General features: G+C 34.8%; 5 protein-coding genes and 1 long non-coding RNA gene across 8 annotated transcripts; 5 read left to right on the forward strand and 1 right to left on the reverse strand.

Annotated features, from left to right (window-relative positions):
- Positions 1–6,219: 6,219 nt before the first annotated feature.
- LOC132068196 (uncharacterized) lies at positions 6,220–11,804 on the forward strand. The gene is made up of 2 exons (XM_059461707.1): positions 6,220–6,329; positions 10,592–11,804. The coding sequence occupies exon 2, from the start codon at positions 10,660–10,662 to the stop codon at positions 11,488–11,490; it is 831 nt and encodes a 276-aa protein (XP_059317690.1). The 5' UTR covers positions 6,220–6,329; positions 10,592–10,659; the 3' UTR covers positions 11,491–11,804.
- Positions 11,805–12,817: 1,013 nt separating this feature from the next.
- Positions 12,818–15,648, reverse strand: LOC132068194 (uncharacterized). Of its 2 annotated transcripts, none has more exons than XM_059461703.1 (2): positions 14,601–15,648; positions 12,818–13,364 (listed from the first exon to the last, which is right to left on the reverse strand). In XM_059461703.1, the coding sequence occupies exon 1, from the start codon at positions 15,518–15,520 to the stop codon at positions 14,648–14,650; it is 873 nt and encodes a 290-aa protein (XP_059317686.1). In that variant the 5' UTR covers positions 15,521–15,648; the 3' UTR covers positions 12,818–13,364; positions 14,601–14,647. The 2 variants fall into 2 exon arrangements, with proteins under 2 accessions (XP_059317686.1, XP_059317687.1); XM_059461704.1 differs by having other exon boundaries at positions 13,288–13,372; positions 14,609–15,648.
- A 7,419-nt stretch (positions 15,649–23,067) lies between these two features.
- LOC132068197 (KIN17-like protein) lies at positions 23,068–24,630 on the forward strand. Its single transcript, XM_059461708.1, has one exon. It carries the CDS (start codon positions 23,120–23,122, stop codon positions 24,320–24,322), a length of 1,203 nt encoding a protein of 400 aa, XP_059317691.1. The 5' UTR covers positions 23,068–23,119; the 3' UTR covers positions 24,323–24,630.
- A 606-nt stretch (positions 24,631–25,236) lies between these two features.
- Positions 25,237–29,983, forward strand: LOC132068199 (uncharacterized). Its single transcript, XR_009417333.1, has 2 exons — positions 25,237–28,064; positions 29,294–29,983. It is a non-coding gene; the product is annotated as an uncharacterized LOC132068199 (long non-coding RNA).
- Positions 29,984–44,495: 14,512 nt separating this feature from the next.
- Positions 44,496–50,086, forward strand: LOC132068200 (very-long-chain enoyl-CoA reductase). Its single transcript, XM_059461709.1, has 4 exons — positions 44,496–44,778; positions 45,436–45,475; positions 48,308–49,062; positions 49,773–50,086. Exons 1-4 carry the CDS (start codon positions 44,710–44,712, stop codon positions 49,839–49,841), a joined length of 933 nt encoding a protein of 310 aa, XP_059317692.1. The 5' UTR covers positions 44,496–44,709; the 3' UTR covers positions 49,842–50,086.
- A 4,272-nt stretch (positions 50,087–54,358) lies between these two features.
- On the forward strand, positions 54,359–58,824 carry LOC132068201 (actin-like). Of its 2 annotated transcripts, none has more exons than XM_059461712.1 (5): positions 54,359–54,459; positions 56,146–56,218; positions 56,350–56,743; positions 57,546–58,159; positions 58,550–58,824. In XM_059461712.1, the coding sequence occupies exons 2-5, from the start codon at positions 56,159–56,161 to the stop codon at positions 58,613–58,615; spliced, it is 1,134 nt and encodes a 377-aa protein (XP_059317695.1). In that variant the 5' UTR covers positions 54,359–54,459; positions 56,146–56,158; the 3' UTR covers positions 58,616–58,824. The 2 variants fall into 2 exon arrangements, with proteins under 2 accessions (XP_059317695.1, XP_059317693.1); XM_059461710.1 differs by lacking the exon at positions 54,359–54,459 and adding an exon at positions 55,108–55,259.
- Positions 58,825–72,089: the final 13,265 nt, after the last annotated feature.

The raw sequence follows: 72,089 nt of genomic DNA on the forward strand, positions 1-72,089 counted from the left end.
TGACCTCGAAATGCCAATCCTTGAGTTATAAGAAGTCTTACTACATCAACGGAACCCAATACGCATGCTTAAATTCAAATTGCATTCCAAGTGCAAATTGAATAGACTCAGTAAATCTTGACATATTTTTTGCTGGGCTGTTCTTAGACAATAAGACTTTTTATTTAAACCCAATAGTTGAAAATACTTCATTTAGTGTTATGGCCTTTAAATAGATAACAATACAAACAATAGATAACACTATACTCCAATCAATCATGATATACATCATCAAACCATTCGAAATTAAAACGGTGCATCGATCCGTATTCGTTTGAGGATACTCATATAGGTTGACAAGGACCATTCTGAAGGTATGCTCTTCTGATAACATCACGATGATTTGGATGATGGTCTAAGATTGGAGTTCTTTCACCCGGATCATACTGTAACGAACTCAAATCAAATTCTTGAGAAGAATGTAATGGTACTTCTAAATGGTTAGCATTTGCTTCCGGGTTAGGTTGACTATGAGACTCCAAAGTTGATTTTGATACTTTGGTAAAATACTTCTTCACTGAGCGTTGAGACTGAATCTTAATGTAAGAATTCTGTTAGAACTTAAAAGAATTAAACAGGCATGTAGACAAGTTACCAGCAAAACACTTAAGCTTCATGTTTGCCAATAATAAATATATGTATCCAATTGTTAGATTGGTTAAAGCACATCAATGGAAAGCACATCAATGGACAAAATACTAAAATACTATCAAAGAAATTTGATTGTATTCATTTTAAACCTCCTTCCCAAAAACAAAAACAAAACAAAAAACAAGAAAAGAAAATGTTTATATTTTTCTTTCATTCCTAAGCCATGTATAGAATATAGCTAACCTATTTTTCTTCATAAATACCTTATAAAGTTATACCTAATACAACAGCAATCAGCAAATATATAAAATTTTGAAAAAAAAAATAGAAAAAGAAAGGAACAGGTTCACATGAACAGAGACCACCGACGATAAGCGGAGGCGATACCGAAGGGAGGCGAGCGAGAGCGAGAAAAAGAAAAAAAAAAAAGCGAGAGAGGGGGGGTTGAGATAAGAGGGAAAACTAAAAGTAGAGAGGGTTTTGTTTATTATTTGACTTTGAAATTGATTTAATTCAAATCCCAATCGACCGAAACGACGTCGATTTAGTTAAAAAGAATTAAAAACTTGAAACTAAAAAGGTGAGAAAAAGTTGGCAGTGGAGGCTCGAACCCGCGCACTTTTTGAGAGAAAGATATAGGTTCCGTTAACATATACGTAAAAATAAAATTTTGACTCTATATAATCTTTTATTCCTATTTTTTTAAGCGAACCCAATACGCATTTAAATTGATCAAATTCATTCCAAGTTTGAATAGTACAATATTGTAGCTAAATCTTGACATTTTTTTTTTTATGTAATTATTATTACTTTGTCACTTCACCTCAACCTTGATTAGTGTTATGGCCTTTAAGCGGTAATACAAACAAAGCATCTTTGCTAACACTATACTCGATATACACATCAAACCATTCTAATCCGGAAATATTCGTTTGAGGATACTCTTGTAGCATCAAGGACCATATCTCATAACGAAGATTTGGATGATAGTCCAAGATGGAGTTCTTTCAACTCATACTTTAACAACTCAAATCAAATTCTTGAGAAGAATGTAATAAAATGGTTAGCATTTGCAAGGTACTAAGACTCAAAGTTGATTTTGATACTTTGGTACAACCTTCAACGTTGAGATCAATCTTAAAGTAAGAATATACATATATACGTACAAGTTACCCACAAAATACTTAAGCTCCATGTTTGCCAATAACAAATATATGTATCCAATTGATATACAAAATATACATTATCAAAGTTGTATTCCCTATTTTAAACCTCCTTCCCAAAAAAAAAAAAAAAAAAAAAGAGAAAATGTTTATTTTTTTCTTTCATTCCTAGAACTGAGTCGCTGATAGAAGAGAATATAGCTAACCTATTTTTCTTCATAAATACCTTATAAAGTTATACCTAATACAACAGCAATCAGCAAATATATAAAATTTTGGAAAAAAAATAGAAAGAGAAAGGAACAGGCGCAACTTACCGAGGAAGCCATGAACAAAGACCCGCGGAGGGCGATGGCGATGCCCCAAATATAGTACACAAGAAGAAAACTAAAAGTAGAGAGGGTTTTGTTTATTATTTGACTTTGAAATTGGGGATTTAATTCAAATCCCAATCAGATCTGCCCCCTTCTCAAACGACGTCGTTCCATTTAGTTAAAAAGAATTAAAAACCTGAAACTAAAAAGGTAAGAAAAAGTTGACTCGAACCCGCGCACTCTTCGAACCCCTTCCGCCGAACCAAGTCTATAAGCTCCTAGGTTCGGTTAAGTCCGGATAAAATTTTGACTCTATATAAACAGTGCAATTTTCCGACCGAGGGGTTTGAACCCCGCGCTCTATGTAGATCCGCATGAAACCGTGTGCCATATATAGGAGGGTATGGAAGGGGTGACTTGACACTTCTGTCAGATTAGGATTGTCACTTACCTCTTTGAATTCTTAAGTCCTTGCTACTGACTTTTGATGTTGTTCATATTCTTCTTCTTTAACGATAAGTACTCACATTAACTGGCTTACTAAGCCATGTAGGACTAATTATTTGCAGTAAAATATATTTCTGAATTTCACATCAAATTAGAAGAGTGGGGGTGGGGGGTGGGTGGGGGAAGGAAGAAGAGATTTGCTTCAAGATTTCAAAGAAAGTGATTTGGATAGAAGATGATGTTTTTGAGAGAAAGATATACCAACAAACGTAAATAATTGTTGATATAATCTTTTATTCCTATTTTTTTTCCTAATTTTTCTTCTTTGTGATCTTTTTTTTTTTTTAATTATTATTTGTCACGACTCAACCAGAGGGCCATGACGGTTACCCGGAGCTAGCCTACCGAGCACCACCTAACATACTTCTTCCCATCTATCTCGGTGGACCACATGTTTAACTCTCAATTAACACCACATGAACTTCATTAAGACAACCTTCATCATCATATACATATATATGTACAAGCCCACAAGGCTACAAAAATGATATACAAAATATACATTAGGGAGACCATGAGACTTCTAACTATCCACATATGTCTACGAGCCTCCCGTGACGGGACGGGACCCCGCCATGCCCCAAATATATACACAAAAGAAGTATACTAAACACTCCGAAGTAGTGGAGTGCTCTTGTATCTTCGCCCTCCTACGGGTCGGATCGTCTCCGTCTACCGCGGGCATGAACGCGCATCCACAAAAGAAAGGACGTCAGTACGAACAATGTACTGAGTATGTAAAGCATGATTAATAACATAATGAAGAAATAAGGAAACATGAGATAAAAAGATAACTTGTATATCAAACCGCCCACCCATGCATAACTTTTACTTTTAAAACATCGAAACATATATATAAAATTTTGCCATCATCATTAGCCCGCGTTCGGCCTCCGTAATCATCTCACATAAACATGAAGGCACGATGTTATCATTATCCATAAGCCGCCCACCAAGTTGTGTAAAAATATGCACGGTGTAATCATACATAAACATAAGCATGCATGAGAGCCCAATTAAAAGCTACGACTCTACCGAAGTGACATAAGGTTGGTAACCTCCGGTTTACATTATGGTACAATCATCATCGCTATTTCTCACCTCGAAGGAACAAGTAACATAAGGTGAGATCAACAACAAAGAATAAAATCAATTAACATGTGACAACTCAACAGTATCATGAAAACATTGAGAACTTTAAGCTTTAGCCTTTCTAGAATGGAAATCATCATCATAAGCATCATCACTATCTTGTCTTGCTTTGAGCGAATAACAACATAAGATGAGATCGACTATCATAAATGTAATCAATAATTACATGATAAGCTCAATCATACCACACGAGTCCTGAGAGTTAAGGTTCTCTAGAACTGCTTGGAATAAGGGGAATATGGATAGCATATCTGGGATCATAACATAGGATTCATGCCTTTTGAAAGAAAGAGAATAGCCTTATATACCTTGTGGTCTCCTTTACTACTCAACGGTTATCCTTCCAAGCTTGTAAATCTACATTCAAGATGATTCGCACTAAAGGTAAGTCATTTAAACGTTTATAAGGTCAAACTAGATTAATAAATGAGCTAACAAAAATTGGGCAGTATTTCCCCTTATATCTTCTATCACCTCAACATATACAACCGTCCCACAATAACAACAACAAGCTTACAAAAGTCCTTAAATACTCCCCTCACTGTCCATATAAAGGATACACACCAAACAACCCAAATTATACCAATATACAATAACAATAACAATATACACTTTCTTTCTTCCCAACCAATGAGTATAATCTCATCAACACACCAACAACATTAGATACTACTCATATTCATGGAAATTAACTCAACAATACAACTACAAGATGCTCAAAACTGTCCTTGAGCTCAACATAGTCCTAACTCATGTTTGGACTTCTCTTCACTTTTTCTTTCTTCAATCAAGTTGCATAATTATCAACAACATCAATAATATCATACCCAAGAAATTACATTCAAGCTAGACTCAAATCATCCAAAACTTCTTTTCAAATTCAATTCATAGCCAACAACTACAACATAATACTTTATGCCTTTTCCCCTTAACTCTTTCCACTTTTAAGACTTGCTAAACCTTTAAATCAACTTAACATAAGAGATAAGATTAAGAACATACCTTATACTTGAAGAACTTCAACTCATACAACTTGTTCCAAGATCAAGTTCACCACTACTCCATGTAGAAGCAAGAACCAACATCTTTTATGAACTAGTTGAGGGTTTTGGAGTTTGATCTTCTCTTGAAATGATTTGGGGTGTTCATGGAATTTAGAGAGAACTTAGAGAGACGTTACAAATTTATTTTGGTGAAAAAAATGAGGCACAAGTCGTGGAAATGGCTATTTAAAAGCTTGGGAAAAAAATTTCACCGACTCAAATTTTTGAAATTTCAGGCAAAGTACGAGTTACTGTTCATCCCGTACTTCAAAGTACGTGTTACTGTTCATCCCGTACTTTGGAGTTAAAAATTTCAACTTTCTGGAAATTTGGGAAAATACGCCCAAAATGTACGGGACGTGCATTTTTGTACGGGCCGTACTTTCCTCCGTACTTCACAGAAATGCGATCTGTCAGTTACATTGGAAAGAAGACTCGCTGAACTTCAATTTACATAGGTTATGAATTCCGTAACTCTTCATATTCTAGGAGATATGCCTCTCTAAAGTTGGACCAAAAATCCTGTCCAAAATTCTGCCAAGTTTTTTTTCAAATTTTCAACGAACCTAATTTCTTCGATGCGCTTGATCCCGAAACTTTTAAATACTTGTCTAACACTTATTAAAAGTCTTCCTTAACCTTATAGGGGTATCATAAACTCTCTGGACTCACGTTAGTTTGCTTACGATGACGCGAAAATTCACAAGGTGTAACATTATTATTATCATAAAAATAAGAGAAATTATGGGAAAAGATATTGTGTTTTTGCTTTTCTCTCTCATTTTTTCTCTCTAATAACATTGATTTCTTCCTTTTCTCTTACTTAAAACATTTGCATAGTAATTGTCGAATTAAATTAAATTGAAAGAAGTGACAAATTAATTAATTAATTAATTAATTAAAAGAGATAAAATAATCATTTCCTATTTCTAAGTCTCCAGTGTGTAATATTTGAAATGTTTCTTTTCTGACATTCTTAGCTCTTGATCTATGCACATTAATATTTATAGTAGTTGTTCACTATTCGTGCCAAAAAAACAATGTGCCGAGGTTAAAGTTAATCTCAAAAATTATTTGTACTTGTAATTTGATTGTTGTATACATATAGATGAACAATTTTTTTTTTTTTTTTTTTTTTTTTTTTTTTTTTTGACAAATTGTAGAATGATTAATTAAAAAGTTTCACCCGCGGGGACAATACCACTAGTTTAGTAATAAGGGAATTAAATCTGAACCCTTCATAAACGGACACGTGTACTTAACATTAGCATCTAAACAAGCCTAATCCAACTACAGTATGAGTTATGAACTTATGATTAACCATGATTAAAATTGGTTTTCCGGTTTAGCAGATAAAATGTAATCTGAACCCTTCATAAATGACACGTGTAATAAGATTGGCAATCCCCGCGTTAGAGGAGCCTAATCACGCTATAAATACCACTAATCTAAATGAATTATTCATTTATCTTATTAAACCTGCTTCATTCCAAAGCTATACTCTCTAGCAACATAAAGTGGTAAGTTTCTTATTAATTTAATTACGAGCAATTTATCTGTTAATATCGTCTAATTGTGTTTACTTACTAATCTCTTGTATTAAGAGTAGTTTTTAGTGATCTTAATGAGAAATTAATGCTCCGTTATGTCTGCTTATATTTTAATTACGTGGAATTTATCTGTTAATCTTGTCTACTTTTAAGTAGTAACTATGTTTTACTTACAGATCTCTTGTAGAACGATTTACGAGTAGTTTTTAGTGGTTTTTATGAGAAATTAATGCTTCGTTATGTATACTTAATATTTCGATTAGAAGAACACATATGTAGAAGCATATGACAACAAAAAATTATTGTGTTTTATTCACAGATCTGATCTACTGTTAGTTTTTAGTGTTTTAATGAGAAATTGATGAACTGTTGTGTTTTCTTATATTTTGAATAGATGATTTGTGTTTTATTTATGGATCTCCTTCCTGTGTTAATTTTTAGTGATTTTCTATGAGAAATTGATTAGCCGATGTGTTTGCTTATAATTTGAATAGAAGATTTGTGTTTTATCTACGGATCTCCTTCTTGTGTTAGTTTTTAATGATTTTCTATGAGAAATTGATTAACTGATGTGTTTGCTTATAATTTGAGTCGAAGATTTGTGTTTGATTTATGGATCTCCTTTCTGTGTTAGTTTTTAGTGATTTTTTTTAAAGAAATTAATGAACTTTTGTGTTTGCTTATAATATGAATAGAAGATTTGTGTTTGATTTACGGATCTCTTTCCTGTGTTAGTTTTTAGTGATTTTCTATGAGAATTGATTACATGTTGTGTTTGCTTATAATTTGAGTCGAAGATTTGTGTTGATTTATGGATCTCCTTTCTGTGTTAGTTTTTAGTGATTTTTTTAAAGAAATTAACGAACTTATGTGTTTGCTTATAATATGAATAGAAGATTTGTGTTTGATTTACGGATCTCTTTCCTGCGTTAGTTTTTAGTGATTTTCTATGAGAAATTGATTAAATGTTGTGTTTGCTTATAATTTGAGTCGAAGATTTGTGTTTGATTTATGGATCTCCTTTCTGTGTTAGTTTTTAGTGATTTTCCTTAAGAAATTAATGAACTTTTGTGTTTGCTTATAATTTGAATCGAAGATTTGTGTTTGATTTACGGATCTCTTTCTTGTGTTAGTTTTTAGTGATTTTCTATGAGAAATTGATGAACTTTTTGTGTTTGCTTATAATTTGAATCGAAAATTTGTGTTTGATTTACGGATCTCTTTCTTGTGTTAGTTTTTAGTGATTTTCTATGAGAATTTGATGAACTTTTTGTGTTTGCTTATAATTTGAATCGAAGATTTGTGTTTGATTTATGGATCTCCTTTCTGTGTTAGTTTTTAGTGATTTTCTTGAAGAAATTGATGAACTTTTTGTGTTTGCTTATAATTTGAATCGAAGATTTGTGTTTGATTTATGGATCTCCTTTATGTGTTAGTTTTTAGGGATTTTCTTTAAGAAATTAATGAACTTTTGTGTTTGCTTATAATTTGAGTCGAAGATTTGTGTTTGATTTATGGATCTCCTTTCTGTGTTAGTTTTTAGTGATTTTCTTTAAGAAATTGATGAACTGTTGTGTTTGCTTATAATTTGAATCGAAGATTTGTGTTTGATTTACGGATCTCCTTTTTGTGTTAGTTTTTGGTGATTTTCTTTAAGAAATTAATGAACTTTTGTGTTTGCTTATAATATGAATATGAATAGAAGATTTGTGTTTTATTTATGATTTTCCATGAGAAATTAATGAACTGTTGTGTTTTCTTATAATTTGAATAGAAGATTTGTGTTCTATTAAAGGATCTCCTTCCTGTGTTAGTTTTTAGTGATTTTCTATGAGAAATTAATGAACCGTTGTGTTTTCTTATATTTTGAATAGAAGACTTGTGTTTTATTTATGGATCTCCTTTTTGTGTTAGTTTTAGTGATTTTCTATGAGAAATTAAAGAACTTTTATGTTTTCTTATATTTTGAATAGAAGACTTGTGTTTTATTCACAAGTCAACTTCCTGTGTTAGTTTTTAGTGAGTTTCTATGAGAAATTAATGAACTGCTGTGTTTGCTTAATATTTGAATGAGATTTGTGTTTTATTTACGGATCTCCTTTCTGTGTTAGTTTTTAGTAATTTTCTATGAGAAATTGATCAACTGTTGTGTTTGCTTATATTTTGGATATATGATTTGTGTTATATATACGAATCTCCTTTCTGTGTTAGGTTTTAGTGATTTTCTATGAGAAAATGAACTTTTGTGTTTTCTTATATTTTGAATAGAAGATTTGTGTTTCATTTATGGATCTCCTTTTTGTGTTAGATTTTAGTGATTTTCTATGAGAAATTAATGAACTATTGTGTTTGCTTAATATTCGAATAAGATTTGTGTTTTATTTACGGATCTCCTTTCTGTGTTAGTTTGTAGCGATCTTGTATGAGAAATTAATGAACTGTTATATTTTGAATAGCAGAATATGATTCTGTAAGATGTGTTGTGTCACTACTTAAAACAAAAAAGTGAATTTGCGATGGAATTGGTGGAAATTGGCTCGTCGGAAACATTTCGCATGGATCATGGGAAATCCACAACGAGCCAATTTCCGACTATGTGTCTGTCGAAAATTTGTGTTTTTTCTTTTTTAAATAGTGTGTTTTATTTATAAATCTCGTGTGTTAGTTCTTACTGATCTGATGCGGGAAAAAAATGTGAAATAACAAGATACAGTGTGGTTACACCAATGTTTTCATGATATAGTAGTTTTTTTATTGTTGTCTACTTTTAAGTAGAAATCGTGTTTTACTTATAGGTCTCTTGTATTACAAGTAGTTTTTAGTGATTTTTATGAGAAAATTAATGCTCCGTTATGTATACTTATATTATGTAGAAGAATATGACAATGAAAATTTGTTTTGTTTTATTCACAGATCTCCTCTAGTTAGTTTTTAGTGATCTTCTGTGAGAAATTGATGAGCTGTTATTTTTTGAATAGAAGAATATGATTTTGTAAGATGTGTTGCGTCACTATTAAAAAAAGCGAATTTCTGATGAAATCGGACGGAAATTGGCTTGTCGGAAAATTTCTGCGGACTTTCCAGTTTCCATCGGAAATCCACAACGAACCAATTTCCGACGAGGTGTCAGTTGGAAAATTAGTGTTTTTTTTTTTTTAAATACTGTGTTTTATTTATAGATCTTGTGTGTGAGTTCTTACTGATCTTATCCGGAAAAAAGGTGAAATAACAATCGGTCGGAAACATTTCCGACGGACTTTCCATTCCTAAACTTTTGTGCCTGTCACCTGTGTGTTATTTCTTACTGATCTTATCCGGGGAAAAAAGGAGATACAGTGTGGTACTATTGTTTCATGACATAGTAGTTCTACTTGCAGTTTTCGCGATCAATCTTTCTGTTTTTGTACACTTCTCTTCCTAAAGTTTTCTCACCGTACACGTAAAAATGGAGAGAAGCATAACTTGTTGATTTTGTTTGAGCAAATACTTGAAGGAAAGTAAGAAAAGTATTGATTTTGACTTGTTTGAGATCTATCTTATTTGTTAATGCTTTATATCTTGATTTTCTTAGATCTCAGATCTTGACCTTTTTTTTTTTTTTTCGGTAGAAGGTGGTTACATTACCTGTAGAAGGTAGAGAGTGTACTCTAGTTTTGGCCTAAACTATGTATATGTATTTGAAAAACCCACTAAATATCTATAAACATCTGCCTTAGAACCCAATTGTCATTGTATATTAACTCGAAATCACTGTAGGAACCCATAAACTTTAAATCTTGGATCCGCATATGAGGGGATCCGCCTTTGAGGTTTACATTATTTTTGTTATTGGCGTGGTTTGTTAAATCATTGGCGGGTAGCATTCAGTCACCTAGCTAGGTTGGTTTGCTTAATAGGCATAATTGTGCAACACCAACTTTCAATAGATACCATGCCAAAATGAGATACCTAACTGAAATTTTTGGATGTTAGGGCCGTCTATTTATTTGTCCGGAAATCAAAATGAAGTACCGTATATTGATTTTGAGCTGTTACGGCACAACCCAGATATTGGTCCTCTATATTATTTTTAAGCTTCATAATATGATGTTCTTAGAAAAAAAGCCGAGTCTGAAGTTAAATAGATGATTTTGAGAAAGGGGATTGACATTTTCTACTTAATTTCTCTATTGGATAATAATTCAGATATGGTTATGCTGTTCTAAGCTAACCTTGCTTTTCTTTTCCCCCAGGATTGTTTTTGAAGAAACGCAAAAACAAGAAGGTTTATACATACTTGCAGATAAAGATAAGTAAAACAATGTCACATCCGTTCAACACCTTTGCCCTCAAGCTGAAAGTACACTGCAAGGATTGTGGAAAGAAACTGGAAAAACAGCTGCTAAAATTTAAGGGGGTTCATTCTGTGAAAATTGATCAAAAACTTGGGAAAGTAGTCATTTCGGGCGAAGTAGACCCTGCAAAAATCCTAAGCAAGTTTGAAAAGTGTGGGAGAGAAGCAGAGCTCTGGCCATGTGAACAATTAAAAGTGAATGATCCGTTGAACGATTCGGACATTATGGCGCAACTGGATCAACTGTCTGATGTCTCAGGATTGCATACTGTGGAGGTGACCAAAACCACTAGGATAACTTTCCAAGGAGAATCAACAAGCAATAACCGCACAATTACACAATCGACAGTGCTTCCACATGGTGGTGGTGGTGGGGGACTTTGTTCTGCTTCTTCATCGTCTTGTGGTTGCCATCGTGGTAATGCTAGTTTTGGTTTTTCTTGTGCAAATAACCAAAACCACTGTTCTTACCATAATGTACCGGTTACACTATCGGAAGCGCTTCCACATGGTGGTGGTGGATTTTGTTCTGCTTCTTCGTCATGTTGTGGTGGCCACGGTGGTAATTATACTAGTTCTGGTTCTTGTTATGCGAATAACAGGAACAACTATTCTTACCATTGCCCGCGGCCGCAGCCAATGGGGTATATTCCTGATCCACCTATGGTACGACCACAACGGTCAGGCGATCGTCCTATTCCATCAGCCCCTCTTATGCCACCTGATTATTTTCATCAGCCAATACCATCACCACCTGCACCCTCGTGTGCCTCCTTCCTATTACAATGTCTTAAGTGACGAGAACGTAAATGGCTACCATAATCCAATGGTGTGTGTGTGCGCAGATGTGTGTGTTTTTCATGTTATACTATGTGGTAGAGGTCCAGTTTTTATCCAAAAAAAAAAAAAAAAAAAGGAGTGGAGGAAATACAGAAAAGTCTAGCAGTAGTTCTTCATGTAAAATATGTTATGTTGTGCTTTTCTTTTTCGACGATTGTAAAGTGTGCTTAGTGTGTGATTTCTCCAAAAAAAAAAAAAAAAAAAAAAAAGAGTTTGCTCGTTAGTGTGAATATTATCCCTTTGTTAATACAGTAGTTAATTTTAACCTTGTCTATTTCGATCATGATCACGAAAGCACTATTCTAGTAAAGTTGAACCTTTGAAACCCCAATTTCTGGTCCTTTCAGCTAATTCCCGTTTTCATGTTTGAGGATTTCTTTGTTCTTGCTGTGAGTTCCCTCTTTCCCCCGCACATTTGAGTATTTGATAGGGTGTCCTTCATGGCAGTATTAATCTGCGAATGTTGTAATTTTTGGCAGATTTTGTTTCGGTATTGATCATTTCCCCTTAACTTTTGATATCAGATGGTATGAATTTGCGGAAGATACACTTTGTTGTGGCGTCAGAGAAGCCTTTGTTTAATTTGTACTAAGTCCATTCCTGCATTACCAAACATAATATGTTTAATTTCTATTTTAGATCAATTACCTTTTGCATATTTGGAACTACAGATTGATTCTCAGGGTAATTTGATTGTTAAGTTTTAGTCTATTAAATCCTCTCGATAGTGTTGTTGTCTATTTCTGTAGTACCACAATGCCCATAGTAAACTTTGAATTGAATCGATAAATGATAATTCTGCTTAATTCCGTCTTCTATTTGCTTGAGATGTTTTGTAAGTCCTATCATTATTCATTTAACTGGAGTAATGGTTTAAAATTCACTGGAACTAAATTATTTAGATTCTATTTAACTGATCTTAGGGATACTATACCTCTGGAGATTAAGAAATGAATAAAACGTGGCTTCCTACATAAAGCAAAGTAGGGTTTGTAAGTTCCATAGCCTTCCGAAAATTCGTCTTGGATTATCGTCAAGAGTACCCTCTGTTGCTTTTTCCCATTCGCCGTTTCCAATACCAAGACACCAAAGCTAAATACCTCCGATTTTACGTAGTATAGCCTATGCAATGCATATTCTGGTGAGGTTCTTAGTTCTCTCATTACATGTTTTTGTCCTGCTAGATGGGGCTTTAGGAATCCGAATAAGATCAGTGAGGTACTCCTATAAGCATAACTCCGCCTGTGTGAGCTCTCTCACATTGCCGGTCCCAAGCCCGGATAAAGGAGGAGGGGTGCTGTAAAACTTGTCAATTCATGATGAATCCCCAAATAAAATAAGCGAAAATGAAGAAGTGGGGATTCATGACCTTAGTCCTAGTAGTTGTTGTATGCACAGTATTGGATGGAGAAGTTGTAATAAGTATAAATGAATCAAGACTCCTGGTAGGCAAGTGGTCATAGATAACATATTTTTTCCCCTTCAATGCAGCAGCCAAATAGTCTTCACCAGGTTCCTATGTTAAAATTTGGCAGTATATACTTCATTCTTGCAGAATGCAGGGTAAGGTTGCATACAATAGACCTTTGGGGTCCGGCCCTTCCCTGGACTCCCCGCATAGCGGAAGCTTAGTGCATTGGGCTGCCCTTTTTTCTTGTGTGGTAGTGTCCCAGTGTTTGCGCTTTATTTATTTACAAACATCACAGTCCTTCCAATGTTATAATTCCATAGAACATTATGCATGTGTTGGGGCATCAGGAGACAGTTTCACAGTCCTGCCTGCCATGGAAGCCAATTCAGGACAAGCTCAACTAAAGCCCCACTTTCCACTCCTCTAAAGGTAAAATCATACTTCTTTGTCTACAGTGTGAGGAAATAAGTAAATGCTTCATCATTCACGAGCATATTTTTCCGACTTTACTATGTTTTGAGTCTCATTTGAAGTTAGCATTAATTTGAGGCTCTTATCAAGTAATTTCTCAGCATTATCAGTTAATTAAGACTTGGCTTTGAGGTAAGTACTGAAATCACATGAAACGTGACTGTTTCTTTAAGCCTGGACAATATTTGCCTGAAATAAATTTATTATAAGTTGAAAGCTGAATTCTTTGCTTTTAATTCTTGGTGTTGAAATAACATTTCCAATGGTACTGCAGAGTTTTAGTTAATTTTAAAAACAAACCTTGCTCAGATAGAATTAATGGAAGAAAACAGCGGAATTTTTGTTAATTTTCAATTATGTTTGTGAACTCGACAGAAACATTCCTCCTGAGGTTGTCAAATTCTTGTGTGTTAAAGTGAACCTGCCATTGACATTTTTCACGTTTAAACTTTTGTAATATGACTGTTACTTAAGCCTGATTAGTGATTGCCATCCATGGTGTGAAACCTAAAGGTCGATTGAGAAGGGGTTGAAAGTTGAACCTGATGTAGTAAGACGCCCAAGATTCAGTGAACGAGCTCTCCTAAGGGCTAGTAAATCCTGTAGAGCAAATCTTCTGAGGTTAGTATTTTGACATTATAAGAGATGATATTTAAATAGCTTTCATACATCAATGGGACTGATCAAGGACATGTATCTCAATAGATGTTGAATCTTTCAGTAAGCCACACTCAAAGGAAAGATGAACAACAAAAAGTGGCAGAAAGTTGAACATTTAGAATTTGACAATTAAGTAGACCATCCCTCCAGGGAGCCCTTGGTATAGCCCTTGTTATGTAAAAGTTTGGGGCTACCCCTCAAAAACTGTGATTTTGGTCTTTCCATTGAAAAATTCTAATGTCGATATGTGTAATACCCATAGTTTACAAACACTAGAATAGTGCTTCCTGATCATGATCGTAATAGATACCCTTCAAATTTTTACAGAACAAGAATATTCACACAAACAGTGAGCAAACTTTACGAATTAGTTACAAGAGCAGTTGACTAATAGATCTATCACATCACTGATCTTATTTGAACTAGTAGGAGTACTACTTTTCTTCATTTCCCTACCTTTTGTTTTTTCTTTGCATTCTCTTTTTTTTTTTTTTTTTTGTTTGTAACAATTGTACCTTAACTACACTTCTACATGAAGCAAACACACACACACACACAAACATATGGCAGCAATCATTGGATTATGCAGCCATTTGCATTCTCGTCGCTTAAGGCACTGTAACAGGTGTTAAGCATTTGCGAAGATGATGATGGTGGAGATGGTGGTCCCTGAAAATAATCGGATGGCAAAGGAGGGGCAGATGCAATACTACTACCACTTGACCAAGATTGTGCTGTCAGTAGAGGTGGAGGTTGAGAATTGGAGGGTCGTGCCCTACCCCAATTTTCCATTGGGGGCGGGCGATGCTCGCAACAACAATTTCTGCTGTTTGCACAACAAGAACCAAAATTACTAGTATTACCGCCATGACAACATCCATGAAGATTATGACTTTGATTGATAGCAGCATGACCACCACAACACGACGAAGAAGCCGCACAAAATCCATCACCATGTGAATGCTCAAATTGTTCAAATTGATGATGAGGTTTGTTCAAATTGTTGGTAGTGCTGATTTCCAAGACTTTATCAGCAGGTTCATTTCTTGATTCTCCTTGGAAAGTCAACTTGATTGTTCTGGTCACTTCTATTGTTTGCAAGCCTGGAATCCCAGACAATTGCTCTACTTGTGTCATAATTTCTGGATCATGCAGTGGATCGATCACTTTAGATTGTGTGATTATCTGAACATTTTTCTCGTTTTTTATCGGAGTTCCTTGTTCCCATAAGAGTTCTGCTTTTCTCCCAAGTTTTTCTAACATGGTTAGAATTGTTGCAGGATCAACTGTGCCTGAAATGACTACATTTCCAAGCTTTTCATCAATCTTCACTGAATGGACACCTTGGATTTTTAGCAGCATGTTTTTCAGTGTCTTCTCACAAATCTTGCAGTGTAATTTCAGGTTTAGAGCAAAGGTGTTTGGAGAAACCAATGAATATGCCATTTGAAATTGCAAGTGTTTTTTCTAATTAATGATGGGCCAAAGAAGGATAAGAATATAGCTGTGATTTGTAAAATGTTAAGTTTAATTTCTTAGAGTTGCTTTATGAAATATTTATAGATGAACAAAGGGACACGGTGTACTTATTGACTAATTCTATCATTTAATAAGCATTATATATGTAACGTATTGGCCAAGTTAATAATGGGAAGTTTTCTGTTTCACTGAAATTTCAGACTATCTGACGGCATTCATCATACGTAATGTATATTGCGTCATTACGAGTCACAAATGGAAAGAGCGTTTCTTCAGCTTTCCACTTTAGTTAAATGTGGCAATAAAATAAAGGAGTAGGTTATCAATATTAGTCTTACTGTGTCATTTGCCTTGTGACTTTAGCTAAGCTTTTAGTGCTTATTTTGAAAAGTTTCTTTTTTGTCAGAAGTGTTCTTCGAAGATACATTTAGAGAGTAGCAGTCTGTGTTTGACTAATCTATTTGAAAAATAGCGTTGTCAATATTATAGTAGTGGTTTGTGCTTGACCAAATTTTTCAAAGTGCTTACGGCAAAAAGTGAAATTTTAGTTCTGAAAAATAGCTTTCGCTATTCAAAAGCACTCTTTGTAAAAAAATCTCGACTCTCTAAAACAAACACTTTTTAAACATTAAAAAAAAAAAAAGATATTAACTTTCGCAGAAGCTTGGCTAAACAGGTTAATAAGCTTAATGCGTCCTGTAATTTATTGAAAGAATGATTTGAGTCATTCTTATTCGAGAGAAGTCAATTGACATTCATCTGTAGGAAAATTATACTGGATAAATAAAATATGACAAACTATCTATGCTTCTTTTTCATTTTTATTTAAAGAATGCTTCTGCAGAATAGAGTTGTTCTCGTTCGAGGGGAATCAATTGATATTCATTTGTTGGAAAATTATACCGTATAAATAAGACAATTATAAAATATTTATGCATTTTGTGTAATTATTTCTTTATATTTTAAATTTTCTTAATAAAAATTTTATACTCCGCTATTGCTTCTCTATAAATCGACACATACACTGCTTGAATTGGGATTACTAAACATTTTTTTTGTGCGGATTGCCCTTTAAATGCAGTGGTCTTTAATATTTGCCCCTCAAATTGGTGGTATTTAATTTTTGACCTTCACCTAATACCATGAGATTTGAAGTTCGAACCCCGACTCAGTTTAAAAAAAAAAAAAAAATTCAAGGCAGAGTTTCATAGCAAAATTAGGTCTTTAGTCAGAGTTTTGCAAAATTCCAACTGAGTAAAAAAAAAAAAATTTTTGCCTTAATGCAAACCTCTACCTTAAGGTAAATTTTGCCTTATGCCTGAAGGCAAAACTCTCCCTTAAGGGAGAGTTTGGCTTATGCTTGAAGGCAATACTCTGCCTTAAGCAGTCAAACTCTACCTGATCAAGCAGAGGTTGACTCAAACTATGTCTGATCAGGTAGAGTTTGACTACAAACTCTACTTAAGTCAGGTTTCAAACTATGCCTAAAGGTAGTAAAACTCTGTCTTGCGAATCCAAATTCTACCTAGTGAATTTTTTTTAAAATTTTTGCCTGAGCAGAGATTCGAACCCGGAATCAAGGGGTTTTAGCAAAGGGCAAATATTAAAGACAACCCATTTGAGGGACAAAAATTAAAGACCACCCCCGCATAAGGGCCATCGTGCAAATTGCCCGTTAATAAATCTTGATTTACGTCATAGTATACGCAGTTGATGCGTGTTTGACTATGTTTTGAATTTTGATTGCAACCAAAGTTATCAAATTAATAACTTTACTATTAATAAAGTAATATTACTGAGGTAATGGAAATTACAAAGATATGCTGCAGTTTGCTACGAAGCTTTCGAATTATATAAAATATATATGCAGGGAAAACAAAAGTGAAGATTTGCGAATCGAGTTCTTTTTAATCATTGCGTATCTCTCTTAAAACTCAAGTGACTGTATACTGAGTCAGACACGGACGAGCTTTGAATTAAGCTTGTATACTATAATATAATTCAAAAACAAGCCTTTAAAATCATGAAAGGTCATGGCGATTAAGTTCTTCCTCCTTAACTACAAGTCCCTAGTTCGAGCCTTAGGAATGAAGTCGCCTCTGGTAAGAGCGTTTACTACTCCAAAGTGGAACTTCGCGACACAAATTCGTATTAATCTGGCTCCAATGCGGATATCAAACGCCTCATGTGAAACCATCTAAGAAAACTTTATTACTATTACCAAAAGTCGTGGTTGGGTGTTAAATCCTTTCGTCCTTGACTATAGGTTTGGGGTTTGAATCGTGGGAATAGAGTCGTCTTTATGTGAGAGTTGTTTTACCACCCAGAGTGAGACTTTCCGATGCAAATCGAGATTAGTCAGGCCTCAAATCAAGTATGATCAAACACAACGTAGGAAAAAAAATCAAACATTTATTTATATTTCTTGGGTACCAAAGTAATGAAGTAATTAAGTTTATTATGTGTGAACTAAAATATTAAATACTGATTCTAGATCAATATCAACAAAAAACCAATTTTGGGGCAAGTGAATTTGAAATCAGTTTTAGTTGCAAAAAAAGAAAGAGTCAAGATTTTCAATCATATGGTTATACATTTCTCTTTCTTTAGCATTTAGTATAGGAAATTTGATTGATGATCGAACATTATCTAATTTCAATTGACTTCTTAAGCTGCGTTAAAGGTGGAAAAATCTCGTCTAACCTACATCAACGTTGACTTATTTTAAAGTCTTTTTTTTTTTTTTTTTTTTTTTTTTTGTTTACAACTTGACTTGTTCATTACCCGTTCAAGTTTTAGAAGAACTTTCAAGGGCATCAATGTGATGAAGCTTGAGTAGGCCTAAAATATTTATCCGCGCTTGATGTTTATAGCAAATCAAGGATATAAATAATTTGTCCTTTATATACACATCTATCATCACTTAATTAACTATGGTTTATATATATTTAAATAGTAAACTATCAAAATTGTTAAATTATTTGTTTTAGTTTAAACACATATTTAACACAAGGGTACTGGTAAATAGCTTATTAGATGAAGCTCTGGATTGAGCTAAGTGATTGACACTAAAAAGGAAAAGGGAGTTAACTTTAGCACCACATATCTTCATTATTTTTATTCTTTAGAAAAGAAACAACGCTGATTATTTTCTGTCTTTTTTTGGTAATTTTTTTACATTTCTAATAAATGTCTATTTATGGAGAAAAAAAAGACTAAAGATACATATCTTAACATGATTAAATTCTAATTTGAAGTTATTCAATATTAATGATTGCACGCTTTTTTTTTTTTTTTTTTTTTTTTGCCCAAAACGAATTAAGGCAAAAAAATGACTCAATTAGACCACTTGTGCAACTATCTAAGTGAAATCCAATGACCATCGAAGGTTTTAGTGGAATAAATATAACACCTTTACTTTTAACTAGAGTTTTGAGGTTCGAGTCATGGGAAAAATTCTGATTAGGAAACATTTTTCCTTTAATGATCTTTAAGTGAAAACTCAAATTAATTGGTATCCTAAAGCGGATACGACACCGAGTGAGGAAAAAAAGTGAAAGCCAATAAATACTTCAACCTTTCAAGAATCCCTAATCTTTTAGGCCTTAGAGTTAACTAACCGAAACATAACAGTATACTTTCTCTTGTTCTTGTGATTTTTATTTCAATAGAGTTTCTCTCATATTGCTAAGCAAATGCAAAGGAAAACGCAATTAATATATAAAAAAAAAAAAATCCAACTTTATTTTGACATAAAAAATCACATGAAGAAAGAGAAATGTAATGCCTGAATCTGATATTCATGAGAGTTGACGTGATGGAGATTATAATTAATCTGCTATCACCGACTAAAAGTCACTACTAATATAAAAAAAAAAAATTACATGATCAATACATATGAGAGGTAAAGAAGTTTAAATACCAAAAGATACCAATTTCAATCATTTATCTTATATAGTCATAATACATATATACAAAAAAATAGAGGAGCTAAATTTTTTACTTTACTCGTAAAATAGAGATTTTACTCTCATTGATTTTAGTTATTTTCCTTTTCTGATTGGAATAGGAATATAATAATAGTTTATATATACTTAGTAGACTCATTTTTAAAGACATTTTTACATATTGTGATTACAAACACCTTTGTGCGGTTAGAAACCTTAGTGTTCTGATCGAACTTAGAGAATTAATTTCAACCCGGAATTTTCAAATGAAATGAAGTTTTTGCACGAATTTCCCTTAAAAGGCACTGGTCTTTAATTTTTTGTCCCTCATATTCGTGGTCTTTAATGTTTGCTCTTGCTGCTTATTTAATGAAAATATCAAGATATGCTCCGTTCGACATAAGTTCTCAGAACATTTTTATCTTCGAAAACTGAACTTTTTCCCCGCTCGGCACAAGTTATGTAGGAATTAAGTTAGTGTAGTATTTTTCAGATTGTGCTGAGTGTTGAAAGATTTACCATGTCTGGCATAACTTGTGTGGATGTTATGATACATATGCCGAGCTAAATGTAAACTCTGCTGAGCGAAATCTAAAGTTATGTCACGCAAAAAGTGCTGAAGCGCAAAAATTAAATACCACAAATTGGAGGGCCAAAAATTAAAGGCCAGCTCGAAATAGTGGCATTTGTCGGGGCATTTGCACTTCGGCCCTATTTTGTGTTGGTCTTTAATTTTTGGCCTTTAGATGAGTTGGTCTTTAATTTCTTTGAAATTGAACTCATGCCTAGAGAGGCATAAGTTACGCATCATAATATCCACAAGTTATGCAGCGCCCTTAATGAACTTATGCCTACTAGATAGAAGTTTGATTTTGAAGGGTAAGATTGACCTATATATACATAATAAGAAAAGTATTTACAAAATATAACGGAATTTTTCAGTTTACAAAACATAACGGAATTTTTCAGTTTACAAAATATAATAATATGTTTCTTACAAAATATTTAATTTTTGCTCCATTTTTTTAAAAATATTTTTTTTCCCGCTCATTGCTAATAAAAATTGCTCAAAATTTGGTGTATGAAAATAGTATGAAATGTGTATATCTCGCTCCAATCTTAAAAAGTTTGCTCAAAATTTTGTGTATGAAAATGTATCAAATGTGTATATCTGGTTCAAGGCTTAAAAAATTTGCTCAAAATTGTGTATGTAAAAGGTATGAAATATGTATATCTCACGCGAGGCTTAGCATTTCGTTCATATCTTTCGTGTATAAAGTTCAAGATATGTTTCCGAAAAATTAATACAACTACAGCAACATTGTTACAACTTTCATACAATATTTAAGGCTTAAAAAAATCACTCAAAATTTTGTGTGTGAAATGTGTATATCTCGATCAAGGCTTAAAAAGTTCGCTTAAAATTTTATGTTTGAAAACTGTATTAAACATTTTGCTCACATATACACATTTCATACACAAAAGTTTGAATGAATTTTTTAGACCTTGAGCAAAAAAAATTATAATAAAAAATAAATAATAAAATTAAAAACAAAGTATGAAAAATGAAAATCCGTTATATTTTGTAAATTTCTTATAATGTTTTGTAAATAAGAAAAACTATCGTTACATTTTGTAATAAAGAGTCTTAAGCAGGTACCTTATGTCATTTTCCCTTATAAATCAACCCGTTTGAAGGGTACCAGTCCATTTGAAGGGCAAACCGTCCAATTATTCATTTTTTTTGCGTGGATTGTCCTTTTGGGGTAGTCTTTAATTTTTGGCCCTCAATTGCTGGTCTTTATTTTTTTTTTCCCTTTCGCTTAAAAAAGTGGCTGAAAATACTGAGGTTCTGGGTTCGAACCCCACTCAGTAAAAAAAAGAAAAAAAATTCGCAAGGCAAGGCTTTGGAAAAAGTCTGCCTTATGCGACATAGGTTGCCTTAAGGCATAACTAAAAGTCTGCCTTATAAGGCAACCTATGCCGGATCCTTAAAATAACCTATGCCGTCTCTGGTAGAGGTTGCCTTGGCATAACTAAAAGTCTGCCTTATAAGGCAATCTCTGCTGGATCCGACAGAACTTTAGTTATGCGTTAAGGCAATCTATGCCGCATGAGGCAGACTTTTCCAAAAACTTTGCCTTGCGATTTTATTTTTATTTTTATGCCTGAGCCGGGATTCGAACCCAAAACCTCAGAGTATTCTAGGCGAAGGATAAAAATTAAAGCCCACCCATTTGAGGGACAAAAATTAAAGACCACCCCGAATAGGGACATTCCTGCGAATTGCCCCCAATTATTTCGCATTTGTGCGAATAACCAAGTTCTGAAAATCGAAGGATTACAGCCTCAATATATATTTTGGGCTGAAAGTTTATTGGGCCTAACCATTCCAAATCCGGGTTGATACTAGCACCCTTTTTAGTCGGAAAATCCTGGCCAACCACCACTCTCTTGGTTGCGATTTGCGATTTTCCTCTATTTTATCCGGCGAATTTTCCGGCGAAATCCAGCTGTAAGTTTACTTAATTTTTTTTTTATCTCTTTGTTCCCTTCTTTTTCTGTAACCTGATTTGTCATTTTTATCGCTATTTCAATCCTAATTGTGAATTATATTACAACAAGCTTCACTTGAAAAGTTGTGATTGTTACCAGGTAATTTGCATTGGCTGCACATGTAATAACTCTCGTAGAAAAAAAGGTAAAATCGGGAACTTTATCTGGATAATTAGTAAAGCTGAATTCTTCTCCTTTGGGGAGAAATTATTTGATAGAGTACAAATACCGATAAAAATAGCTGTTAATTTTATTTGCGATTTCGATTCTAATTGTGAATTGTATTTCTATATTACAAAAAGCTTCATTTGCAAAGTTCTGATTTTTACAAGTTAATTTGCATTGGCTGCTATGTAAATATAATTTCTGAAACTTTGTCTCGTCAAAAAGGTAAAATTTGAAACTTTATGTTAGCTAGTGGAACAAGATAGAGACCTGGATATTGATATTTGTACTCATCTGAATATCACTTATCCATAACCCAAGAGTCTTACTTTCTTGATAGTTACTGTTTTAGGGAACTCGTTTATCTTTATCATCGTAAGAATAGTTTAGTTATTGGTATTATTAATAATTCGAGAGTAGATTATATTTGGAGAAAATTACACTGTATGTTCATTGGGGCAATAATGCTACCAAAATTGACCCATTTTTTTTAATTCTTACAAAAAATGACCCAAACTTTTCTCTCTTTCTCTCTTCTCTCTGCCTTTGTATATATGTTTGTATATGTTGGTATAAGTATCAGTAATGTCTAAATATGTTTGTATATTTTGGGCTATTTTTCGTAATGTAAGTTTTGGGCTATTTTTTTGCAATGTAAGTTTTGGGCTATTTTTTTGCAATGTAAGTGACCAACTTGTATATTTCTGAAATTTTCCCTTATATTTGATCCCAAAAGCCCTATTAACTCTTTCGTCAAACAAGCAGGATATGTTTTAGATGTACATACTTGTATATCTCTGCTGTATTTAGGAACTGATGCTGAATAATGGTGAATTTTTCAGGTAATTGTTAGGAAGTCCACCTATTTGAACTTCATCCATCTCAATCCCAAGTTCAAATGGGGAAAAACGATTTCTTGACCCCAAAGGCAATTGCCAACCGAATAAAAGCAAAGGGCCTGCAGAAGCTACGATGGTACTGCCAGATGTGTCAGAAGCAATGTCGAGATGAAAATGGATTCAAGTGCCACTGCATGAGTGAGTCCCATCAACGACAAATGGAAATCTTTGGTCAAAACCCTAATCGCATTGTCGGTGGCTATTCTGAGGAATTTGAGAGCCAATTCCTTGAGCATATGAAGCGCAGTCACCGCTTCAGTCGTATTGCTGCAACTGTCGTGTACAATGAGTATATTGCTGATCGCCATCACGTCCATATGAATTCCACTGAATGGGCAACATTAACTGAGTTTGTGAAGTACTTGGGAAAAACAGGAAAGTGTAAGGTTGAAGAGACACCGAAAGGGTGGTTTATTACCTATATTGATCGAGACTCCGAGACTCTCTTCAAAGAAAAAATGAAAAACAAGAGAATTAAGGCAGACCTAGCAGATGAAGAGAAGCAGGAAAGGGAGATTAAGAAGCAAAGAGAGCGTGCAGAGCAGTTGATGGGTGGAGGAAATATGGATGGTACTGAGCAGCAGTTGGAGCTGCAACCGAAACCCTTGGAGAAATCGGAGACTGATCAGAAGATAAAGTTAACATTGGGCTCGACTTCAAAACCTGTCGTGAAAGAGAGAGCAGAAAGCTCAAAGTTTGTGTTTGATGAGATAGATAATGAGAAGAGGGAAAAAGGTAACAAGGACGGTGAAAAAGCTGGTAAGAATGTTAAAGGTGGAGGTAAATCAGTGTTGGATGAGTTAATGCGAGAGGAAGAGCAAGCCAAGGAGCGGAGTAATAGGAAAGATTACTGGTTATGCGAGGGGATAATTGTGAAGGTAATGAGCAAGGCTTTGGCTGACAAGGGTTACTATAAGCAAAAGGGTGTTATTCGTAAGGTTATTGATAAGTATGTTGGGGAGATTGAGATGCTTGAAAATAAACATGTTTTAAGGGTTGATCAAGAAGAGCTTGAGACTGTAATTCCCCAAATTGGAGGTCTTGTGAGGATTGTTAATGGTGCATACCGTGGATCAAATGCAAGACTGTTAGCAATTGATACAGATAACTTTTGTGCTAAAGTGCAAATTGAGAGGGGAATATATGAAGGGAAGATTCTCAAGGCAATAGATTACGAAGACATATCCAAATTGGCTCAATAGCAGGGATAAAGGATGCCAAAGGACTAGTATTGGTCAAGAACTTCTTGTACTTCTTATTGTACTTTGCAAGACCACTTGGTTAGTTGTCAGTTATACATTATCGCTAATGCTGGTTTCTACATAAGTGATGGTTGTCTCTAGTCTTTCATTACTTCTTCTCCCTTTGTTTTGTGATGTTTTCGTTTTGATAAGTCATCAGTCATTTGTGATGTCACCATGCTCTTATATGGTTGTTCATCTTGTATTTTTGGGAACACTAGTGATGTTTCACATCTAAGTTTAGAAGAAGCTGCCGCTACTTTCTTCAATCTGTTGTCACTGGATATATGCATATAAGCTCTGGAATCCGCAAGTCACGAGTTAGGCAATCACTGAAAGTTAAAGAACTAAAAAAACAAGGCCCTCCTTTGGAATGGTGGATGGGTTTGTATTTTTTCTTGTTTAATTATCAATCATATGCTGCTTGTCTATTCATACTATTTACACTGAAAAGTTAATTCAACTCCTCAAAGTTCAGATTGGAAGAACCGCCTGCTCCTTGTTGGGCTCACTTTCGCGTTGTTGTTTAAAGTGCACGCTTATTTTAAGCGCATAGCTTCACCTAAACTTAGCTTTCAGATTGAATCTGAAGCCTTCTGCAGGTTGCATCTGCGTATAATCTCTTTCCTTATTACTGCTACCTTGAATTCATCTGTAACACGTATAATGAGTGACGGATTTGGAAGCAAGCTAGTATAGTAGGACCTGATAGGCTCATGGTCCCATATCCACTAGCCTGGGAGATTGCTGTCACTTTTGATGTGTTTTTTTTCCCTGCTTAATAAGGCAGTCGCGATAAAGGGATTCTTCAAAGAGAACTTTGAGCAGCACGGAGTTTTTGTTATGTTCATTCATTATTGAATATGTAGTACTACATGCGTGCTATAAGAAAATTTGTGATACTGTCTAACCTTTGCGATGGAACTATGATAGTTGAAATCAGTTACCTCCTATTAATTTTGAGAATTCCATATTCTATGTTATGCGCAAACTTTTGACATCATTTAAATATCAAACTTTGAAGTATTAATGCATGTATTTGTCCTGATTTGCTGCCATGTGTGTCTGGTTTAAGTGCAACCTGGTTTTTCATTAAAATATTCTACTTACAGTGTCTTTTATTAGATATTGGATTTAACGTTTAACTGTGCTGAGTCGTAACCTAGTACGAATCTTTATCTTTTTGCAACACTACGAAATTAATGAGCTGATCCTATGTCCGTATTAGTCCTCAAAACCTTACTGCAGTAGGTTCGACGTCTCTACTTACTTGATGTCATTGGAGAATATTAACATGCTTAAGAACATTCAATAATTTGCAAATGAGGGATAAAATGAATTCCCTTGTACAGGTACTTATTTCCTTGTTTGTCTAATTTGCTGCAGCATCAGTGTACTTGTTTTGAAGTCGACTGGATGGTTTTGGAGATGTGTAATACGATCTAAAATTTTTTCAATGTTCTTATTTGATCGATAGCAGATCACGTCATGAGAGTCGGGCTTTTATTGACCCATTTTAGAGTGGAAATTGTGATAAGCAGTTGCACAAATTTTTGAGATTAATAGAAGCACATATCCAGTTTGAGCTTACAGAAGTAATACAAGCTCGAGATCTGTCATTCAGCTGAGTTATGCATACATTGTTAATTGTTAAGGAGAAGTAAATCATGATACATTTGAATTCCAAAATTAGTCTTTAGAGTTTGTTTATATTATGGGGTTTCGTCGTCAGGGACTTCGTGTTGTATTATACTATACAAGCTTTTGTCGTTTTGTATTCATGGTAAGCTTATAAGTTCAAAGACACAATGGATTTAAAGAATGGCGCTTTCTATATTGTGTTTTTTTATCTGGAGATTCGAAGATGATGGAATTAGAAACATTGCTGCTGTCACTGACAAGTGCTGGGTGATTCCCATTAGCGCCTTGCTGCATGTAGTTATCCAGTACATGTGTGTTGGTGGGAGGTGGCTAGTGCTGGTGGAATAATTGTTGTGTGTCCAAGTTGATCCAAATATCACGAGTATCCAAAAATTAATAGATCAGAGCTGTCCCCTGTGGTATTTTTCACTCTTTGAGGGTGTTTTATGTTGGAACATGCAGGTTGCCAGGTGCATCGCCTCTTCCCCCAACAGCCTATCCTGGGCAACTCCGTACGAGTCAGTGCAGACGACTAAGAGGGTGTTTGGATTGGCTTTTTAAAAAAAGTAGCTTATAAGCTAAAAGCCATAAGTTGGGAATACCCAACTTCTGGATTTTAACTTTTTTTTTTTTTTTTTAAAACCTTTTTGGCCTAAAAGTAAGTGCTTAAAAACACTTATAATTTTTTCCAAACACCACAAAATATAGAAAAGAGCTTAAAAGCCAAAAAAACATCTAAAATAAACCAATCCAAACACCACTAAATGAGCTACCTCCTTACCTCTTTCCCAATAAAATGCCAAGCTGAGTTAACTTCAAACTTGAGATCTAAGTTTATTGGTGTTCCAACTCATATTATGCTGCATCAGTTTTTTTTTTTTTTTAAATCTAAGATAAACTCATTCATGTTTTAGATTTCTTAGATGGATGCTACACTATGGGCAATACTCATATTCGTCTTGTAATAACCCAGAGATTCTTTTCTCATATATAATTAAAAAAACTTTGTCGTTCAGTCATATACATCTCTTTGTGGCGTTCACAGTGAAATCATTGTATCAGCTATGAATTACATATTTATCTTGTTTGAGATGAGAGAAGATTGCTCAATGATTGGGAGATTCAGAGGGTGACAGAGTTTTATAAGGCATTGGAACTCTTCAGTGGCCTACAAGAGGGGTCTGATAAATTATGTTGGTTGGAACATAGCCGTGACTCTTTTAGGGTGGGTAGTACCTACAAGTTACTTAATCAGACCAACGAGTAGGTTATGAACTGGCCACTGAAGCACATTTGGAAGATTAAAATCCCATATAAAGTTTCTTGTTTTGTTCGGCTTCTTGCCAGAGAGGCTGTTCTTGCTAAAGAGAATCTGGCTAAAAGGAACATCACTTTAAGCTCCAGTAGTTGCTTTCTCTGTGGTGAGGAAGAGGAGACAGTTAATCATCTATTTCTACATTGCAAAATTACAGAAGAACTATGGAGAATGTTCATCAACCTTAGAGGAATATCTTGGATAATGCTTGGAAGGATTATTGATGTTCTTCACAGTTGGGAGGAAGCAGGTTCTCAGGCAATAGACAGGGATAGATGGAGAACTGTCCCGGCAAGCATTTGGTCGACAATTTGGACAGAAAGAAATTCCAGATGTTTTGATGATGTGGAGAACTCTTTGTAGAAGATAAAGTTGAATTGTCTTATGCTTTTATGTTTTTGGTGTAAACAGACCCATTCAGAAGAATCTATTGATATAATGGATGTTATGAGTAGCATTTAGGATGGATGTTTAGTTTTGTATACCTGAAGCACTTTTGTAAAATATGGTTTCAGTACAACCTATGTATTGTTTTGTCTATTAATACACACAAGTTACCACTTTCAAAAAAAAAAAAAAAAAAAGAGATGAGAGAAACCTCTCTAATTACGACATGTTAGCTTTAGTATAAAAGGATTAAGTTGAGGCTCTCCCTTGTACCTTCCACTTTCTCCTAATTTTCCATATCCAAGGCTTTAATAGACAATGAATAAGCAGGATGAGAGAGGTTTCCTTAACCTTTACAAGGTAATCATATTGTTCTGTTTCTCTTTTTCTTTCTATGATACGCTTATTTTCTCGTCAAGCTTTGTACTGATAGCATATTTTTTATCCCTTGAAGTATCAATATGTAGTACACACTTAAATGCTCAACAACAGGGAACCAATTCCTTTGATTGAAAGCTCAAACTAAATATTACAATGGGAAGCTTAAGATCAACTAAGGTAGTAGAAAGGATAACAGGGAAATCGTAACGAAGGATACAAGGGAGATGAGAAGCATAGACTCCCAAGGGGGTGAGAAGAATAGAGAGGACGGGGATGAGGAGATACAAACACTTCAACAATATTTGCATAAACGTATTTTTGCTTTCACAAGTCACTATTTATCAACTCGGATCCCAAACATAGCAACTTAATCTGGTATTGGGATACTTTACCAATACTGGTTTAAGCCCATTCATAAAAATACCTCCGGCCCCAATAAGAACCTTGTCCTCAAGGTTCGAGTAGTAAAGCCTTACATCAACAACATCATTGTCAAAAGCCCATAGCTGAACATAGGCAAAGAACTTCCATAGGCAAAGAACTTCCGCACATGCTTTGAATCTTTGACAGACCTTGAGACACTACTTTGATGTCCAAAGAATCTCCTTAGCAATGTCCTACAAAGCAATTCTATAAGAAGAGTCTTCGAGCCTTCTACCGCTACAACATTGGCTCCAGTAGCCTCACATAGAGTTTTAGCTGCTTGCATAATTTTGTCATTCTCCTGATGGACACATTGTAGTATTCTCACATGAGAAGGCAAAGTATTTGACTCTACTTTGCAAGTATACAGTATCCATTTCAACATTCCTAAGTTATTTGCATTGCAGAGTCTCCAAAGCTGTGTTTCGTTTATTAATTTCATTCTACACTCTTCTTAATAGAACAAACTAGAAGGAACATTAGTCTACCAATCAAGCATATTTACTTTGAAGAAGAGCATTTTGATTGGAAAAAGTATTTTTGGCGGCATCAATTGGGAGTGACGTTTCAGTTATGTGCTGATTTTTTAGGTAGTTCTTTATTTAGTTGGTGATTCTCTTGAGCAACAGGCTTATAGTCAAGCTATCCATTTTGCTTGAATCCAAGATATCAAATGGCTTTAAGATGTTGGTGTTGTTTGAATCCAGGCCAGGAAACGATGTCCCACCTGTTTCTGCAGGCTCCAATTGCTGACAAGCTTTGGCTGTTTTTCTCTTCTTTTGCAGGTCTGGATATTGCTGGGCTGCAACTGCGGGCAAGTCATCATTACTTGGTGGCAGACACTTGTGGTAGTAAGGTTAAAACCTATCTTTCATGCCATGCCATCTATTATCCTGTGTGTGTGTGGAAGAGAAGGAATGCTATCACGTATGAAGGCACAAACTTATATATCAAGTTACAAACACAGTTCAGATGCTGATTAGCGCGAGGAAACCTTCATTACAAACTGTACCAACTACTTGGAGTGAAATGCTAAAGCTGCCGGAAAACTGCTATGGTATAAGTGCAACAATGATGATGCTAATAGTGGTAATCCTGGTCCAAGTTCCTTTGCTTTTTATGCATGCGAGAGTCTTGGTGATCTAGTGTATGCTGAGGCTAAGGATTATAGCTTGAGTCTGGCTATTCTTGAAGCCTTGAGATATCGTGACAATTTGCATCTATTCAATCTTATTATGCTTATTGACTCTTTAATTTTGGTGAAATGTGATCGAGAATAAATGGAAACCATCATGGAATGCAGCTGTGTGGGTGGAGGAGATACAAGCTCTTATAAGATATGCAATGCAACAAGCTGGCTGATCATTTGCCGATGGTGCTTTATCATGTAATAAATTTAGAGAGCTTGATGTAGAGGGAAGGAGGATACTCAACGGTGATAAATTGCAATATCCATACCTTCGTGTTAGAGCCTATCAAGTGATGCAATCAAGCTGGATGAGTATGGGCAGTAATGGGTGCAGATGCCATTCTGGTTGGGGTAAAGCCTTCCAAAAAGCTGGACTAGTAATTTTGTGTTTTTTTTTTTAGAAAAAGAAGAAGAAGAAGTATAACAAATTACTAAGAAATAAGGTAGATAAATAAATTAGAAAAAGAAAGAATCCATATTAAACAAGTAAAGGTAGGGAAAAAAAACACAAGGATGATGACTATCTTACCAGAAACTGTGAGAGCTTCAATAAGAAATAGAGTACTAATTTTATCAAGCTTTGAATATTTGTTTCATCCGATATTACTCGCGCGAATTTGTGTATAGCACTTTTTGTGAGATAGTATGGCTACGTCAAAGTTCTTGCTATTTTTAGTGTATTTTGATTATATGAAGCGGGATTTTATTGCCCGAATTTGAATTTGGTTGGTCCTCAATACGGATACTGGATACAGGATGAGAAACCAAAAAATGAAGTGGTGGTAAACAGTATACAAATTGGATAAGGGTGCACTAGAGGCCTTCAAAGGTGGATTTTAATGTTTACACATTGTTATACCCCATTTTAACCGGGTTCAAATTGGAGTACAACATATTGGTGATTCCTATTGATTGATTTTAAGGAGTCGCCACCTAATTAATTTTAAGGTGAATTAGGGCACCTAATTATTAACTTAAGGTAAAACCAATCTCCGTTAATAATTCATTTAACCAGGTGATTAAGGTAAGGGTTATATATTATCACAAGGAAGGGTTAGGCATCCCTTTAGGATCAGATTAACTTACTTATCCGGCCAAACTTGGTTAATTGGTTAAAGTTAAAGACGCAAATATAATATTTAAAATTTAAGAAAATGATTTGTAAATATTGATAAGATTTTGAAGGAAAATGTAATAATATTGTTTAAAAACGGGACTTAAAGAAAATAATAGTTCGCATAAAAATGTCTTTAAATACTATTTAAGATAAGATCTATGAAGATAGTTAAGACTTTAAGTGAGGATATATAATAAGGCTATATAAAATGAAATTCGCGAAAATATAATAATTTGTATATAAACAGAAGAAAAATGTGAGTTTAAGCAATATTTTGATAAATATTTAAAACAACTCAAATGATGAGATATTAATTGATTTTTGCAATTTTGGCGTATAAATAAAATACTAAAATAGCCAATGAGTTTTGTTTATCTCTTTTATTAGCTATACTTTGAAATATGCATAATTGACTCAAAACTTGAAAAAGTTATTCATAAGATATGCTTGAATTTATATTTGCATGTTAGTGATACTTTGAGATGTGTAACAATAAGGATAAATATGATTCTCTTTTCTCAACATATAAAGTTATACCATTTTTGGCAAATCAATTTATTCTAAAACAAATATTAGACAATTTTAGCATGGAAACAAGAGAGTAAAAATTTATGGAATTAATGTTAGTGTTTCTTAAATTATCTACCCATTACTAAAACTAAACTTGCTAATTCATTAGGATCCATCTAAGTTAAGGGAATAAAATAAGAATGAGGTTAGTCATGCAAAGCACATCAAAATATACAACAATAAAAAAAGGGTAGAGGGGAAGAGAATTGAATGGATCTGGCCCATTGTCTAGGCCCAACTGCTGCAAGCTATTCATGCTGTTGGCTTTGGCCCAATAAATTTTATATGTTGCTGCTGCGGGCTGTTTCCGTTCATTGGGCTTAGCCCAGATTTTTTTTGTTTTTCTATTTTGGCTGCGGGTAGGACCGACTCGAGAGAAGGATTTCGTTGGGCTTTGGCCCAACATCGAATGCGGTAGATGACGAGTCCCTCGGACTCGTGTGTGAGATGGTCATGCACGAAATAAAAGAAAAAGATTAGTATATAATCAAGGGTTAAAGTTAAACATACAAATATAAACTCAAATACCCACTTTAACAGGCAAAGTTTAATAAATTATTTCATAATGATCAAACAGGACTATGTCATATAGGACAGAACACGATATTTAAGGTAAGATGCCATGAGCGTGTGATTTCTAAATCAGTAACTTAAGACTTAAATCTATCCCCTTGAGACTAGCCCTTCATGACTTATCACTGGTCTATATAAACACGCTCCAGTTCATCCACACAAGATGGGATGTTCAACCTCATTCTAAATCTAATATTCAACTTAAAAGGAAAAGAGCAGCTACTGAAAATGATGCCTCGAATGGATATGGATCCTCTTATACTGGGCTGTCCAAGACTATCGAAATAGGTTGAATTCAAACTACAATAGCCCTTTTTAGTCACAAGATAACTGCTACTTTAGGAAACTAATGTTTCACGCTACTTGGAAACTCTTAGACACACATGGGGGTGGGAGAAATCAGTTAGAACATAATAAACCAGCAACTTATTAAAACAGAGGCAGGGGAATCAGAACTTGTTTGAAATTAAGTTTGGATAGTAGCAGACAGAACCAGCAGCGAACAGAACCAAACAAAACCAATGACATATAAGATCAATATGCACAACATACAGGCCTTGAAATTAGCAGAACTAAATTGAACCAGGAAAAGGAAAACAAAACATGATGGTAACAGATTGCCACTTATTTGGAAAAGGTCCATTTTTAGATGCAACTGGGACAGTAGGTATAGTTTTATTTATGTGGTCTGTCTAATTTCCAGTATAATAGACGTAAGGAATTTAAGGGTATCCACTGTAAACATATTCGTGAAAATATGATAATGTATAGCATGAGCAGATCAAAAACCAGCCAAAGAAGGGAAGCAGTTCAGACCATATATTTTGACAATAAAGCAAGCTGCCTGATCACACAATAAAGGGAAGGAGCTAAGCTGAATTAACCCAAGTGATATCGTTGCTTAGCTACTATCAAACACACATGGGTAGTTAGGCATATCGGACAAGATACACTGAAAGATTTAGAGAAGCAGATTGACAGGAAACTTTAAACCTTAACAAAATCCCCAACTTATGGGTGGTAGTATACTCACGCACTTAACAGGCTTGCAACACGAATTTAGACTATTCTATTACATAACACAGAGTAAGGTTTTGACCAATAAATACACGAAGGGAATATGAATTAATCTCATAATGCACACAGCAAAATTCTAGAACATATAGGACACTCACAAAACATTTGTCGAATTCTCCTACTTTAGACGATACGCAACCAGAAATATGACCTTGAATCTAAACAAACGAATATGATTCTTACAACATTCCAGCATACAAATCACATAAGCAAAATCTTCTCATGACATTTCGACAACATGATTCAAACATGACAAGAACAGAATTCCAAGTTAACCAAACTAAAGGCAGTAGTCATGTCTCCTCATCGTTTATTTCACATATTCCATTTTTGTGCCACACTTTCAAATGGAGGAAAGGACGAATAAAGAGATTGGGTTTACCTTTTGTGTGTGCAGTGAACAGGGTGTCGATGGTCTCGAATCTAGCTCGAACTCGAACGAACCCGACCCGATTAAAGTAACTAGAGTTTCAAAGCGGAGAATAAAAATGGAGTAACGTGTGGCTGTTCTTAGAACGAGGCTATATTTTCGATGATAATTTCAGTCTCCTAATTATATTTCACAGAAGTATTGATTTCAAAGAAAATCCAGACCAACAAACCTAGGATTTCATGACCCAAAAAAAAAACCCCCCACGGCTGAGTATTTTAGCCATGTATTTATAGGCTAAGGCTAGGGTTTTTGCTCGAATTTTAGGCGGGATTTGAAGTTCGATTTCGAGTTGAATTTTGAAAACGAATCCAAAACGATCCGTTGAATCTGAAAACCTCTGCTTTGTATCCACAGCTTTTCAGATAAAGAAAGAAAATCTCCGTCGTCTTGTGTTGACTTGATCGTTCAAGGTAAGAGAGAGAAGAACTTGTATGTAAATGGAGTGGCAAGGTCTGTAATCGGCTAAAGGGGAACTGAACTTGGCTAAAAATGGAGTAGGGTAGAGAGAGAACGAGAGAGGAGAGAGAGTAGAGAAGGCTGCGGCTGAAGAATGAAAGAGGGATTAGGTTTTTTTGTTAAAGGAAATGGGCTGGACCGGGTCGGGTCGGGTAACGTGGTGTGGGCTGGTCCGTTAAGGATCTGTTTGGGCTTATGTTTTGGGCATATTAGTTGGCTGAAAATTGTTGGCCTTTCTTTTCAAATTTAATTCTTTCTTGGGCTTTCAATTTAATATCTAGTACAATGAAAACAATTAATAATTAGTACGTAGAAAGTAAAGGTTTAATAAAGTATAATTAATTTAACGAGTACAAAAATCTGAAAATAAAATGATGACGAACCATTTTAAAAATTGTGATAAAGTAATACTATTAATATTGGTAGTAGAATAATGAAAATGAAAGTAATGATAGTAGTAGAAATGATAGTGAAAATAAAATATTTAGATTTAAATAATTTAAAAGCCCGAGGAAATAAATTGGAATAAATGAGGGACAAAATTGGGTGTCAACACACATCATGGCAAAGTTTTCTAGAGGTGCAAAGTGGTGCTGCCACTAAAAAAATAAATAAATAAATAAAAAAATCGTACAAACCTTAAACCTTCTTGACGATTATATAGAGGCATTCCTTGTATCTAAAAGTTCTCTTTCTATGCGTGATTACTTTGATATTCGCCATAAGGTGGATGCATGAAATGTTGTAAATGGATCCACATATAAACTTCCAATTATATCTCACAAGCCTAGCACTCTTTTTATTTTTGTTTAGTGTATGACAAGTCGGAACCGTGCTTTTGGGAACATATATACTCCTAAACTTTTATTCAACCATGATAATTCTTACCTCAAAGAATAAGCCAAGCTAATTCTTTGAAGTAGAAGAATGAATTAATACACAACACTTGAATGTTACAACATCTGATCATACACCACACATGAATGTGACAAGAGAAGTTGCAGTCAGGTAATCATATTGGGATATAGGTTGGATTTGCAAAAGAAATTTCTAAAACCTAAATTAATGCCTATTTAATCACTTCGTCTTGTAGTTGTTGACTATAATAATAAGGTAAATAAGATAAAAGTCTTAACCAAGACAAAATGGTTAAGACTTTAGCATCAGGCCGCAAAGACACTGAAACAAAATCAATTTCGGTTAATTCTACTCTCTTTGCAAATATACATTCTTTGCACAAATTCACATTACAATTTCCCTTGTTGTGCGCTTTCCTCTTACTATCTCCTTTGTATTCCAGTTTCAAAACTCAATATTAAAACTAATGTCACAAAACTTGTTAACAAAGCTTGCTAACGGATCACCAACAAACCATCCTACAATTCTCTTTGATCTCTTAAGCTCTTTCGCGCCTTTTTCTTTAATTGCTTCTTAAAAATTTTGGTCTTCATCATCATGAAAAGCAAAAATGCACCATAGAATGACAGATTCTGTGAAGAGACGGAACCCAATTACTTCATGTTTACACTAAATATATGAATTAACAAGAAGCAACATTAATCTAATCAACCAGTACGAAGTCTTGGAGAAGAATAATGAATTCTGGCTCTCCGATGTTGTAGTGGTAGAAACCACAAAAAAGTGGAGTATCCATCAGCAAATACATCATCTGCAATATTGAGGATTGTCAATTGATGTTAATTTACTCTAAACACAAATACATCCCAATTATATCAATTAATGCAAGGAAATTAAAATGCCTTACCAGGAAAAACATCGATTCTATCCTGTCAAGTAGTAGTAGAAAGCCACCAAATGCTTTTAGACACATGAAAAATGATATTAAAAAGAAAGACAACGTAAATTAACTGATCAAAGTCAAACAAAAAGCTAAATGAAGAATATGTTTATAGGAAATGACAACAATTCTTACAATTTGCATTTTTGTTTCCTCTGAATAGTACACCATAAGATTTAGGGGACCAGCCATCTTGGCAGCATATTCCTTCCCAAGTTGTGTCGCACTCGCATTTGTGTCAAGTGCCTTAAATCTACAACAACAATTGGACATGGAAAAATCATTTAAAAGCAAAAATGGAACTCAAACCTCATACAACTAAAGTAAGAACATCGAAAGAGAGTGTACGTTAGCCAAGCAGAGACGATGAAGAACGAAGCAAAGAAAAACCTTCCGAGGACTGAAAATAACCTCATCATCATTATTGCTTTTAACTCTTCGAGTTCTTTCCCAAGATCAACCAGAAAACCTTGCATTCAACCACGAACAAAATGTGAATCAGACAAGCAAAATTTAGTTTAGAAAACAACAGAAAAACTTAATAAATAAATCTTGATCTCTAAGTAAATAGCAAGTGATGTTCAGTTAAGACCAATGCAATTTCAAAAGTTACAAATAGTCAAGCTAGCATCACAACTTAAATGAATCAATCAAAGCAAATAGCAAAGATTTAAAGTTCATGAGAGAACTCAATGCACTGTAATCTTATTAATCTATTTTTACAATTTTGTCTTTCCATATTCACATCCTATGATAATGCTTCTCAAATTTTGACAGATAAATTAAACAATCAAATAAGGAATATATTCAGTAAATGGAATACCACAAGTATTCCAAAAGGACATCAAATGTATCAGTATTTCAAAGAATTTTCAACAAGACCAAATCCTACCAATTAAGAGTTTTAAATTGATTGGTCATGGACTTCTACTACCTTTTGTATAAGGCCATTTAACCAAATCACCTGTTAGATTTCTCTTTGAGAATTTGTAAAAGTAACAAAGGTATCAGTTATTAGCGATTTTACATTGGTGAAATTCTTATAATATTCTTTACAAGAACTTCTAAAAGTAGTTTCTTCTTAGTATTAATAATGAGAAATCGATTATATATCTGTTCACTACAAGGGCGACCTAGCAGCTACGTTAGTCAAAAAAACTCACCACCCTTTCAGTAACCGCCATTTTTATCTGAATCTTTTCATCCCTAGCATTCTTTCAAACGAAAATAAGATAGAATGACCAAAGAAAATTAGGATCTATGTGTAATCCTAACCATAAATGTCAAATTGCACCGTCTATTCTATAGTAAGTCAGTAGATTTAAGAAATTTCAACAATATATCACAACACTAATGATTAAGTGAAACCATCATACAAAAACAAGAGGAAAATCAGAAGGAACAATACATGGAGCTTACATTACAGTGCATGTTTTTTTTTTTTTTTTTTTTTTTTTTTTTTGATGACAAGGAAGCAGCAGTCGCTTTCGGGTGTGCATAGGGTAAACCCCGCTCCTGTGCAATAGCACGGCAAACCACACAGGAGAGATAAACCGCATTAGGCAAAGCTCGTGTGACGAGCTCGACCCAGAAGGCAAAGCTCTCGCCGTACGCAGGAGGTTTCGAACCTGAGAACTCCATTGTGGAAGCCCCATGCTCAACCAACTGAGCCACCCTTGGGGGTACAGTGCATGCTTTGGATACATCAATACACCTTTTTTTTTTTCTTTTCAAGAAATCACAGAGCAAAAACTTAACTAGAAGGGAAGAAAAGAAAACTTTCACACTGTTGTTCTACTTCTTTTCTCTCACAAAATTGGTTTTAACCAAAACTGAGAAATTAACAAAAGGGTATAAACGGAGCCAAGTTCATTTCCTTCCTAATTCTACACTAAAAAACACACTTTTACTCAGCTACTGAAACAGGTAAATCTAAGCATGACACAAGTAAGAAAATTGAAAAGGAAAAGTACCTTAACACAGATTCTGCAGTCGCTCCAGGGTCTAATGAACTTCTTGACCCTCTTCTTCACAACCTTGTTCTTCAGAGATACAAAAGAAAATGCATTAAAGCTTAACCGGTTTGTCTCTAAGAATTTAAATAAAAAATAAGAACATAAAAGCTTGATATAAAACCAAAATACTAAGAAGTTAAACTTCCCGAACGGCCTTCTTCAATATAAACTCATCATCATCATCAATAATGAAGGAACATATTTGTATGGAACAAGATTGTTTTTACCTTCTACACAGACATGTATTACTCAGATTAGAGATCTTATCATTCTTTTTTTCAGATAAAGTAAATAGATTAGAGATCATGTCATAGTACTTCCTCTCCACACACGTCAAAAAACTACTTGAACCTCTATTTAAGTACCAAATCTTAAACTTCAAGGTTCTATCTAGCAATTCTCAAAACAAGGTGATGATCATATATTCTTAAGTCTCGTGTTTCTAGAGTAAACAAGAATATAAAGCATTATGCTAAGTCATATAGTCTTAAGGTAACTTAACTCTCTAAAAGGATGATCATTTGGTTTAACACCAAAATAATATGCCAACGCGATCTGGCAAAAAAGAAATGGTCATGGAGTATACGACGAATTGTTCAACAAACACCAAACTAAATTCGTGCGACCATGGCTACTTCAAAGCTAAGAGAGAGGCTGCAATAACATTTTCAAATGATATTACAATTAATTCAAGGAGACCAATTCAATCCTTCCATAGCTCGTATATAAAAATATATAACGGAAGTGAATAACCATGAAACAACACTTCACACACACAACCAGTGGCGGAGCCAGAATTTTCAGTAAGGGGGTTCAACATCCACCATGTATACATAAAAAATAATTTTAACCTTCAATATACACTGTAATTTTCTGCCGAGGGGGTTCGGCCCCCTTGGATATACTTGGCTCCGCCCCTGCACACAACTCTTGATGTAATCACTCATCCGTACACACAATGTTGTGTTGCTCTATCCCTACTAATACATTTTCGAATGCGTTTGGCCATGAGAATTTTTCACCTTTTTTCAGAAAATTATTTCACTTTATTTGAAAATCAGAGTTTTTCCATGAAACTTCCAAATACAACTTGAAAAACACATATTTGAAAAACACATAAAACCTTACTTTCATTTTCAATACATTCAAACAACCAAATATTATTTGCAAAAACTATAACCAAACACACCTCCAATTTCAAAATTCCAAATAAAATGAAAAATATTTGGTTTTCATGGCCAAACACGCCTATTAAGGGCTCGTTTGGTACGAGCGATAAGGATAAATAGTCCCGGGATTATTTTTGAGATGAGATTATCCCATGTTTGGTTGGGATAAAATCGCGGTATAACTAACCCAGACCGGGATTGTAGTGTGGGATAAAATCGCGGTATAACTAACCCAGACCGGGACTGTAGTGTGGGATAAAATCACGGTATAACTAATCCAGCCCAGGACTGTAGTGTTATTTTATCCCTGTGAGAGGATGGAATAACTAATTCCGAGATAACTAATCTTGGATAACTAATCCCAGGATGGGTTATCCGGGATAACTTGTTTCCAACAACGACCCTAATTGTTCTCACTTCTCTAAACCTTACTCTGGAACCAAAAAGACTTGTTAACATCATTACGATTATTGGTAGATACAAGGTACAATCATTATCTATTTATTAAGAAAAATGTCTACATTTACAGTGACGGGGCATCGCAAAACAATCCAGATAAATTAAAAAGGAGATAAAACAGAGAGTACGTGGCTAATTTGCAGTCAATTTGGGGAATTAGGCTTTGATATTGCGATTTAGAAGAATATTAGTACCCGTTATAGTAATATTGGTGATAATATTAGTACTATTGTAGTTAGTATTATTTTATATAAAAGACCGTTCATTAAAAAATTAGTGCACATATACCCTGCCGTTATACAAATGGTGTAAATATACCCTTGTCCTGACATAAATAGTGCAAATATACCCTTTTCGCTGACAAAGTTATTAACAAAAATCTTTTAGCTTATTTTCAATTAAGAAAATATCACGTGGCTTTAAAAAAAATAAGTTTACCAACTTTTTTAGTAGACTTAGTTTTTTAAAGCCATGAGACAATTTTCTTCTTCTACTGGATTGTCTAGCTCGTTTGAAAAAGAACAATCCACTAAGCTTTCAGATTGAATCTGAAGCCTTCTGCAGGTTTGCATCTGCATATGATCTCCTTTGCTCCATCCGAGTCCCCAACACTATTAAGGTATCTTTCTCATGAAGTTCATTTTCATAATTGCCATGTATGAACAAAAAGGCCAGCTGTAAAAATAGAAGGATCCTTGTGCTGGACATCATTAGACAAGGTTATTCATTCCTAACTTTACTAGTCTTTTGTATTAGTGCAAACCATGAATTCATCTGCAGCATGTATAATTAATGACGGATTTGGAAGCTAGTATAGTATGACATGATAGACTAATGGTCAGAGGCGGATCCAGGAACTTGAGGTTCCGGGTGCCACACTATTTTGGGCTTCGACTTAATCTATTTTGAGCTTCAGTTCGGGTTATTCAGTCTTTCGGTTTGTATACACAAATTGATTGCTAGTCATGGTACCATATCCACTTGGGAGACTGCTATCAGATTTGAAGTATTTTTTGCCCTATTTAATAAGGCAGTAGCGATAAAGGGATTCTTCAAAGAGAACTTTGAGCAGCAGGGAGTTTTGTTTATATTCATTCGTTGTTGAATATGTAGTCCCTCTTTCCCTCTTCTCCTTGTACTGACTACGACATGCATGCTATAAGAGAAAACTTGTGATACTTCCTAATCTTTGCGACAGAACTACGATATTTTAAATCAGTTACCTCAATGAATATCGAGGATTCCATGTTCTATGTTATGTGCAAACTTATGACATCATTTGAATTTCAAATTTTAAAGTATTAGTGCATGTATTTTTCCTGGTTTGCTGCCTTAGTTTCTGGCTTAGAAGGAGCCTGATCTTTTCCTCAAAATATTTAGTTTACAGAGTCGTTTATTAGATATTCGATTTATTGTTTAACTGTGCTGAATTGTAACCTAGTATGGTTGTTTTAACCTTTTTGCAACACTATCGAAATTAATGAGCTGATCCTATCCGTGTATATAGCAACATCCATTCTCAAAACCTTACTGCAGTAGGCTCGAGCTCTCTACCCTTCACTCTCTCCCTCATTCAGGTACTTATTTACTTGTTTGTTCTAATTTGCTGTAGCATCAGTGTACTTGTTTTGAAGTCGGCTGGATGGTTTGAGATTTATAATGCAGTCTAAATTCTTTTTAAATTTTCTTATTTGATGGAACATAGGAAACTTCATGAACTTCGGGTTTTCACATTTTAGAGTGGAAATTATGTAAGCTTATGGCACAAACTTTTGTGATTGATAGAGCTCAAATCCAGTTTGAGCCTACAGAAGTAATTTGAGCTTGAGCTCTGTTACTCAGCTGAGTGATACATATATTGTTAATTGTTAAAGAGAAGTAAATCAGGATGCATTTGATTTCCAAAATTTAGTTTCTAGAGTTGATCTTATGGGGTTTGTCATCAGGGGCCTTCCTGTTATATTATACAAGCTTTTGTAGTTTAGTATTCATTGTAAGCTTACAAGTTCAAAGCTGAGACGAATCTAGGATTTCTAGAACATGGGTGCACAAAAAGAAAAAGAATGGAAAAAATATATTAGATGGGAATTAATCCCTAGTCCTCGGTAAATAACTCAACCTCCAAATAAGTACGCCATTTAGACTTCTTGTAGCTGGGTGTCAGCAGATACTATTATACCAATTTAGAAAATATATACATAAAATATCTAGTTTTACGGAATGACCATGGGTTCACGTCTTTGAAATTTTACATGTAAATTCGTCCCTGGTTCAAAGAGACTATGGATTTAAAGAGTGTCGCTTTCTATGTTGTGTCTTTTTTTTTTTTTTTTTTTTGGAGGTTAGAAGAGGATAATTAGAAAAATTGCTGCTTGAATTCATCCCATTTGCACCTTGATGCATGGAGTTATGAGTTATCCAATACATAATATGTGTGCAAGTTGATCCAAATACCATGAGTATCCAAAAAAATTAAAAGGTCGGAGCTATCACTTGTGGTATTTTTCACTCTTCAAACTGATGTCCCAACTCATATTATGCTGCATCAAATTTAATCTAGATAGACTCATTCACGTTTTAGATCCCTTAGATGGATACATGCACTGTGGACAATACTCCTAGGCATCTTGTAATAACTAATAACCCCGAGATTCTTTTCTCATAAATAATTAAAATAACTTTGTCGTTCAGTGATCTCTTTGTGTCGTTCACAGTGAAAGCATTTGTGTCAGGTATGAATTACATATTTATTAAGCGGAAAAGGGCCAAAATTACCCCTGAACTTTGAAAAATAGTTCATTCATACCCTTTGTTATACTTTAGGGTCAATTATACCCTTACCGTTAAACTATGGGATCAATTATACCGTTATGTCTAACAGCTGCCACGTGGCATCATCCCAACCCTTCAAAATTATTTTCCCCTCAAATAATTTTTTACCCACTAAAATAACCCAACCCGACCCGAATATTTTTTTTCCAGCCAAACTGATACGGACCCAACCCAATACCCCTTGGCTGGAAAGAAAAAAAAAATTCGGGTCGGATTGGGTTATTTTAGTGGGTAAAAAATTATTTGAGGGAAAAATAATTTTGAAGGAATTTTATGATGCCAATGTGGCACCTGTTAGACATAAGGGTATAATTGACCCCATAGTATAACAGGTATAATTAACAAAAGATAAGCGAAGAATTATGAACTATTTCCCAAAGTTCAGGGGTAATTTTGGCCCTTTTCCGTTTATTAAATCAGTTTCGAGTGTATTGAAAAGAATGACAATAGTTTTGGATGTTCTATTTTGCTTGATAAGAGTTTTACCGTGAATAATAAAGAGAAAGAAAGGAGCTACAAAAAAACATAGCCGTGTAGGTTTTTGTTAATTATTTCAACTATAAGTACCTAATTACAACCTTTAGTCCATATTTTTGTCTTTCGAAGTTTGGTATACTCGTTAACAAGGACATTTGATTTAATAATCGTAAAACGGGTAGTTTGGTTGGTGGGATAAGGATAATAATCTCAGGTAAAATGCCTGATTATTTTATTCCGTATTTACATTAGTAGTAAAAATATATTTAATTTTTCTAAAACGTCAAATGTTTTGAAATAGTTCAATTTGTTAAATATTACTAATTAACTAATATGCGAGATCGAAGAGAGCACTAAACTTTGTTGTCTCAGAGAATTTTAAGTCATAATAAGATCAAATGATCAATCGAATCCATCTATCCAAGGAATGAGGTCTTTATTGGATGTCACAAATCTGTTAATGTTATTCAAACTAGAAATCATATTCCTATTGTGATTTTGAGTATACATTATATTCAGACATTAATTCAATAAATTATCAAATATCAAATTATAAACAATTCAGGTTTCCTATTGCTACTTTGAATTAGTCTTCATTTTTATTTATTTTTTGCGATTCGGTTCACTACATTTTCAGAGTTCTCACCTAACACCTCCAATTAAGGAATACTTATAATCTCACCAGTCACCACAACCCGTTGAAACAAAAAGTTATTGTTATTGATGCATCCAAGAATGTAGTCTAATGACTAATGAGTGAATCTGAACTGTGAGAACTTAGGTTCAAATCTCAGCAGAGGCAAAATAAGAAAGAGTAGTTTGTGTTCTTGATTTTCAAGATCTAGCTCTTGAGGCAAGACAAGAGACGATAACAGAGAAGAAATCGCACGATTTTCCCTTCAAATGAGCTGATCTTTAATTTAACGGAAAAGGCTCAAATATCTTGTCCAACTATCGAAAATGAGCTACATTTATCTTGCTCGTCGATAGTTTGGCTTTCGTTTAATCTTGAATTAAACTATAGGAAATGACTCATTTATCTTCGAACTATAGAAAATGACTCATTTATGCCACTCATCAATAGTTTGACTTATTTATGCCATCGCCCGTTACCAAAATAACTCATTCATGCCATTTTTCATTAACGCTGGTTTTATAATACTAGATATGACACGTGGCTCCAATTAGAGGTCTACGTCGTTTAATTAAACCAACTCAAATTTAAATACCAAATTAATAAAAAACCCGATCCATACACCTTACCCACTCACAACCATAATCTAGTTGGAGGCCACGTGTCATATATAGTATTGTAAAACCAGTTTTAATGAAATATGGCATCGATGAGTCATTTTGCTAATAGGCGATGGCGTAAATGAAAGTCAAACTATTGATGAAAGTAACATAAATGAGCCATTTTACATAGTTAATGGCATAAATGAGCCATTTCTTTTATAGTTTGATGGCATAAATGAGCCAAACTATTGATGAGTGGCATAAATGAGCCATTTCTGATAGTTAGATGACATATTTGAGCCTTTTCCGTTAATTTAATGCCATTCAAAATTGATCTTATGCCTAGCGGAACATAAGTTCTTTAAGGGCCTAGAGCATAACTCGTGGAAACATTATGATTCGAAAATATAAACTTATGTCCGCAAAAAAGTTAGGGCCGAAAATTAAAGACCTAACCCAAAATAATGACCCGATAATAGACAAGGTTTTCGGGTCATGGGCCTAGTGAAGTGGTCCATTAAAGCCCATTAAACAGTTGTATGGTCAAATAAGACTATACACAACTTAGATTGATATTTATGAACATTGATTGATGATTTGAAGGAAGTTAGTTCATCGAACACAAATAGTTTGTTCAGCTACTTTCTACCCAACTACTTACTATACCCCCATTAATTACTACTCTTACTTGTTCCCCAACACCTTCAAAGAGATCTATTACACTCTTCAAACCTCACATTCATTATCATTTCTTACAAGTATTTGCTTTTTTTTAGATCCCAAATTGTTGGGGCGAAAAAATGAAGGTTTTGGTGGTGACACGTAGTGGCAAAGAACTCATTAAGGGTGGCCTTGAACTCAATGATTCGGTGTGTTTCCTCCTCTGGGTTTGTTTTTGTTTAGCTAAATTCGTTAAAGAGAATGATACGTACATAATAGATGTGTGATTTTATATTTTATTTGTTTGTTTATGTAATTCTGGTTCTTGTTGTTGTCGTCATTGTTTCTGTATGTTTCTCCATCTCTGCTTATCTGGGTTTGTTTTTGTTTAGCTAAATTCAGCTTTCTTGATACTGAATTAAGCAGAATAGTGGTCGATTCGTTTAAAAATGCTGCATTTACTTACATGTGTGATTTTTGCATTTTATTGGGTTATTTATGTAATTCTGCTTGTTATTGTCACTGATTTTGTATGTTTCTCCATCTTTCCTTATCCGGGTTTGTTTTTGTCTAAGTTCCCCGGACTCCTGCTGCACCCGTGTCGGATCCTCCAAAAATACACTATTTTTGGAGAATCCGAAACGCACCCGTCAATATTTTTGAAGAGTCCGAGTAACATAGGTTTTTGTTTAGCAAAGTTCAGCTTTCTTGATGCTCATTTATGCTACATGGACACGTATCTTAAGCCAGAATAGTGGATGATTCGTGTAAAAAATGGTGCATATAGGTGTGTGATTTTATAATATACTGGTTTGCTTATGTAATTCTGCTTGTTGTTGTTGTTGTTGTTGTTATCGTCATTTCAGGCTACAGTTGCTGATCTGCAGGAGGCAATTCATAAAAGAAGTGAGTGGTTACTATATTTCTTCTATTGCTATGTAATATAGGGCTGTTATTCTGAGTCGATCATTTCAAAGATTAAACTTTGTTTAAAGGATGTCCACTTGGCTGCATCATTGTGTATGTAAATGGTAGCTTAGTTTGTACTCTTGCTGTCCCAATTTATCTGACATTCTTTCCTTTTTTGTCAATCCCAAGATGAACACACCTTTCTATATTTAGTAGTAACAATTTAATTCTAAATTTCCCATTTTACACTTAATGAGATGATTTATAGCCACACAAACATTTAAGACTTGTTTTAGATTACACGTATCAAAAGTCTTTCTTTTTTAAACTACGTGCCCAGTCAAACACTGTCACATAAATTGGGACGGAGGACAGAGGGAGTATTCTCTCTCTCTCTCTCTCTCTTTTTTTTTTTTTTTTTTTTTTTCTCTCTCTTAACAACCATGTACCTGGACTATTATACTGGGTAGCTGCTATCTCCTATGACCCATCAGCAGCACAGACATGGGTTAGCTCTCCCCCATCAAAGCATAGGCATATGGGAAAAAATCACCTAGTGTTGTTTGCCTTTTGATGTGCTAAATCGTAACGTAGTTTTGCTAGTTCATACTTCATGATCTTGCACAGAAAACAGAAGATCCATCCGTTGGAAAGTTCGATGTTCATGTACTAGTTAAACACTTAGAATGTGCAAGAGGAAATATCCATCATATCTGCCTTCAGCACTTGACTAATGAAAAGACAGAGTAGTTTGAAGGGGAAAGGTGTAATAGCTTTTACCATGCATTTAACGAGATTGATTTGTGCATTACCAGGAACTTTTAGGGGTCTCCTTATTGGTCATATCAGGGATTGATAAATTTATGGTTTCAATTTTTAAGTTGTGATTCTACTGTCTGAATGATTTTTATGATTTAATTGCTTCATCAGAAATACGGAAATTTTCTCTTTGTGTGTGTGTGTGTTTGTTTCATGTACTTATATAGAGTGGTTTTGGAGATTTAAAGCAAGCTGATAAGGTGTCCGTGTTTTTATGCTAATTTTTGTTTTCGTTGTACATTGTTTATTCATTATAATAACAATTTAAAAATATAGTCATCAATTTAGCTGGGACTTAGAAAAGGATTTTTCATTTGTTCAAGTATCATCATCAAAATTTTGGAACTAATTGATACTGATTTCATTTCAGTTTTGAAAAGTTCGACCTAAAAGTGTTAAGTTGTGCGACTTAAAATGGCATGAAAGGGGTAAGTGTCATGGTTTCCTTAAAGTTTCATGTAGTCAGGTTTTAGAACTAACATGTGCAATGAAAGAGTATAGGGAAGAAGCACTGTTTGACTTCAGTTTAAACAATTGATACTTGTTCAACTAGATGGTATTGATTAGTGATGGCTGATCTGGTAACAAATGTAATGCATCTGAATAAATTTGTCATAAACTCAATTAAAAGAAGATATTGTTAGTGGAATTAGGGAAAACAAGTTCCACAAGTGGCGTTCCATATTAAACTCAATTAGTCCAGATTGGAGGATCATAAGTTGTGTAAAAAGTGAGGATGCTTTTCTAAGCTTATTCACTTCAAAGTAGTTGGTACATGTTACTTGATTTGTGTTAATCTAGCATCTGCAAAGGTTTGTATCAAACTGGACCTTCTTCATCTACCAAATTTTCCCGTGATGTTATGGTGCATTTCTTGCTTTAAAGTGATCATATACAGTTTTGCTTTTTTAGTGAATGCTGGGGGGATAAGTTATATTTCCAATTGTGCCGCTTAAAATCGAGCATTTTCTTTATTGAATCATTTTATCATTTCTATGCATGTGCTTGACATTGTTATGGGATCGTTATGAGGAATAATATTTAAAACATTAATGATTACTCCCTACGGTCCATTTTAGTTATCGTGCTTACTAAAAATAATTGTCATTTTAGAATATCAAGATATAATTAAGTATGTTTTTTTCCCATTTTACCCTTCGGGTGTGTTTGGTATGGAGGAAAACATTTTCTAGAAATGTTTTCCAAATTTTTCATGTTTGGTTGGTCAAAATACTTTCTTTGGGAAAACAAGTTCCTTAAAAAATGAGGAAAATGACTTCCCTAATGGAAGTAGGGAAAACAAGTTACATTCCAAGTTCGTTGTCTCCACCCACCCACGCAATGCCCCTCACCCCCGCCCTTTGACCATCCCACCCTCCGCCGACCCTGAACCCCCACTCCCCATCCCATCCCACCCCCATAATGTTTTGCTAGATTACATATAAATGCTCTTGGGATAATAATTTCTTGCTTACTTACCAAACACTAGAAAATAAGTAAGGAATCCACTTGTTTTTTTCCAAGAATATATTTCTAGGGAAACATTTTCCATGGAAACATTTTCCTTCGTACCAAACACACCCTAGTATTAATTGTTCTTAATTCTTATAAGTAATAAAGATTGTTTACTTATCAGAGAAAACCCAGATATGAAGAGTACATACACATTGTTATGATTGTTCAGATTAGCTCAACCTTGTTTTAATAAATATTTACTACTTATTAAAGATATAAATAAGAGGTTTAGTAGTAAAACAAAAAACCTTCTTATTAATAGTTTCTTAAGGGATGTGTAACACAAAAACACGACAACTAAAGTGGGCCAGAAGGGGTACTATCTAGCAATTCATCGGTTTGAAATTGAACGCAAAGGGGCAAGGATCAATCCATAAGATAAATCCTGGACTGGTGTACTCTGCCATTTGTTTTGTGTTAATGCCAGTTTCTTATTTCTAGAAGTTGCATATGATTTTAACTTCATTAAATATTGTTTACTTCTTATCTCAACAGCCAAAAAATACTATCCTTCTAGACAACGGCTCACTCTACCCGTCCAACCTGGGTCAAAAGAGAGGCCAACTGTTCTTCACTACAAGAAAAGTCTCAGTGAGTATACTAATGGAAGCACAAGCGAGTTAACTGTAGTTTTCAAGGATCTGGGCCCACAAGTCAAGTATAGTACGCTTTTCTTCTTTGAGTATCTGGGTCCTCTATTACTCTATCCTATCTTTTACTTCTTCCCAGTCTACAAGTATTTTGGCTACAAAGAAGAACGTGTTATCCACCCTGTTCAGACTTATGCCTTGTATTACTGGTGTTTCCACTACTTCAAACGGATCATGGAGACCTTTTTTGTGCACCGCTTTAGCCATGCAACTTCTCCAATTTCCAATGTTTTTCGGAACTGTGCTTATTATTGGTCTTTTGGAGCTTTCATTGCTTACTTTGTGAATCATCCTCTTTATACTCCTGTAAGCGATCTCCAGATGAAGATTGGATTTGGATTTGGGATAGTTTGTCAAGTTGCAAACTTCTATTGCCATTTATTGTTGAGAAATCTCCGTAGTCCCACTGGTAATGGGGGTTACCAAATACCACGTGGCTTCTTGTTTAATATTGTTACCTGTGCAAATTACACAACAGAGATCTACCAGTGGTTGGGCTTCAACATTGCTACTCAGACTGTTGCAGGATATGTCTTCATGATTGTTGCTGCTAGCATTATGACTAACTGGGCCCTCGCAAAGCATCGTCGCTTGAAGAAGGTAAACTATGGTTCACTTGACCACATTTCTTTGCATGCATTATATAGGGCTTTCGGTGATTTAATTTACAAAATAGCCAGCAAATGTATAGGTTTTGTATATATATACACACATACATACTTAATATACATAATCAGTGTATACGTTTTGTATATTTTAGCTAGCGCCCGTAATTAATTTCGGCCGGTGGGCCAAAAATGAAAAAAAGTGCTTTATATTGCATCTACATTGAGGCTTGTTGACCACTCAAGTCTTCTTATATCAGTAGGCTTCAATTTGAAAGCATGTGATGCTCTCTCGAATAGCATATTATCCATTCTATCAGCTTCCATTTGCTGATGCACAACAATTTATAGGGTGGTAGGAGTTAAGCCTAAAGGAAAGAAAGTTGAACCTTATCTCCTTCCCAATGAATTTATCTTATCTAGAGAGGACTCAAATACACTGTTTTTCTATTCAGAAAACTGTTACATTTGCTTATTATGATTGTTGACAGTTCAGACTTAACACGGTTTGCTCTCAAGAGAATCTAAACATTAATAAAATTCTCTCTGAGCTTCCTGCCAAATTTGGTCTCCATTTTATTTAGATAGATAGCCAATGTGTTTGTTGTTGTTTGTTAGACATAGTGAAGTAAGCAAATATTCTTTTGTGCTTGAATTTCTATTTTATTGCGTCATTTTCTTAGCTTTGATACCTTTTCTTTGCAGCTCTTTGATGGAAAGGAAGGAAGACCAAAGTATCCTCGACGATGGGTGATATTGCCTCCTTTTCTGTAGACCATTTCCTCGACGATGGGAGGAAGCCTGAGAATTATTTATTTAGTTGATCATTTTCTGTGAACCTGCAGTTTTTGAAGGTTTATGTTTCTCATAAGAGGATGTAATACTTTTATCAGATTTTTCTCTTGTATTACTGTTGTTCCATGTCTTGGCTTCTTTTTAGACCAGATGATCTTTTGAGTTCCATGATATTTGTAGTTCTCCACTTCTTTGTGGTTGCTTCAATAACCATCTTTGTTGCCCTTTGTAGTTGCATTAATATATTGTGTATGGCAGTGATCTTACAATATATGATAGCTTGCAAGAAACTTACATCATACAGGCAGAGGCCGATGAAACCTATCCACGGTAGGTTCAACTGAACTAGTATTGTTGACACAGAACGTAGCTATATGCGTGAAGAGTGCACCAAATATTCATTAAATATATTAAGTTCCTTGCCTCTAATTTCAAAAGTACAATGCGTTTAGTCTAAGAAATTTATTGGTTGAATCCATCAAGTTTAAATTAATCTGGCTCTCTGAAGGGGAGTCTTGGAGCAACGGTAAAGTTGTCCCCGTGTGACTTATAGGTCGTGGGTTCAAGCTAGGGAAGCAGTCACTAGGGTAGATTGTTTACATCACACCTCTTTGGATGCGTTTTTCTCGGACATAACTTGCTGAGATCTTTGTCTTGACCGCGCTATCTTTTATTTTTTTGGCTCTCTGTTCTCTGCATAAAGGATCTTGTTTTGTTTTGGGAAGGCATCGTTTTTGTACTGGTATTGACATTCACTTTGATGCCCTACTGTAAAGATCCATCAAATAGTGGATCTAGTTGTCTCAACATGGAAATATTTCTGAAAGTATTTTATTAGAAAAACAAAGGATGAAACTGAGATCGAAAGGCAGTCAACCTAACTAGTTTGGCAGTAAAGCATAGTTGTTGTTGTTGTACACAACATAGTGTGTGTGTGTATTGCAATTATCCTTTCTCAGCAAATGACAAGATGAAAATTGCTCTGACAATCCGATACTCAAAGAAAACTATCCAAGTCTTGGTAGAAATAGTTACTCGGTACCTATGTTGGGTGGAAGGTAGCAGATATGTTGTGGAATTAGTCAAGGTGCACGCAAGCTAATCCAGATATATCTGGTAGTCAAAGAAATTGAGCATATAAAGGTTCAATCCCTTAGATTTCTCAGAAAGCCAACATAAAAGTAACTTGTTTGAACTTGATTGCCACCCAATGCATCCAGAAGTTATCTTTGGGTTGAACGTTTCCACTCCAAAGTGATAGAGATGACAACTGTAGGATGAGAAAAAGTAGAATCTCTAAGTTGGATTGACAGGTGAAATTGCTGTATTAACTGCTTTAATCATCAGAAGAGAAAAAAAGGCGAGTGTCTTTAAGACAATCACACATGGTTTTGCATCTTTGGAAGTCTTTTACAAAAAGCTGGAATGGCTATGGAGTATGAACCCCACACTCACTTTTTTCTTTTAATTTTTATAATGATGGTATTGTGATCAATTTGTGCGTACCTCATCTATTTTATCGAGCACGCTCTTACCAATGTACTCTATCTGCAAGGCTTGCGACAGATGATAAAAAAATCACTTAACTTTTTATTTTATTTTTGTCTTTGCTGAAATTTTGATCTTGATTGGAGCATTGATTTTCACCTAGTAGTTAATATAGTGGGTTGAGAACCATGAGGTCTCTAGTTCAAATTTCCAATATCAGGTGATTTCCTCTTATGGTCCAAGGTTTGATCGTTAAAGTTATCCAGTACCTATGCAGTAGAAAACTGCAGATATTAATAGTACTAGTCAAGATGTGCGCAAGCTGACCGAGTACTACTAGTCCAGAATCTTGGCGCTGACCCCCACTCTCTCTTTGTCAAGTAACTTTCCAACTATGTGTCTATGACTTGTGTACTGCTACTCTAAAAAAGGAATGAGATTTTGTAGACACACCTCATGGTCATGGGGGTTAAGAAGATTTTCAAGATCCATTATTCCTTTATTTGTATTAATTGAGATTTGGTATCATTAACCAGAAGCACTTTTCAGCTTTGCGAAAAAGCATTCACCTGTCATTTCATGCCATTAAACAGTGAAGCATCTATTTTTAAGAACCTTTTGGAAAAGAAAATTCATTAAAAACTCTTAGGGGTCATTTGGTTGAAAACAAGTTATCCCAGGATAAGTAGATTAGTTATTCCACCTTCCCACAGAGGTAAAATAACACTACAATCTCGGGATAACTAATCCTCAGAATTACTTATATTGCATTTTATCTCAACTAAATGTTGATAAGCCCATCTTAAATATAATCCCGGTAAAATTTATCCTTATCTCTCGTACCAAACGAGCCCTTACAGTACTATTTTTTAGTTAATAGCACATACCAAAATCTTATATTTATAACTTTGTTCAGCCAAATTTCTTCGAAGTTAGAAATGCTTTTTGACAAAAAATTGAAAGATGCTTAGAGAGTTGAGGTGTTTAGGCCAGTTTTTATGGGGAAAATAAGTATTTTTAAGTAATAGTATAAGTTGTTTTTCACAAATTGGAAAAAAAAAAAAAATCTTTAAGCACTTTCAGAACCTTAACCAAGCATAAGCTGTTGATTCCAATTTTGACAAAAGCATTTTCCTAATTGATTAGCTAAACAAGAATTGCTACACTCCAATAATTTTTCTTCGAAAAACACTTCTGACAAAAATTATTTTTCAAAATATATAAATTTTAGAAATTTGGCCAGACATGTTAATATTAACGGAAAAGGGCCAAATATACCCCTGTACTATGAGAAAAGGGTCAAATATACCCCTCGTTATACTTTGGGGCTAATTATACCCTTGCTGTTATACTTTAGGGCCAAATTTACTCTTCATCCGTTAAAGTTGTTCAAGTTGGACATCGGATCCTACGTGTCTGCCACACATTTAACGAGGTGGATGCCACGTGGCATGCCACCTCGACACCCCCTAATCCATTTGCCTTCCCCTACTTCCACCTCTAAAATTTTCTTCCCTCCACCACGCATTGCACCATCACCTCGAACATATTTATTAACAAACATCACGAATTCCAACCTCGAGAACGATTCCGATGTATACCTTTTTGTGCCGACCGCATCAATTTTATCAATAAAGACAATTGAAGGGTGAGAGATCATTAACAACTACGAAGAGCTCCCGACCAATTTAGGCCCATCTTCCAAATATTTCTGGATCAGTTCACTTCCCACAACACGTAAGAAAGTTGCTGAAGTGGAGTTTGCAACCGCCTGAACAAAATGGTTTAAATAAAGCTTTTGAGTATTATCTTAGTATCGGTTAGAGAGACACTATGTTCTGCAAGTAAATGAAAAGCACTCAATAACTAGTTGATTAGTACTGTCTGCACATGAACACACAAGGACAAACAAATCACATGGATGGGTAGCCTTTGAGTCAAGATACATCTAGCACAAAATGTTACTGTAAAGTGCCCAAACCACCTTACTAAATTCGAACTTGGCTACACGTACATAATCTTGCCACCTTGGGTAGTGCTCTCTCTTAAGCTTGAAGCTTTAAGAGGTTGGCGGGATTAGGGATTCCGAGGAAAAACTTATGTACGTGGTGGCGATGATGGTAGCAATGGTGGGGAGGGGAAGCAAATTTTAGTGACGGAAGAAGGGGAAAGGTAAAATGGGTTAGGGGTGTTGAAGTGGCATGCCACGTGGCATCCACCTCATTAAATGCGTGGCAGCCATGTAGGATCCGATGTCCAACTTGGACAATTTTAATGGATGAAGGGTATATTTGGCCCTAAAGTATAACATCAGGGGTATAATTAGCTCCAAAGTACAACGAGGGGTATATTTGACCCTTTTCTCATAGTACAAGGGTATATTTTGCCCTTTTCCGTAGTATTAATGTTGAATGTTAACTTATTATTTCTTATAGATATTTCAATAATATTTGAAGGTTATTTTAAAGATATACAAGAGCATGCCCACCTAACTCTACGGTCATAGAATTGAGTGATTTTTTCTTTCTTTCAAAAAAAGACAATTCAACATTAAAAAATTAGTTTTTAGTTCCCGTCAGCTATTCGATATTACGCTTTGAAGCTCGATTAAGACGGATACACGCTGAAAAGTTGTCGCTTTGAAGAATAAAACATTCTCTATTAAAGCAACTTCATTTCCGAACTTAAACCAACTTGAAATCTTTAATTAAGGATAGAATGACGTTTATAGTTATTACATGCTTGTACACACGTTTGACTTGTGTTAAAATTGAGATAAGATAAAAAGTAACAAAGAAAAAAAAAACAAGTCCTATACAAGGAAAAATAACAAGAAAAAAAAAAGAATGAGAGAAAAAGCGAAATAAGAGGGAGTAGTAGGGACCACTTAATGAAACAATGATAGTCCCCACGATGTATCACTAACATCCGTTCATCAATACTGTTATTCAATCCAACGGCTGAGATTTATTCTCCATTTTCAATATAACCCCTCCAATTTTTCTCATATCTCTGCCAATAAGGGATACAGAAAAAAAGAAAAAACTTTCCATTTACATTCCTTTGCCTCGTCTCTCTCAAATCTCTCTTTGATTTCAATCTCAGAAAGGTACAATTCACCTGCATTTCAATTTCAATCTTTGTTTTTCAATATTTGGGGCTCGATTAATTTGGATTCACATTGAAAAATATGGCTTTGAAAAATAAACGCTCTCTATTAAAGTTAATTTCATTCTTGAGCTTGAATTCCAGGTCTCTAATTAAGAATAGAAAGGTAGTTATAGTTATTACTCTCTCCGTCTCAATTTATGTGACATCATTTCTTTTAGTCTGTCCAAAAAAGTATGTCACATTTTTATAATTAAACATAAATTAACCTTAAATTTATTTTTTTACCCTTAATAAAATGATTTATAACCTGCTGGCTGAGTTTGTTGGGTGAGTAGTTTCCACATGAGAGACCTGAGATTGATACCTCTCACCAGTAACTTTTTCAGTTAGAACTCGTTGGCTGGTGCTGTTTATACCTCCTGTATAATTTGAGAGTTATTGCACAATAAGCAGATTGCTCAGTGTGCACCTGAAGATAGCGTTGGATCCCTGGAGTTCCCCAAAAAAAAAATGATTTATAGAAAATAAGAAAAGAATGTGAGAAAAAGCGAAATTAGAGGGACCACCTAAAGAAACAATGATCCCCACGATGTATCACTAATGTCCGTTGATCAATACTATTATTCAATCCAGCGGCCGATATTTATTCTCCATTTTCAATATAACCCCTCCAATATTTCTTCCATCTTCGCCAATAAGGGATACAAGAAAAAAAAAAAAAAACAACACACACTTTCCATTTACATTCCTTTACGTGGTCTCTCTCAACTCTCTCTTTCGTATTTGAATCTCCTAAAGGTACAATTCACCTGCATTTCATTTTCAATCTCTGTTTTTCTTTTGCTTATAATTCATATTGGATTGATGAATGTGTCAAATGGACGGATTAGAATTTTGGAGATTTTGGAGGGTCAAAAAATTTTGAGTTAATAAATCCCTAGAAAGTTACTAAAATGAGCTAACATCGTCACATCATGCTTCAATCCATTAATTCTTCTAAGTTTTAATAAGTTTATTTGTTCTTTCGTAACTTTTAGTACCTTATAAATTATTATTTTTCTTTATAATGGCTATATATAAGTAATACTCCTATAACATATCAATTTAAAAAATTTCTCATGAGTCAATTTGGGCTACATATAAATGGGCTGAGCTAATAAATAGGCAATGCATGTGCACTTTTTCATACAATGTGTATAAAAATTTGAGCAATTTTTTTTTTTTAATTTGTCGGATTAGGTATGTATATATGAGTGAATATGTATGTATATTGTATTAAGAGGTGCATCGATTGTTTCAAATCGGATAATATATTCTTCAATTGATATTTCACTTGATTCTATGTGTATATATGTGGCAATTTTTTTTTTTTTTTTTGAATATATTTATATGTATATTAAGAGGTACATCAACTGTTTGTAGGATTCTTCATTTGATATTTCAGTTGTTTTCTCTGTTGCATTTTCATTTCGCGGATTTTTTTTTTCTGTTGAATTTAGGGAAAAATCGAAAACTTTGAGCTCAGTTGAATTCTAGATTCTAGACTTGGATGAACGTGAAAACTTTTTTGAATTTTGGTCTGAATTTCCGATTTTTGTGTGGTATTTTTTGTTTCCTACGTTAGTTGCATTTGAATTATGTGAATGCTGATTTGAGGAAACTGAAGATTCAGTTTTCTTTGCAGGAAGTAGTGTAAGATGGCAGAAGGTGAGGATATTCAACCACTTGTCTGTGACAATGGGACAGGAATGGTCAAGGTAAGCTGAAGAATTTTGTTGTACTAAGAATGAGTTAATGTTGCATTATGTTATTTGATGATACTTATTAATATCTGAGGCATTATCTTTAAGAAAGTTAAAAGATATTCTGATGTTCATTTAATATCTAGGCTGGTTTTGCGGGAGATGATGCCCCGCGAGCTGTATTCCCTAGTATTGTTGGCCGTCCCCGCCATACTGGTGTGATGGTGGGTATGGGTCAGAAAGACGCCTATGTAGGAGACGAAGCTCAATCAAAGCGAGGTATCTTAACCTTGAAGTATCCAATTGAGCATGGTATTGTCAGCAACTGGGATGATATGGAGAAGATATGGCATCATACTTTCTACAATGAGCTTCGTGTTGCCCCAGAGGAACACCCTGTCCTCCTAACTGAAGCACCTCTTAATCCTAAAGCTAATCGTGAAAAAATGACACAGATTATGTTTGAGACCTTCAATACCCCAGCTATGTATGTTGCTATACAGGCTGTTCTCTCGCTGTATGCCAGTGGTCGTACCACAGGTAAGCCAATCTTCATTTGCATCATATTTGTTTTTGAACTCTCAAATTTCTCATTTTTCTACCATGAAAAGGACCTTTTAGTTATATCTGATGATGCATGGTGTATACAATTATTGAATTGTGAAAAAATAAAAATAAAACAAGAACCAATTTAAAAGAGTAGTCTACATCTGATGCATTTAACTGATGCACGTAATGAATCAATTAAAAGAGCTATCTACGGGTGTGTTTGGTATGGAGGAAAACATTTTTCAATTTTCTTATGTTTGGTTAGCCAAAATGTTTTGGAAAACATTTTCTCTAGGAAAACAAGTTCCTCAAAAATAAGGAAAATGCCTTCCCTAATGGATGTAAGGAAAACGAGTTCCATAAGTGACATTCCAAGTTCATTGTCTCCTCCTCACCCATCCAACATCACCAACTCCCACCCCTTGACCATCCCACCCCCCGCCACCCCCGAACCCCCCATTTCCCACCCCCATAGTGTTTTGCTATAGAACATATAAATGCTCTTGGGATATTATCTTTTTATTTGCTTACCAAACACTAGAAAATAAGTAAGAAGCCCATTTAGTTTCCATGAAAACATTTCCCATGCATTCAACTGATGCGCATAATGTACGATTGTCATTTCTATTATCTTTTGGCCACAGATTGCATCATAAGGTTAGTCCATTAGTCATCCATGGTAGGCAAGACTGAGTTCACCTTTGTTTGGAGATATTTGGGACATTTAACTAGTATTTCGCTACCTTGTTGTGAAGAGTTCTGGTAATTGCTGCTAATCCTTTATTTTCTACAGGTATTGTGTTGGACTCTGGTGATGGTGTCAGCCATACTGTCCCAATTTATGAGGGGTATGCCCTTCCACATGCCATTCTTCGTCTCGACTTGGCAGGTCGTGACCTCACTGATGCTTTGATGAAGATCCTCACAGAGCGTGGTTACTCATTCACCACCACAGCTGAGCGGGAAATTGTCAGGGACGTGAAAGAAAAACTCTCTTACATAGCCTTAGACTATGAGCAGGAACTAGAGACTTCAAAGACCAGCTCTTCTGTTGAGAAGAGCTATGAGCTTCCCGATGGGCAAGTGATCACCATTGGTGCTGAACGATTCCGTTGCCCTGAGGTCCTATTCCAACCTTCAATGGTCGGAATGGAAGCTGCTGGAATCCACGAGACCACATACAACTCTATCATGAAGTGTGACGTGGATATTAGAAAGGACCTATATGGAAACATAGTGCTCAGTGGTGGTTCTACCATGTTCCCTGGAATTGCTGATAGAATGAGCAAAGAAATTACAGCATTGGCTCCAAGCAGCATGAAAATTAAGGTAGTGGCACCACCAGAGAGGAAATATAGTGTCTGGATAGGAGGCTCTATCTTGGCTTCCCTCAGCACCTTCCAGCAGGTTTGCATCTAACTCCGCCTCCTTGCACTTATTATTCACTTTTTATTTTTATTTTGCATTATGATGACATGAGTTGAGCTTAAATGGAGAATTGTTCAGTGAGGATTTATATAGCTGACTCCAACTTATTTGGGACTAAGGCTTAGGTGTATTAAAGTACTGGCGAAGCCAGGATGTTCACTAAGGGAATTCAAAATAGAAAGAAATAAACACACAGAGAAGCCAAGGGGATTCAAGATCTATTTATACATAAAAAATAATGACCTTGTATATACAGTGTATTTTCGATGAAGGGAGTTCGGATGAACCCCCTCATACCCGTAACTCTGCCCTGGGTTCTAAGCTTCATACAGTTTCTGATGGAGTTTTTGGTTTTTCTTTTGTCTGCAGATGTGGATTGCAAAGGCAGAGTACGATGAATCAGGTCCTTCCATTGTCCACAGAAAGTGCTTTTGATTTTCCGAGAACAACAACATTGATAAGAGGAAAGTGCCTCCTCCTACTGGAACAGAATGCAGCTTATGGTGTTATATTCTGTCTTTATTTTCTGTTTTTGTTCTCATTTTGGATTGAAGACCTTGAGAAGGCAAAGAGTGATTGTTGGATTATCTTATTCTTTTATTTTTATTATTCATTAGAAGTTTCAACTGTTCCATAATACTTCCCTTCTGTTTGTCTTCCTCCTCACCTCGCCGCGGTCCACTTGAGATGATTGATCATGGTTTGCTTAAGGCAACAACCTAATTTATGGCTTGGTGCAATATTATCTGAAAACTGTGAACTAGTGTATCAAATATTTTTTGATTTTTTTGTTTAAAACCTCTTTTATTTATCTCTTTTGTCAGAATGGATTCCTTTTAGTGGCTAGCTTTCTTCATGAAAGGCGCTGAATTTACTGTTTTTCCGTATATTATGAGATTGAAATGATTGTTCTCTGTGGATACTTCTTTCACAAATGTGAATTAGTCATTCTGTTAAATGGTTCTGTACCAGTTCATTATAGCTTCATCAGTTTGACAACTGACATACACCAAAGTTTTGTTAAAAGTCTGTCACAACACTTTCTTTAATGTATACTAGCTGGTCTGCGCGTGATGCATGACACTTCTCCTTTTTTTAGTCCATTCTCCCTTAGAAACGGAGCTGCTTGAAAGCAAATTTTGAAATTACATAGATGAAATTAGAGATTAGATTAGATTTGTCGTAAAATTCAGATTATTTCATTTCGTTTCTTATCAGAGAGGGCCGGTTTTCTCTAGCTTTTTGCAATTAAGGATTCGTCTTGAGATAATCATTTTCAATCAAGGCGAGAGAACTACGCTCTGAACTCCCTAACATTCAACTTTGCTTTACTATGTGATGAGGACAATAGAAACGTAAAACAAATCAAGTGCAGATCTATTTTTTCCCACATAAAAATAAACTCAAGATTGTGAGACAAGCAGAGTATTATTGCATCCATTATTCTTTTATGGCAATGTGTTGATTTGATATGAATATGTAGTTTCAACAATTCTAAGTTATACACATATTATAGTTCGAGTTAAAGTGTGTGCCACACTCATTCTGACATATTAGTTCACAAGACAGAGGCGATTACATTATACTTTTGAGATTACGCGTTCATAGTTAAATATCTGTTGAACTTTACTGATTCATTTACCTATATATATATGATCCATATTGAAATGATGAGTTCAGTCGAACGTATCACTTCCTAACTCCCTCCCCTCTAGTTTATAAGTAGTGTGCATGTACACGTACATCCACCTCTAATCCCGTGCCGAGTATGAATTCACGTGAAACCAACAGCTTTTGTCCAAATCACACACACATATATATATATATATATGATCCATATTGAAATGATGAGTTCAGTCGAACATATCACTTCCTAACTCCCTCCCCTCTAGTGTATAAGTAGTGTGCATGTACACGTACATCCACCTCTAATCCCGTGCCGAGTATGAATTCACGTGAAACCAATAGCTTTTGTCCAAATCATATATATATATATATATATATATATATATATATATATATATATATATGTTACGAAAAATTATTAAACATCTATTAAATATTTGACTGTGAAACTTGTTATTATTGTATAGTATTAAATTGATGATCGTTGTGAGAACTCATACACTTTAAATTTTGAATCCGCCTCTAGATTCCCTTACCATGGCATTTGACTCATTAATATTTGTATCACTTTTAGCTGCCAAATTAATTGTATTCCTTGTGAATAGGTATGTGAAGAGAACTTCCAAACCTTAGCTTGTAAGGAAATACATTGCCAGAAAGCCATAATGATATGCCATCCTCCTTGCTTGTTTAGTGATTCTAATAATGTACTATAAACAGTGAGTTCTCTGAGCTCATTGCTCTAAGATCTAACATTGTATATAGATGTTAAAAAAGAAAATGGTCAAAAATACAGCTCTATAACACAAAATATCTTAATATTATATGCTATTATACTTTGGAACCATTTGTTGGTTTGCACCATTGTTTTACATTTTCTCTTGATACTAGCGGAGCTCATCCTTGAGTATAATTCTAAACAACAGTAAAAAAATAATAATAATAATAATACAGACGTAAATTTTAACCATTTTCCTTAAACATTTTAATAAGAATAATCCACCTATTCCACATTGAAGCTCTAGTAGGGTTCAGGACAAATACGAAACGATTTGTTAATGGCAAAGGTATGAATGAATCCAAAGTATAATAATGAAGTAAAATTAAGATATTTCTTATAGTAGAGAGATAAATTTGAACCTTGTGTCATAAACAATAATAAGTAATAAATATAACTACTCTATAAGTGGGATTTGCGTATAAAATGAGACGTAACTTTGAAATTAATGGATGGATTAAGAAGGCCTTTAATATAAAGAAACTTTTTTCCATTTTTTTTCTAATTTTCCTCTAGCATTTTTTTTAAAAAGAAGTAATTTTCCAGACTTCTTATTGGGTAGCCTCTGGCCCTAATTTTTGCAGCAAACCAAAGTTATGGGGGAATTATCTTTAAGTAAATGCCATTCTCAAAAAAAATTAGTCTTTAAGTATAAACTTTTCTTGCTTCCTTAAACACATATGAGCATTCCTGCCAAGTAAGAACTCTAGCTACACACCTCAGTTATCAAAAAAAGGGGGGCAGAATTTCATTGTCAAAGCAAAGGGGAAATCCTTATTTCTTTTTTCTTTCCTTTTGGTAGGAGAAAGACATATTAGCATTCCTGCCAAGTAAGAACTCTAGCTACACACCTCAGTTATCAAAAAAAAAAAAAAAAAAAAAAAAAAAAAGCTTACCTACAAATCATGGTTATCATAAAAAACAAAAAACTCTAGCTACATACCACGGTTATAAAAAATAATAATAATAAACAAAATCGCTAGCGACTCTAGTCATGACGTCCATAATGGTACGGACTGATTTGTCAAAAATTAAAGATCATTAGTGTTAATTGTTATAACATCTTTTTTGTCCCTTTCTGATAGATGCGCTAGGTCCAGCTGAAACGGATGGTCAATAATTGTTTGATCAACATTTGAAATCTTTTACACGTAGGGCTAAACATAAATCCATCTCAACGAATTTAAGAGAGCAACAGACTATAGCAAAGAATAGAGTTATTTTCTTAGATGATCATTTAGGGGGTGTTTGGTATGAAACCCTTCTAAATAAGGGGAAAAATCACGAGCCGAGAGGATCAATTGATATTACTATAGCAAAGAATTTTACACTTTGTAGGTCTTAATAAAATACTCCAAAGACCACTACACATTCAAAAATGAAATAACCCTCATTTGATTTTTCCACCTCACTACAATATCGCTCACACTATCTATTTTCCCTAACAGATTATTTCTTAAGGCCTGTCTGAGTTTGGTGTGTTGAAGATGAAAGAACCCCTCCCCATTTATGGAGGACCAAACTTGGAGCCCAAGAAAGCATTGGCAGCCAAGTCTTGCCAAATAGGCTTATGCTTGTATTTTTACGGACTCCACAAATCTCCCCCTTAAAAACTTCAGTCTATGATTAAAACTTAAGATACTTAGTAGAAAGTGGATCGGGGTTCTTTCTAGAATATTAAAAACTTCAGGGTACATGATTAAAACATAATGAAAGGGTTTTATACTCTCAGCTAGGGGTGTACACGGACCGGTTTGATTTGGGTTTTTCAAATTACACTACAAGAAAAAAGATATTTGGCAACAATTTTTTTTTTTTTTTTTTCGTAGATTAATTATTGTTGCGAAGTCTTTTGCAACAAAAAAAATTGTTGCATAAACTTTTCCCATCAGCTGTTATTGCGACGACATGCAACAACTTTTGTTTTTGTTGCCAAAAATACTTTTTGCAACAATAATCAATACTATGGCAACAAAATTAAATTGTTTGGCAACAAAAAAGTTCATTTGTCAACAATAAAACTAAGTTGTTGCCAAATATTAAATTTTTTGTTGCCATTTCTATACTTTCTTGTAGAAATATCAAACCAAATCAATTGCGTCGGGTTATTAAATCAAAAATAACCAAAAAAGGTACAAAAATACAGAAAAAATAAGGCCAGGGGGGTAATAGGTCCCCCGCAAAGGTTGGGTGCGTCATAATTAATCCGAGTATACGTTGGGTTTTTTTTTTTTTTTTTTTTTTTTTATGTATTTTCCCTTCTTTAGTCCTAGTAAGATATAACTAGATAATTAATGATGCAAGCCCAACTCCATCGAGCTTTATGAAGATGGAGCCTTTGAAGATCATAGGAGATCAATATAGGACGGCCTTCAAGATATGGGAGATAGCTTGGATGGAAGGCTTCAAGATGATGACATTCAAGATATGGAAGATAGCTTGAGAGGTTGTTTGTGAAAAGAGGCTATTTGGAAAAGGAGTCTATACATGCAAAAGAGGCTAATACTTAAATGCAAACCTTTTTTTCAAGTTTCATTTCCAAGGGAGACATTCAAACAAAGCCCTTACTTCATTAAGAGTATAATTGTAATAGAGCTAGTTGTCTTCCTTATTTTCTTAGTATAAATAGTAGACTAAACATTTCAATACTTAGATTTTTTTTGGATATTTTGATAAATTTATGAGTGATTTTGAGAGTTGTCTCTAGAGAGAGAAACTTGTGAGAGAGGCCATGGATGACTCTTGTTGAATCTTTGATTGTTGAGAGGTTGGTTGCTTAGGAATTCAATTCCCTTGAGGTCAACTTAAGAGTTAGGTGCTAATTAGTTGTGTAATTTGGAGGTCAAGACTTTAATATAGTTTTGGTTGCTTAATTCTCTCTAATCTTGAGTCTATCTTTCTATCCCTTTTACTTTCCTTGTTAATTTATTGCTTCCGCATATCCGTTATTGTATCACTAAGTCTTCTGCTAGAGCTCCAACCGTGATTAATCCTAATGTGACTTGTTTCAAAAAGTTATTAAACATATTATGCTTTAAAGATTTTTTCCTGATTTATCCATGGTCTCATTCAAGAATTCAATAGAAAAGACAAATTTCTTATGATACACCAGATTCAGCTCATATTCACTTATGTTCCATAAAAAAAAATAAAAAATCTTAATTAATTATTTTTTATTAATTGGATCTTACCTCTTTTGAAAGTGAATCAAATATAATAGATCAAAATTTTAGAAAGCCTATCATAGCATCCCTAATCCGATGAAGGCCTACGTGCGAGAATCGAGAACGGGCCCGAGTTTTGAATATCTCCATGACTACTTAAGAAACTAATTGAGTTTAGAATTCAAACACGAGAAAGTTAAAAAAATTTCAAAAAAATCTCAAGGCTAAAAGTCTTAAGTTTTATTAAATATAATTTTGTACATTATATGTTTGTTACAATTTTTATGTTGCAAATTTGTGAAAAAAAAATAGTTAGGGGGTCGGCTCGTGCTAGTCTAAAATTGGGCAGGAATTGAACATATTATATGAGTGTTTCGTGTAATTTATGCTACATAAAAATATTTTGATAAGCTAACTTAGATTAAATCAAAATAGTGAAACAATTTGGTTTATGTTTTTTTTTAGCAAAATGCATCAGAACATTCACAACCTTAGCATCATAAACATTCCACATATAATATTAGTAGATATGATTGTATAGTTGTTTTGGTATTCTGAATAATCACTTGAATTTTATTTGTGGGTATATGCTTATCATTCCTTATGAGTATCATGTAATTCAAGAACTAGTAATACCACAATAGTTTTAGAATGAAAATATTGTGATAAAATTCAATAAAATTAGAAACAACCCAACTAAAACTGATGTAAAACCTCGAAATTTAGACTACCAATCACAATACTAAAAAATGATTATTTCACTCTATTTGCTCCGTGAAGTAAAGACCTTCCCAATTTTTCTTCAAGTATCAAATGCATATGAGCCTACTCTGCATGAAGGTGCCGTCTCCAATCAAACTGCAAAATAACCAAAAAAATTGATTAGGAGATATAATTTTTAAAAGAAACTAAAATATATTGTAAAAAACAAGTGACTTACCGAATTAGAAATCAATCTATATTGTCGCACATCCTCAAGATGAAACACCAAACAAGATCCATCATATATAGGCTTAAATTCTGAGTGATAAGTATACTAGTAATTAATTTGTAAAACCAAAAATAAAATAATAAATTATATCACAATATGACCACCAATGAAAGTCGGCAAATACACCAGGCAAAGTAGAGCTCACATAGAACTAGATTCGTTATGATTATAACAAAATCAAAGCAAAAAGATGCATATAGTCCTAATTACATATACATAAATAGCAAATGACATGTAAAAATGATTTTTTCCCAAGCAAACTTGGAGCCAAAAAAGTTGATTTTTTTTTTTGCTTTATGTGTCACGACCCAACCCCGTAGGCCGTGACTAGTGCCCGAGATGGACACTCGTATACACCTGTTAACTATAATCATCCACAGCTAACATAAATAAGAACTTATAAATAAAAGGCAAGACGTCGTCTCAAAACTGTCGCATTATATAGACGTATCATAGCAACCTGTCTCCTGGGGAGTTACAACTTGCAACAGATATCATAGTACTTAAGCCGGCAAGGCTATCATAACATACGACTCCCAAAACATATATGTTTATATCTACGTAAGCCGATAAGGCTGCCCGCTACACATATATATATATATATATATATATATATATATATATATATATACGCAAGCCGACAAGGTCGCCACTATGAATAGAACGTCCCGAACATAAATCATACGTACGAATCGAACAAAGTAACTATATACAAACCCACACATATGTCTACGACCTCTAATAGTATCAACGATAACATATGACGGGACGGGGCCCCGCCGCATTTCGAGTAAACATATACATATATCGGCGGTCTGTGCCAAAAGTCTAGGCTCGGAACAACGGAGCACTCAAGATGAGTGGAAGTCTGGCGGAAAGATCATCAAATCGAGCATGTACTGCGGGCATGAAACGCGCGGCCGAAGAAAGGGGTCGGTGCGAAATATATGATCGAGTATATAAAGCATGAAATACATCAAGAAACATCATATTGAAGTAGAGATTTCGGGAGACAAATATGGTAATCAAGAAATCACGTATACCGTGCCTTTGTAAAGCAAGTCGGGCATATCATTATCATATACCATACCCGGCCCATCATGGGACTCGGTGACATAATTAGATAATCATCACGTACATATGCATATATAACGTGTCCGACCTACAGTGAGGGACTCGGTAAATAAAATCATCATATACGTGTACATATAACGTGTCCCGGCCCTACGAGTGAGGGACTCGGTGAATAACATCATCATATGCCATCCTGGCCGCCATCCCCGTATCATCGTATCATCGTATCATCATATACATATACATATAACGTGTCCGGCCCTCTAGTGAGGGACTCGGTGAATAATGCGGTGGAGGCCGTGCACGAAAACATGTCCTGGCCCGGGACTCAGTGAAAGATGCAACGGTATGCACGAGCAGAGTAGTGAGTAACCATTTACATATAAATCATCTTTTAAGATTCAATAGATAAGTAGACTAATCAACGTTCGAGTATCAGGACGATAGTCGTCTTCAGTATTCTTTGAATATCATTATGAACTATATCAAAATAAGGCCTCAGGGATTATAGACATGTATTAAGTCAATCCGAGTCAGTTTACAAAAGTTATGAACATTATTCTGAACATTATTCATTATAGAATCCTTTAAGAATAGGAACCTTTATGCATCATTTACTATCTAGTCATACAAAGACTCGAGGGCAATAGCTCGACTATATTAAGACTTCTAATATCAAGAAGTGAATAAGAATCATAAACATGCTCGGAACTTATGAATAGAGTTACCCCAAAGCTCATATCGTATCATATAAATCTAGGACATGCCAAAAGAAAGAAAGGATAGGATTTGCATACCTTTAACATTTACTCGCAACACAACCCGTATACGCTGCCCAATAGTACTTTATCCTATATTAAGATGTCAAGAACTACGATTAAGCTACGAGGGAATTCAAAACGTATTCTAACGTTAGTAACTCCTTTCTAAATAATTTGACGACATTTCCTTTACGTTCAAATCAGCTACATACAATCAAGCCAACACCAATGATCATGCGTTTAAGTGCTAACCCGAGACCATTCAAACAAGACTCGAGGACACTTCGGACAACCCGCACAATATTCAAAAACGACCCAACAACCAAATACACAATACAACCATATAATCCCAAGCTCAACAAGAACAACAACAACACATTCTTTTCTTCCAATTTCATGAATTATACCAACAACCACACGTTAACAACATCATTTACATAATTACAACAAACTATATTAACATCATATTAACTTTTACAACAGCCCACAAACAATTACAACTTCAACTTGAATCATTAAACCTTTATTTTCACCATACAATCCATAACAACAACAATCAAAATACCAAGTAAAATCAATCCACCATTTTATGCACAAACGTACGCCCTACACGGCCTCGCATCAACATATATAATTCCATGATTTCTATTCATTTCTACATGCTACAACACATTCAAACCATCCAAAACATATGCAAAAGAAGATTGAACCTTACCTTTTATACTTGGTTTCCCAACTTGGTTCCAACTTGTGCCTTGAAATTATACTTGTTCTTGTTGCCCTAAACTCAACTCCACATTATTAAGCACCTTCTAATGAGTTGAATTGCTTGGAGAAAATTATTTTTTGATCAAGGTTTGAAGAATCATTCTCGGCCAGCCATGGCCGAGAGGTTCTCTCTCTCTCTTCTCTCTTCTAAGTTTGGTGAAGATGAAAATAGTTTAGTTGGTCATCAAATTTCCTTTATATAGGTGCCTGTGTGTTGGACACATGTCCCACTCATGGCTTGAGCCAATCAAATGTGGCCAAACCATGGGTGGGACCCACAATTGTCCAATTTCAACTTAATTAATGAAATGATTAAGTCTTAATCCCACTTTAATAATCTAATCTTGGTTAATTAATCCCTAATCTCCATTAACATTTCTATACCAAATAAAATTTATAACCAACTTGTGATTAAAACAAAATCGGAGATTAAAAATCTCTACCCCGTATCCCAAAATAGTCTTGTCCTTAACTTGTCGCGATTAGCTTTAGAATGTCCCAATGTTTAAAAATACGGGATATAACATCCTTCCTTTAGAACATTCGTCCTTGAATGTTATACTAATCTTACTGAGTGGTCTTATAAGCACTTCGAAGTCTCTTTCATAGCTATCATATACGGTTCATTTAGCATTCAACATAACCAATTTAGGGGTTTAGATTACAGAGGCATAGGAAACAAATGAGGATATTTCTTCTTTATCTCTCTTGACTTCCCAAGTCATCTCCTCCCATTATGATTTCGCCACAATACTTTAACGGAAGCCACGTCTTTAGTACGCAACTTCTCTCACTTTGACGATCCGGTATAGCTACGGGGGTGCTCGTAGGACAATAACTCCTCGTTCGGATATCATCCATAGGGAATACTACTGGAAGGATCAGCGATACATTTGCGAAGCATAGACACGTGAAACACTGGATGGTAGGTCTAATTTGTAGGCAACCTTGCCTACCTTACGGACGATACGATAAGGCCAATATATCTCGGCTAGCTTCCTTCTTACCAAATCTCATTACACCCTTCATAGGTGACACCTTCAAGAATACCCAGTCGCCAATCTGAAACTCTAAGTGTCGACGTCGATTATCTGCATATGACTTTTGTCGACTGCGAAATTCGCTAATAACCTTTCACCGAATAAGTTTTACCTTATCAATAGCTCTGAATCATATACGGGCCAATTAGTTTAGTCTCCCCAACGTCAAACCGACTCAATAGGTGACACACTTCTGCCATACGGAGCCTCATACGGTGCCATCGAATGCTAGAATGATAGCTATTATTATAGGCAAACTCAATAAGTGGTAGATGATCATCCCGCTACCTGCGAAGTCAATGACACATGCTACGCAACATATCTCTAGCGTCTAAATAGTACGCTCGGCACATCCGTCGATGCGAGGGTGAAATCTTTGTACTAAGACTCACTGTGTCCCCAATCCTTCCTAGAATGATCTCCGAGTTAGTTAGGCGTAAAGCGAGCCTCCGTCGATATAATAGATGTGGAACCCGTTGAAGTCTTACTATCTCGCTTAATATATAATTTTGCATAGTCCTCGAAATTTGAATAAGTTGTCTGACCCAAAAAAAATGGGCTGATTTTGTCGAGTCTATCCACAATAACCCATATAGAGTCATAATTCCGTGAGTGCGAGGTAAGAACTTGTATGAAGTCCATTTTACGGAATCTTTAGCCTCGTACATTATTTCTTGACTTCTTTGAAAGACTTTAAACGTAAACTCTGCTTTTTAGCTCTTAATCTCTATCCTTAGAGTTAGTTATCAAGTAGCGATGCGGTTCCTCATATAATAGCTTTACATAGCCGCTCTTGTGCTTTAACTATCATCGAAAATTGGTATAATTCGACACGTTTGATTTGACATATAAGTTCTTTGTCATCGGTAACCAAATTGTTTCTGATCGTCTCACTTAAACCATTTCACAATTTCCCTTAATCGAACCTGTAATACTTTAGGCACATTATCTCGTGTCATTTCTTTATCTTTAACTCAAACTCTTCTATTGCCCCTTTGTTTAGATTTTGCTCTTAGTTTTCATCACACATTATGTTGCAATCTTTACAAGAATATGCGAAGGTGCTCAAATTAGCCCAAGAAATACCTTAGCGTCATCTCACTATCCTTCATGTTTTACCTTGCATTCTCCTCTTATCTTACAATCGGTTTCGGGATAAACCTTCGACTCAACCATGGCCATGTCTGTTTGCCCTCGGTACTATTCTATCTCGATAATTTGGCTTAAACCATCTTTACATCTTTCTGTAATATACCCAAATATCATAACTGCATTGTCTTTATTGAGTCCTTACTCCTCTTACCAAGTATTCACTCACTTGGTCTTACGCTTAACATACAAATATTCGTAGGTTGCATAACTATTCTTGTACAATTTGTATAAAATATTCAATCTCGGTCATAGTCTTTCCTTCGCCTGGTTTATTCTTTCTACATATCGTATTATACTAAAACTCACTTGTTTTTTACTTTCCCTTTCTCATTCACCCTTTTTCCTTCCTACTAGGAGATTTTCACCATGTCATTAGTTAGCTTCGTTGCCAACATCTTAACCTCTAGTCCGGTATAGCCTTGCTATCCTTTATAGTATCTTTTAAGTTACTCGTTACCATTCTCTTGTCGTCACGTGTTCTCCCTTTATATAAACATCCACCTTCAGGTGTCATATTATCCAAGATCTTTTCCAATAATTCTCAGCACTGCCTCAAATACCATTTTGGCTTCTATCCGTTTATCGCTGGCTTTCAGATCTTACCAACTTGCTTCAACAGGGGATCTCACTTGAAGATTAAGTTTTCACAACAAATGTATTGCAGTGTGAATCGTCTCCATCTTACACTTGCATTTCTCGTACCCGCTTCCCCCCTTAAGGGTGTACTTACACCGTTATCCGTTTATATTCTGCTCTATGTCCTTGTTTCCTATTTCAAATCCATCTAATCCTTTTTTCCAATTCACTTGGTATACTGTACCTTATCCATGTCTTTTCCTCATAATGTATAACTTTGATTATCCGCGTACGAAACTTTGACTAAATCACGAAGCGACGAGAACCTTTCCATATATAGTGCAAAATCTCATCTAATAATCTGTACTTGAGTAATGCGACCAATCAATAATTAATTAGTACTTGTAGTCGTTCCGATCTCAATTAGGCAGCACTTATATTCCGACGATAAGTGTCCAAAGTTCTCTTGAAATATTATCTTATCCCAACCTATATCATCTGTTTCCTTTGATGAATTTATAATGCACCATCTGTTCCTCAAGCCTACCGTCTTTGTCCTTTAAGGATTCACTTTTTCCGAGGTGAAGTTGTGTACATGCAGTACTCCTTTAGGCCTTATGCCCTCTTACCCTTATTGTGTACTCGATCGACTTCGACTTACTCAAAATCATATCAAGTTTATCTTAACGATAGCCTTATCTTATTACCTTGTCGTCGTACTACACCTTTAAGTTCATAACTATATATTCCCCTTTCATTCCATACTCGTACTCAATTAATTACATCTATCTTGGGTGCTTCCGTTAGAATTCCCTTATCATTTCTCCCGTCTATGTCTATCTTTTATTCTGCGCACGAGGAATCTTACGCTACCTCTGTATCATTCGGAACACATTACTTCCGCACAATCCTTTTCTCATTGTCAAAACATATTCCGTTCATTCATGTTTATTCGTATCATACCGGTCATTTTCTAGCATTCATTCTACCCCTCTTCTTATCCTTTCTATAGTTTGGTCTTTCACCATTCCGTCACTTATAGCACTCGTGTCCTCGGCTACATATGTCATGACCTATTACTACACTATTATCTCGCTTTCTTCTTATTTCCTTCTTTCAATTACTCTTTCTTTCCTTGTACTCGTTATCATTTCCGTTACCACATAATCTTTATTCTGAACTTCCCTATTGAAGAACTTTATAACTCCTTCTTATTCGTTCTATAGTTCGCTTTTCCATCCCACACTTGCCTTTATATTCTAGTCATTTAAATCACGTCATATCTTTGGCCACTTTCTCACTAGGCTTTACTTATTTTCGTAACAGTACTCATTATATTCCCATTTTATATCCTGTTCGTATTCAATCCTATGGTGTAACTCTCCTTAACCTTATACCCTTCCCGGTCAATCTTATCCTTGATATCTCACCAGCTGTCCTATCAGTACATTCATATCCGTCACAATTCTTTTTTTTTTCTATGCCCTTGTCGCCATCATACTATTATTTCTTTTAACTATTAACTCATCATATTTTATCCCTGCTTATCAATTCAGTCAGTACCTTAATATAACACTCTATCAAGATTTACCAGCCTTTTTAAATCATCTCTTAGTATCACTAGCTCTTTCCAAATTCCTTTTTACCGTATCGACATCGACCTCCTAACTGCTATTACTATCAATCCAGCAGTTAACTTATTTCTCGAGGTCAGCCGTACTTGCAACTATCAAATCCTATCATTACTATTGGTACAACCTTTCAAGTCATATCACAAACTTATGTCTCATTCTCTTTTTATTTCTAGGAAAATTTTGGCAGAGTTTCCTCTGTATTTCTTTCCATCTCGAAACCTGCACGCAGAAAATACCAACAAAGATGCCTCGCAGTGGCACACACACACACACACACACACACACACACACACACACACACACATATATATATATATATATATATCATATTACAGCCACACAGGG

This window comes from Lycium ferocissimum, chromosome 8 (assembly GCF_029784015.1).
Source record: "Lycium ferocissimum isolate CSIRO_LF1 chromosome 8, AGI_CSIRO_Lferr_CH_V1, whole genome shotgun sequence".
Classification (NCBI taxonomy): domain Eukaryota; kingdom Viridiplantae; phylum Streptophyta; class Magnoliopsida; order Solanales; family Solanaceae; genus Lycium; species Lycium ferocissimum.

Excerpts from the sequence above, each read along its gene's own strand:
- LOC132068194 (XM_059461703.1), bottom strand. The coding sequence starts at position 15,520 with ATGGCATATTCATTGGTTTCTCCAAACACCTTTGCTCTAAACCTGAAA.
- LOC132068201 (XM_059461712.1), top strand. The coding sequence starts at position 56,159 with ATGGCAGAAGGTGAGGATATTCAACCACTTGTCTGTGACAATGGGACA. Across the intron at positions 56,744-57,545 it reads TGCCAGTGGTCGTACCACAG|GTATTGTGTTGGACTCTGGT; the intron begins GTAAGCCAATCT and ends TATTTTCTACAG. Across the intron at positions 58,160-58,549 it reads CCCTCAGCACCTTCCAGCAG|ATGTGGATTGCAAAGGCAGA; the intron begins GTTTGCATCTAA and ends TTTTGTCTGCAG.
- LOC132068200 (XM_059461709.1), top strand. The coding sequence starts at position 44,710 with ATGAAGGTTTTGGTGGTGACACGTAGTGGCAAAGAACTCATTAAGGGT. Across the intron at positions 44,779-45,435 it reads GCCTTGAACTCAATGATTCG|GCTACAGTTGCTGATCTGCA; the intron begins GTGTGTTTCCTC and ends TCGTCATTTCAG. Across the intron at positions 49,063-49,772 it reads AGCATCGTCGCTTGAAGAAG|CTCTTTGATGGAAAGGAAGG; the intron begins GTAAACTATGGT and ends TTTTCTTTGCAG.
- LOC132068196 (XM_059461707.1), top strand. The coding sequence starts at position 10,660 with ATGTCACATCCGTTCAACACCTTTGCCCTCAAGCTGAAAGTACACTGC.
- LOC132068197 (XM_059461708.1), top strand. The coding sequence starts at position 23,120 with ATGGGGAAAAACGATTTCTTGACCCCAAAGGCAATTGCCAACCGAATA.